The sequence below is a fragment of the Suricata suricatta genome, chromosome 11 (assembly GCF_006229205.1).
Source record: "Suricata suricatta isolate VVHF042 chromosome 11, meerkat_22Aug2017_6uvM2_HiC, whole genome shotgun sequence".
In the NCBI taxonomy this organism is placed as follows: Eukaryota; Metazoa; Chordata; class Mammalia; order Carnivora; family Herpestidae; genus Suricata; species Suricata suricatta.
Window position 1 is genome coordinate 31842699 of NC_043710.1, and position 72089 is coordinate 31914787.

The window sequence follows — 72089 nt, forward strand, 5'->3', positions numbered from 1 at the left end:
TGCTTGTTATCAGTGATGCAAAGAACATCTGACCAGGGGTCAGCTGACCTAGGTCCCACTAGAGCCTGACTTGCAAAATCAAGGGCATGTCACATAACCTATCTGTGCCTCAGTTTTCTCAGCTCCAAAATTGGGATGGTGATTGCTAACCTTTTCCTTGTAGAATGGCTATGATGATTAACAGATGTGTGTATGTGTGTGTGTATGTATGTGTGTGTGTGTGTGTGTGTGTGTGTGTGTGTAAAAGTCAGGGTGCTATGCAAATAACAAAGATAAAATTAGTGAATGCTTCAAACATTCCAACAGACTGTTCAAGAGCCTGGTTCCCACTTTGAGCGGGTGCATCTCTGCATTTGTAGCATCTTCCTGGTTGGAGTTCAAATTAATAGGCTGACAAACCCTGACTTCTGGGAGTAGCTGAGGCCATTTAAAAAACACTGATGCTGACTGAATGAATGAAGCCCACAAAGATCCTGATGCTGAATTAATGAAGCCCACAAAGACCCTGATGCTGAATGAATGAAGCCCACAAAGGCTTCTAACAAGGGAAGTCTCTGTTACTCTCTTTCCCCTTTGACTATTTCTTTTGTGTCTTAAATATCACATATGAGTGGAATGCCCTGGATGGCTCAGTTGGTTAAGTGTTTGACTCTTGATACTGGCTCAGGTTATGATCTCATGGTTCATAAGATCAACCCCACATTGGGCTCTGTGCTGACAGTGCAGGGCTTGCTTGGTATTCTCTCTCTCTGCCCCTCTCCCACTTGAGTGCACACTCTCTCTCTCTCTCAAAACAAATAAACAATTTTTTAAATCCACATGAGTGAAATCATATGGCGTATCTTTCTTTGGCTTATTTTTCCATGCATAATACTTTCTAGCTCCATCCACATCAGCACATATATATATATATTCCATCATATGTATATATATATATATATGTTTATGTGTATGTATGTATGTATATATATGTTTGTGTGTGTGTATGTATATATATGTGTGTATGTTTGTGTGTGTGTGTGTGTGTGTGTGTGTGTGTATGTACATAAACCACATCTTCTTTATCATCAGTCATTGGACATTTGGGCTCTTTCCATAGTTTGGCTATTGTTGATATTGCTGCTATAAACACTGGGGTGCATGTACCACTTTGAATCAGTATTTTTGTATCATTTGGGTAAATACCTAGTAATGCAGTTGCTGGGTTGTAGGGTAGTTCTATTTTCAACTTATTGAGGAACTTCCACACTGTTCTCCAGAGTGGCTGCACCAGTTTGCATTCCCACCAGCAGTGCAAGAGGGCTCCCTTCGCAGCATCCTCACCAACACCTGTTGTTTCCTGTGTTGTTGGTTTTAGCCATTCTAATGGGTGTGAGGTGATAACTCATTATGGTTTTGATTTGCATTTCCCTGGTGATCAGTGATGTTGAGCATCTTTTCATATGTCTGCGAGCCAACACTTTTTTTAAAGGAGAAACTGGTGTAGGATTCAGGGATGGGAGACAGTGGCTGCATCAGAACTGTGAAATGCCTCAGGGTTGTGGTGACAGGCATTATCTGAAATAAAGGAGAAAATGTGGACCTCCATAGATAAATAGATTAACTTAGATTCATGGGAAGAAATTTCAAAACAACCTAAGGCAGCTGAAAAAAAGAAACGATAATTATTATTATGGTTAATAATCATGTGACTTTCCTATATACCAGGCACAGTTTTAAGTGTTGTAACCCATTTAATATTCATAATGATCCTCCGAAAATAGATACTACTATCATTCTCATTTTACAGATGAGTAAACTGAGGCATAAAGAGACTAAGTGACTTGCCCAATTTCCTATAGCGGTAATAGAATCAGGATTTAAATCCTCCGCATATCCTTAATGCTGTGCTGCTGTCCTAGCCCCACCCCTCCTCCCCCCGCCAGCCCCGCTGTGCTTCAAGACGCAGGTAAACAGTACAGAGTTTGGCACCCTCAGACTTATCAGATCTAGCAACCTCCATAACCTCACCAAAAAGGGGGAAATTATAGCTTTCATTCAAGCTTTTTTTTTTTAAAGAGATAAGAAATGTGGTATACTTTGCACCAGGCTTGGTGGAATAGCTAATGATTCCTGCCCTGTTCTTTGCATGTTTCTTTCTCATCATTGAGACCAGAATTTTGTGGAGAAAAATAGAGAGGTAACATTTTCCACTGGGCACTAGATTTATTCTGCATCAACTTATTTTCCAAATAGAGGAAATGGCCTACATATTTCCCATCCATTTCTCCTTGTGAAACTTTTGGAAACATTGTTGGGATGATGAATTTTCTATTGCCAGTTTTCTTTTTGAGAACTGAGTACTTTGATTATAAGACAAAATGTAGCTGTTACCCAAAAGACAACTTGTATTTCAGTGGTTCTCAGTGGAGGCAGTTCCACATCATGAGGAGCATTTGCAAAATTTGTAGGGATATTTTGGTTGTCAAATTACTGGGCGATGGCTTTCAGTGGGCGGGGACCAGGGATTCTAAATGTCTTGCGTTTTATGTGGGTTACCCTGCATATGAAGAACTGCTCTCTGTGTCCTGCATGACTTTTGAATGTCCAAGTTGGTTTTCATGTAGGTAAATTAAACAATCTGTTTATAATTATTTGAGTTTAAAATTGAACTAAATATTATATATAAACACAAACTATGGACTAAATTATCCAGCTAAGTAACTTTCATGTAAATAGAGACTTTCTTTTATCTGATGTAGAACTCTGCTATGTAGTTGACCCTTTGAGAAAAATCACATCATTGATGGCAACACTAACCCAGGGTATTTGAGTTAGCAATACAATACCTCCTTATCATTCTGCTACTCTAACTGTCACATTCCTAGCAAATCTATCCATAAGTGTCTTCTTCATTAGATGTTCTAGTGTAGTTGTAGCTAAACATTTACATATTGCCACAGATGTTAATTTATTTCAAGATGTTTTCCTTTTATTTCTATAATATTACAGTTAAGGTATCATTGATCTTTTAAAAATGTATATACAAAATATAGGTAAGTTTCATCATCTATGAATTTCATTTTAGAATGATAAAAAGAGTATTACAAAATGTTTGTTAAAGGAAGTAATTCTGTTTGACAGAGTTGGAGCACCCTAATGTAGTAAAGCTACTTGTAGACTCTTATATTCTACAGTAAAGCACTTTTATTTCAGGCTATGTTTATTAAAAATTATAATTATTGGTCTTGGCTGAAGTTTACTATTAATTACTAACAAAGGAATTGAATGGTGAATTGAATGGTATAGCATTTCCTTCAATGAGTTTCATAGAACTCTAGTTCTAAGTGGATTGATAGCTATATGTATATAATCCATGGTAAAATTACTTTGGGAAATGGTTGGGTGAATAAGCTAAACAGGTTTCTTTACTGCAGGACTTTTTAGAAGCTTCTATACGCTCTTGTGCAGTGTGTATCACCAAGAAGAAAATTAGTATATTGTGTTCATTCAACCATGGAACATACATAATTGTAGAATCTTCTTTAAGAAACAAACGTTCCCTTTTTTTCTTTTATAGTTTATTGTCAAGTTAGTTTCCATGTAACACTCAGTACACATCCCGACAAGTGCCCTTCTCCATGCCCATCACCACCTTCCCCTTTCCCCCTCCCCATCAACCCTCAGTTTGTTCTTAGTATTCAAGAGTCTCTCAGGGTTTACCTCCCTCCCTCTTCCCAACTATTTATGTTTCCTCTTTCTCCTCCCCCATGGTCCTCTGTTAAGTTTCTTCTGTTACACTTATGAGTGAAAATATATGGTATCTGTCCTTCTCTGCCTGACTTATTTCTTATTTCACTTAGCATGACATCCTCGAGTTCAATCCATGTTGCTACAAACGACCAGATTTCATCATTTCTCTTTGCCATGTAGTATTCCATTGTATAGATAAACCACATCTTCTTGATTTATTCATCAGTTGAGGGACATTTAGGCTTTTCCCATGATTTGGCTATTGTTGAAAGTGCTGCTATGAATATTGGGGTATATGTGCATCAGCACTTCTGTATCGCTTGGGTAAATCCCTAGCAGTGCTATTGCTGGGTCATAGGGGAGTTCTATTGTTAATTTTTTTAAGAAACTCCACACTGTTTTCCTGAGCTGCTGCAGTTTATATTCCCACTAACAGTGTAGGAGGGTGCCCAAGAAACAAACTTTCTAAACGACATTTTTATTTTAATGTTAATGGCTTTTGCTAATTATCAATGGATTTTTACCATGAAGAGACTGAAGGTAAAAGTGTCTTGAAAATGAGAGTTCTACAAACAGAAAATGTTATGTGGGCAGAAGCTGTGGTAGACATAGGCTGTTTTTGTCTGGTTAGTACCCTTTCCCTTTATTCTAGTAACTGTGTCCAGCTCCCAGCTCCTTGCTTTAAGGATCTACATCTTCTTCCCTTCTGCCTGTTATTCTACGTTAGGCATGTAGCCTAGGTGTGGATAGTTGTAGCTCTCCATCCCCTTGGCTATAGAGGTAGGTCTAGATGTTGGTATGCATCTACAGTGGGCCAATCAGAAACCAGGTAATCCTCTGGGATTCTTTTTTATACTGAAATTGAGTGGAAGAACTTCCCTCAACCTAAGCCATAATACTGCTAAATCTAAGTTTGGAGCTACTATTGGAGAGGTTTCCCACCATGTGGAAAATGTCTTCTACGTAAAGTGAAAGTCTTGGTAGTCCTGGACTGGGTCATTTCTCCTTCTGTGAGCTTGTTACTTCAGCCAGTCCGGTCATTTAACCAAAAGGTTGCTAACTGATACACAACTCAAAGTCAGCCTAAGTTGACACCTTTGAACCTAGACCACACCCATGTGACCTTCACCAGCTCCTCTGACTCTCAAACATTTCATCCATAAGATGCCACAGACATCTGATCTGCTTACCCCTTATATTTCTGGAGACACAGTATATGTGAACAATATATGTGAAGTACCCACAACCTATACTGTAAACTCTATTATATCATTAAAGCAAGTCCATTCAGAGCTCAAATAGCATTTATTTTTCAAAGTGACATTTTCAGATTTATTTCACTCTTCTCAATTAATTGGAGTTGATTAAGTTTGGACACCCAAATGGATTACTTCTTTTCAAACTGAAGAGGATTATACTGCCAAAATACAAAGAAGAAGTTAAATGTTTTTGAAAATATGGTCTCAAAATCACTTATAATAAGTTTATCACTTATATAATCTCCTGGAGGAAGAAGTTGTGTCTACTTATTTAAAAAAAAACTAAATTCTTGGGTTTTACTTGGAATTTTTGAATAAAAGTCTCTAGTCTTTGGTGCCTAGGAATATGCACTTTTAATAAGCTCTCCAAATGATGCTCATATATGATGAAGTTTTAGACCAGCAATGTTAATGGAAAGAGCACCAAAAATAAATTGAGAGACCTAATGTTAAAGAATTAATCAAGAGTGTGTAGAAAGTTGGATGTCAAACTAAAATTATATATAGTTCATAAAGTTGTGTGATAGATTAAGAAAAAAGTTACAGAACAATATGTATGTTACTTCCAATTTTTAATAGACTTTATTTTTTAAAAGCAGTTTTATGTTTGTAGCAAAGTTGAGTGGAAGTTACTTCCATTTTCAAAAAAGAATACGTTGACATAATTTATGGCATTAAGCATAGGAAAAAATGGAGGGTTCCATACGTAACAGCAGCAATGATTTCAGAGGGCTTACAGAGCACTCTCAGTTCTTATGTGTCTATAATACTTGTGTATTTCATGAGCCTTTGTTACTCACGTCATCAGAAAGCAATTATAAGGAGTCATCTATCTAGCTATCTAATCTATCTATCATCTATCTCCCTATCACTCTATCCATCCATCCCTGTGAAAGAACATCCATTTGGACTTTAGATTGAAGTCTCAGCTGGGCTTCCAACTCATTGGGTTACAGAGAAGTAGTGTGATGGTTAAGAAATAAGTTTAAAAAAAAAAAAAAAAGACCTGGGTTCCAAACCTGTCTCCATTACGTTTTGGTGACATGTTTTAGGGTCATTCCCCTTAATCCACTGAGTCTTTGTTTTCTCATTTGCAAATAAGGATAAAAATACCTGTCTCATCTCCCAAAAAACTATAACCCCCATCTACAATCATGAGAAAAAAGATTAGACAAATTGCAACAGATGGGACATCCTAAAATATACCTGATCAAAATCTGAATAAAATATGTACTTTAGTTAATAACAATGTATCAATATTGGTCCATTTATGATAACAAAATTACAATACTAGTGTAAAATGTTGGTGTAACTGGGTGGCTTAATTAGTTGAGCATCTGAACTTGAATTTGGCTCAGGTCATGATCCCACAGATCATGGGATCAAGACATGTTTTGAGCTCTGCTCTGACAGTGTGGAGATGCTTGGGATCTCAAAAAACAAAAAAGAGGAAAAGAAATCTACCTCATAGGTTTTCCATGAAGCTTAATTGATGTAAATGTTAGAAATTAGTGCCTTGTAGGCACAGTGGGGGTTACTCTCATAATCAGTAGTAATTACTATTATAGTCTTCTGTCTGTGCCTCTCCATCCCCAGCTCTAACCTATGTCAGAGTGCTCTGTAAGATCCTTCCAGCTCAAAGATTTCGGACCTTCCTCCTTCCCTCCTCCTCCACCTCACTGGTTCAAATTCCTGAGACCTGATTTGCTGAGTATGAGTCTGCTCACCATTCTTGCAACTTCCATCGATCTGCCTTAGTGACACTACACTTTGCTATTTAGTTTCTTCATTATCCAGTTATATGTCACATTTAGGATTATTCAGTGGTTTCTTTCATAAAAAGATTGAGAATCAGAATGACTAGCCACACATATCACCCCAAAAGGCCAGAAAATATTTCCAACCAGACCCAGATTGATGGGGGAGAGGGGCACTACTGTCCCTATTACTTTATCAGGTTCTGTGTATCTGTGCTTGGAACAAGAAAGACCTTGGAGAGAAAGAAAGGAACCACCAAGAAGTGTCCCAAGGGGAAAAAAAACCTCCCCCTTCTCTTCTACATAAACCCAGGATCACAGGCTGGCTCCCTGTCTGTGTGTTACAGGGACTGCTTCGCATTCCATTGGCTCTCTTGGAACCTAATTGTTTTGCAGGGCCCCATCGGCTCCATCCCAAGCAGAGAAATTAACTAAGTGCAAGCTGAAGTGTGTATGCATTTCTGTGGAGCCCCAGAATGACTTGAGTCTCTTGAATGGAATTTCATACATGTGTTGGGTGAGGTGATTTATTATGGGAGGTAATGGAAATTAATTTCACTTTGAACCCTGGGGCACCAGAAAATGCCTAAGTGCTGAGCCATTTTCTGTAAGTAGGCTAGAAAGCTGTTACTGGCTTCTGACTGGGCGGCAAGGTGGCGATGACCACTTGTAAAACAATGAGCTGGAAGAGGAGGTTAATGGGCCCTGGCCGTCAGGCAGCCTCCAGTGCATGCCCTACCAGCCCCTGCTGTCATGGGACTGTTAGTCTTCTTGGCGCCACAGATAAGGGGGATGCTGGAACAGTCCCTGTTTGCTGAAGAAGAGCCAAAGAGAGGAAAGGAACATTCTTCAGGGGCCAATGACCGTGTTTGACCATGGGCTTTGGTTGGGTGGGGTGGCCCCATCCTGGGAGTTCCCTTAGTACGAAACAGAATGGCTCAGAGTTATAAATGGGCCACAAGGAGATCCTGTTTCTAAAGATGGCCTCAGTTCAGACTCACTACTTAATTTGAAAAGGATAGGGTTTTCCAAGAAAGCTTTTGGGCTCCAAGGTCTCCCACCCCAGAGCCTTCTGATTTAGAATTTTTAAAAAACATCCCAGGCATTATTGGGAGGCACACAATTCAGAGACCGTTCTAAGGCCTCCAGCGAAGCCATTCCACAGACCCAGCTGTTATATCACAATTGTGAGGCCTTATGGTTAAAAGACCCTCCAGGGTTTTCTGGGGAATAGGGTTCCATCTGGAATTCATACAAAATTGAAACACGTGCTTACTATAGTGAAGGATCACTCACTATTTAATATACTGTATACATTTATGCATATATATATATATATATATATATATATATTACTTCATTTATTGTTTCTTCACTAGAATGTTTTGCTCCCTACCATGTTTCTAGAGCTTGGAACAATGCCTGGTATGTAACAGGCCCTCAATACATTTTTGTTACGTGAATAAAGAACACATAGTAAGTATTTCGGGGGACATAAAGATGAATGAGGCACAAAATGGGCCTTTAAATACTGTTCAACTTATTTATTAGAGAAAGCAAACATTAATTTCATTGATTCATTTATTCATTTTTTTCTAAAAAATATTTAATGAGTGTTTACTGAGTACCAGGTACCACTCTGGGGTTTAAACAATGAATAAGACATATCCTGAGCCCCGTCTCTGAGCCACGACAAGCTCAGCTTCTGAAAAATAGTGATGGTTTGATCTGCTGAACATCTCATAACTAATCAGCTTTCCCTTTCTGTTTCTGTCACAAAGAAACTCAGAGTTGATTTACCAACACAAATGTGGCCATCATGCTGGCATTTGTGCTTTTCTATGAATGAACTTTTACCTCCAACCATTCTATATAAAATTTCTTTTTCCTCTCAGTTTCATGTTTTGTTCTGGTATTTTTGTCTGTTTGTTTGTTTGTTTGTGGAAAAACATAAAAAAGTGTATAATCATAAAGAACCTTGAATCCTTTAGGGAATCATATAGAACATGAAACCATACAAATAAAAGTGTGCGTCAGTCTATTTGTAAATAGATTACATGACCAGATTTCCACCAAATTTGGAGACTCTGAGACCCTGTTTGAGATTGTGGGCCCTAAACAGGCAATATGTTGTACATGAAGCTCACTTTGGGGAGTCATTAAAGGGTACTTCAAAGAGATGGGCAGTTACCCTCCTGAGTAGCTGACAGCAAAGCACATGAGGTCTAAGATATTGACCAAACAGAAAAGATGAACCATAAACATAAGATGCCAGTTGTAATCAAAGAAAGCAAACCTTAGTTCCAAATTTAAATCCCAAATTGAAAGTCACAAGCGCAAGACCCTTCAAGTTACTGTTTCTCCCAAGGGCAGTTCTCTGTAATATGCATTAAGGTATTAATTATTTAAATAATTATTAAATGGCTAATGACCTGTCTCAGCAATCTAGGAAATCCATGTAGTAAAGGAATAAATACCTTTAAAGACACTATGAGCACTAAAGTAAAACGGACTGTAAAGAGTAAGAAATTCATACACCCAAAATGCAAGGCAGAGACAGATTGAGAAGCTAATAAAGCTTGAGTTTCAGGGCTCATTTGCATCAGGCCCTTTCAGTTTCTGTGAGAACCCTTGCAATGTGTTAATGTGGTTGTATGCTTTGTAATATTTGCAATATATGTCACACTCTACTGCACTTGGTTAAGATTACTCTTTTCCCCTCAGTGTTCCCTCTCTCAAACTTGCCCGTAAGTCCAATAGTATTGGTCTGACAATGGGCATTATGCACACCCTAAAGGGAAGTTGAATTGGGAAGGCAATGAACTTGGACTTGGCAGTACGTATTCATGTGATATAAGGTCACTTCCTTATACACTTATGATTAGTTATGCTGGTGTTGACGTAGTTTCCAGGAATAATCCCATTGTCTTCTGTGCTAACTCACTTGGTGTCATGACTTGAAGGTTCAAGGCCAGAGGTCATATAATGATAGGAATGTTTTCTGTGGCACTCAGCACCAGCTGTACATGGAGAGTGGAGGACAAATAAGATTTGAATATATGGAACCAGAAGCTGATATTATGTGGAAACTCCTTCCAAATCTTATAGTTTGATAAAGTTTTTGTAAATTTGAGAATTCTAATCTACATGATGTTACTTAAAATGAGTTGTAAAGTTGAAAAACGCTTTTCTAAACTATCAATAATTTAATAATATTTATATTAACTGACCTCCACAAAAACGACATCTGACCGTAACAAGAGGGGGAAGCCCCTGGAGAAATGTTAAGTGCCCCTTACCGGGCATAGCAGAGGAAGCCAGAAGAACCTCACCTTGGGAGAACAAGGCTCTCTAGTGTCTGAGAGCCCCTGGGAAACACTGCAGCAGCAAGGAAGGAGAGGAACCTCAACATTCTCACAGAAGTCATCTCTGTATTTGGGGTCTGAGTTTTCTGAAAATGGAGAGACTGGAGGTATTTCAGCTCTAAGTTACTACACGAATGTTTGAGGATGAAGCTTCGCATGTAGCTTTTTAGTGGTGAAGAACAAGAAAAGGCAAAATCACGGGTGGAAGGAGAGCAGGTCTCTGGTCTCTGTGTCTTATTTTCAGCATCCATGCTATTCTGCGAGAAGAAGGTTCTCCCAGCAATAAGACATGGACACCTCCATCTCCTTAGCAGAAAATGACTTGTAAACTGAGGAAGGGAAAGCTTATTTTTCCTATGCATGTTTAGGTCTATAGCTATTTGAGGTCATGAACCCACTTGTGAAAATAAGTGTCCAGAGGTTCTTCCTTAACAAAGTTGGGTGAAGGAAAGAAATAAGCTTCTAGTAGGAATGTTCCTCCAGCGTTAGCTGTAGCTAGAACATCAGGATGCTGAGAGTCAGCCCTCTTCAGCTGCCTCTGCCAAAAGGTAACTGTATTAGGGTTCTTAGAGAAACAAAACCAATAAAATATATATTGATATACCTAGGAAGAGATTTCTTGTAATGAGGTATTGGCTCACGCAATTATGGAGGCTAAGAAGTCCCATGACCTGTTGTCTGCAATGTAGAGATGTAGAAGATCCAGTGGTGTAGTTAGAAGGCCTGAGAGCCAGAGTAGATGGTGTAGATTCCTGTCTGGGTCTGAGGCCTGAGAACCAGGATCACTGGAGGCAGGAGATGGATGTCCCATCTCCTTAGAAAAGAGTTAATTAAACCCACTTCTGCCTTTTTGTTCTATTTATGTTCTCAATAGGTTGGATCTGCTTTACTCAATTCAAATGCTAATCTCTTCTGGAAACATCCTCACAGACACACTTATGAATCAAGTTTACCAACCCATCTAAGCATCCTGTAGCCCAATCAAGCTAACATAAAATTAACCATCATAGTAACACAACCTTCCCCCCATGGATCAGAAGCCAAGGAATACTCAAAGAGGCTCTTCTAGTTTTGCCATTCCAAAACAAAATTGTATTCTGGAATTCCTGGATAGGAGTCCTGGTCCTGGGTCTTCATCTCAGTGCTTGCTGGTGGCTTTCAGGGACAAACCTGTGGTACAACATGATTAGCTTTGAAGCCAGGCAGCCTTTTGGGAGCCCTGGCTCTGCTACTTTCTAGCTCTGTGACTGCAGGCAAGTTATTAGCTTTCCTGAACCTCATTCTCCTCATCTAAAAAGTAGAGAATAAAGCCATCAATTCACAGAATTGTTATGAGAGTTGTGCCTGACACTAAGAAACTCAGACATGTGTTAGTTCCATATCACCTATCCACTCCTGGCTTTCATTTTCCTTCCATCACACGTACATCTTCTAAATGAACCTTCTCATACTTTGGATTCTAAATCTGGTGACTGAGCCTCCCTGATTCAGAAGCTTCAAAGAGGTCAACACTGCCTTCCTCCTGACTGGCCTTGGACAGAAGTGGTTTATCTTAAGTCTTGCCCACTTACATTTACTGCTAGGGACAGTGCTTCATCATGGAAAGAACTGGCTTGGCTACATCAGTACTTTTAAGTTTGAGTAATGAATGCACCCACTTTAAAAAATAAAAATTATCTCATGGATTTCCAGTACTGATAAATTATCTTCAGTAGCATGTTATTTAAGTATACATAACATGAAACTAAATATGAACTCCATATGCTTCTCGTCCTTATCACATATAAATAGAAAACTAATTTACAATTAGCTATAAGCAAACTATAAAAGTAGCAAAATTGAAATAAACTTTAATATGACAAATGATATTATTTTGCAGAAATTAAATTGCCTCTCTCTGTGTTGTGATGTTTATGGTACTATGTGCCATATGATTACTTAATTCTCTTACTACTTTATCTATTACAAGTACTATGAATCCTCTGTGCACTCTACTGTGATGCTATTTAGTTTCCACTTCTTACACAGTGATTAAGGCACACATTAATTTTGCCAACTTCTGTTAATAGCTGGCAATAATTAAGCTAGTACTACCTAGTGATTCTACCATTTATACAGCACTTGCTGTATGCCAGGCATTGTTCTAACATATTAATATATTTAATCCTCACGACAATTCTATGAGTAAGGTACTTTGTCTCCATTTCATACATGAGGAAACTGAGACTCAGAAAGATAGCATAATTTGGCCAAAGTTACACATATAATCAGTTGCTGATCTGGAAATCCAACCAAAGCATCCTAGATCCAGTGTTCTTGTTCTTACCCAGTAATAGCCTCTCAAGCAGACTGTAAATATAAACACAAAGTAAACATGGGTATTGAAAATGTGTGGCAGTACTCTGTTATGAGTACTCTGTGGTCATGGAAATCATCCAGAATAAACCTATGTTACTTTTTTAGAGTGTTATAAAAATAAATTTTTAAAAATTTTCCGTAAGTAATGCATGGAATCCTGAGAGTATGTCCACAGGAGTTCTCAGAACATAGCTGAGAGAAAAAACAGAAACACAAACATGGAAACAGATTAAATGGCGGATTATGGCCTTTTAGCAATGCTCAGGAAAGCTAAAGCCCCAACTATAAGACCATCTCTTCTTAATCTGCTTGATTTTCTTAATTTCATTGTGTTTGAGAAAGCAAGAGACATTGGGTTCCTTGTCCCAAGTGATTTCAAGCCTAGGATGGGTGAAGATGTAACAGAGAAATTGCTGGACATTTATGCTGAGTGATCTCTAAGGTATTTCCAACTCTGAGAAACCACGCTTTTATGAAAGCACCATGAGCCATTCGGCTGGGAGGTGAAAAGGAAAAGATGGGATTACCAGAAATTCATTCCCCAGAGAACTGAACCTGAGTAGTTGGACCTCTGAGAAAGACCTGCATACTTCAGGGTCTCAGAGGAGAGACTCCCACAGAGCTGGTGCTCAGAATTTTGAAGAAGAGGCTCCCCTCAGCTGTTGCTCCCTCCTCAGATGGGGCAGCACAAGGCTGGTCTCAAACTGTCAATAAGAGCTGGGTTTATCTAAAAAGAACTAAGTTTGGTTTAACATTTGAAAAAATCAATCAGGGGCGCCTGGGTGGCTCAGTCAGTTAAGCCTCCGACTTCGGCTCAGGTCAGATCTCACATTCATGGGTTCGAGCCCCACCTCAGGCTCTGTGCTGACAGCTAGCTCAGAGCCTGGAGCCTGCTTCCGGTTCTGTGTCTTCTTCTCTCTCTGCCCCTCCCCCTCTCATGTTCTGTCTCTCTCTGTATCAAAAATAAATAAAACAGGGGTGCCTGGGTGGCTCAGTTGGTTAAGCCTCCAGCTTCAGCTTAGGTCATGATCTCACGATTGTGGGTTCAAGCCCCTTGTCAGGCTCTGCGCTGACAGCTAACTCAGAGCCTGGAGCCTGCTTCAGATTCTGTATCTCCCTCTCTCTCTGACCCTCCCCTACTCACGCTGTCTCTCTCTGTCTCTCAAAAATAAATTTAAAAAAATTAAAAATAAATAAATAAAACATTAAAAAATTTTAAAAAAAGAAAAAAAATCAATCAATTTTATTGACCACAATAGCCTACTAAAAGGAAAAAATTGAATGATCCTAATAGATGATTTTTAAGAAAAGCATTTGGCAAAATGTAACACTGATTCATGATACAAGCCATGAACAAATACTATTACTTACAGTAATAGATGGGAATTTCTTCAACTTGATAAAAGTCATCTGTGGAAAACCTTAGGCTAACATCAAAGTTAATGTCAAAACAGTGAATTCTTTTATATTCAGAATAGAAACAAAGTAAGGATGTCTGTTCTCACTATTTCTATTCAACATTAGACTGGAAACCTAGCATTTGCAATAAGGCAATAAAAATAAATAAGGTCATAAGTATTGGGAAGGAAGTAGTAAAACCATATGCACAGACAACATAATTGTCTGCATAGAAAATTCTAAAAATCCATAATAAAGCTACTAGAACTAATAAGTGTTTAAACAAGTACTCAGGAAACAATGTCAATATATAAAACTCAATTATAATTCTATATACTAGCAATAAACAATTAGGAAATGAAAATTTTTACAATATCATTTATAAGAATATCGACACTTAGTAAGAAATTTAAATATGTCCAAAGCTTGTATGGTAAAAATTCAAATATATTACTGAAGATCAGAAGCCTTAATAATTAGACAGAAAACATATGTTCATGCATGAGAAGTCTCATTATTATTAAAATGTTCATGCTCCCCAAATTGACTCCTACATTTAACACAATCCCAACTTAAATTCTATCTTATTTTAGGGAAATTGATAAGATGATTCTAAAAAAAAAAAAGAAAAATTTACATGGAAAAAATAAATAAATAAATAAAATTTACATGGAAATATAAAGGACCTAGGATAACCAAAACAAATTTAAAATAGAAGATAGGTGGCCCTGAAGTCTCACGATAGCACTACAGTAACCAAGATAACGTGGTACTCACATAAGGATAGACATCTAGAGTAATGGAACAATAGAGTGTGCAGAAATAGACTACCATAAATATGGTCAATAAATTGTTGACAAAGATGCTAAATTCAGTGGAAGAAGAGTTATATTTATGTCTAATAGTGCTAGAACAATTGAATATCCACATGAACACACAAAAAGAACCCTGACCCTTACCTCACACCATACACACACACACACCTTAAAGTGAATCAGATAACTAAATGAAAAAGCTAAAACTACAAAACTTTCAGAGGAAAATACGGGAGAATATTTTTTCAACTTTTCCATTCAATAATGGTCAATTTTTGTGATCATTATTGAAAGGAAAAGCTGATAAATATGGACATCATTAAGGTTAAATGATTACCAAAGTGCTCACCAAAAGGCACCACTAAGAAAATGGAAAGATAAGTCATAGATGTAGGAAAAAACTTCAATATATATATATCAGGCAAACAACTTATATCCAGGTTATATATAAAGAATGCTTATAATTTGATATTAACCCAATTAAAATGGACAAATGATTTGACCAGACATTTTTCCAAAAATGATATACAAATATTCAGTAAGCATATGAAAACATGCTCAACATTATTAGTTATCTGGGAAAATTGAGATTAAAACCACAATAAAAGATCACTACACACCCATTAAAATGGCTAAAAATTTTAAGAACTGACAATACCAAGGATTGACAAGAACATAGAACAAGTGGAACTCTCATTCACTGTTGGTGGGAAAGTAAAGTGGTAAATTAGTGATTTAATAAACTGAAATCAGTGGAAATGTAAACAATATGAAAAAAATGTTTAGCAGGTCCTTTCACCCGTTCCTTCCTTTCTTCCTTTGTTCTTCCCTTTCTTCCCTCTCCCCTCCCCTTCTCCCTTTTCTTTCTTCTCTTTCTTTCTTTCTCTCTACAAATGAAGCATACACTTAGCATAAAATAGCAATTCTACTCCTAAGTATTTACTCAAGAGTGATAAAAACAGGCTCAGTCGGTTAAGCATCCGACTCTTGATTTCAACTCAGGTCATGATCTCATGGTTCATGAGATTGAGCCTCAGTGAGGCTGTGCACTGACAGCGTGGAGCCTTCTTGGGATTCTGTCTCTGCCCTTCCCCCCACCCCCATTCCCTCTCTCTCCTTCTGAAAGTAAATAATAAAAAACTAAACATTTAAAAAAAAGTAATAAAAAAGCTTATCCACACAAATGTTCAGAGCTGCTTTACTCATGAAAACTCAAAACTGGAAATAACCCAAATGTCCATCAACAGGTGAATGAATAAACAGTCTGTGGTTATACATGCAGTGCAGTACAAATCAGCAGTACAAGTTGGCTCAGCCAGTAGAAAATCAACTCTTGATTTCAGGGTCGTGGGCTGGTTGGAGGTCAGTCAGAGAAGACAAATGTATGATTTCACTCATACCTGGAATTTAAGAATTAAACAGGTGAACTAATGAACATAGGGAAAATGAAGGAAAAATAAGATAAAAACAGAGAGAGAGGCAACCATCTTAAATACAGAGAACAAACCCAGGCTTGCCAGAGGGGAGGTACTTGGGGGCATGGGCAGTAGGGTGGACACTTGTTGGGATGAGCACTGGGTGTCACATGTAAGTGATGAATCACTGGGTCCTACTCCTGAAACCAATACTACATGAAATGTTAAGTAATATTAATTTAAATAAGTAAATAAAGTCAGGTTTCCAAATCTCCAGCTCTAAGGTCTTGGTCAAGTTGCTTAGCTTCTCTGAGTCTCAGTTTCCTCTTCATAAGAGTAAGAATAATAATAACTAGGCAATAGTAGGTCTTAAGTATTTCACAAAGAGTAGTTAACCTGCTCACCCTGTGACCACTGAACAGTGTGGTAAATTGATAACAATGACTCTGCAGTTCTCCTCATCAACAAATGACACTCATTTCTCTGCCATGAAATCTGGGCTGACCTTGGGCTTGGTTTGGCCAAAAGACAGTGACAAAAGTGATGATGTGTCAATTCTAAGTCTCAGGAGACCTTGCACAGTTCCACTTTTCTCTTAAACTCTTACAGCCACCATGAGAACAAGTGCTGAAAAATAAAAAACCTACATGGGGCAGAGTAGAGTCATTATAGCTGAGGCCATGCTAGACCAGCAAGTCCCACCCAACTGATCAGCTGACCAGAGATCCATGAACAAGCCCAGCTGAGATCAACCAACCACCTAGCTGTCCTGTCCAACTCCTGAGACATAAAATACTTGTTATTTAAGTTATTGGTTTTGGTGTGGTTTGTTATGCAAAAATAGCTAACTGATAACCACCAGAATTTAATGTTTTATTTGTTTGTTTGTTTATTTATTTAAAGTTTACTTATTCTTTTAGAGAGAGAGAGAAGCACAAGCTGAGGCAGGGCAGAGAGAGAGAGAGAGAGAGAAAATCCCACGCAGGTTCCACGCTGTCAGTGCAGAGCCTGATACAGGGCTCAAACTCACGAACCAGGAGATCATGACCTGAGCTGAAACCAAGAGTCAGATACTTAACTGGCTGAGCCACCCAGGTGCCCCAATATTATCTGTACTATTTAAAAGAATCTCAAAACCGTGCTCAACTTTACCCAGAGTAGTATTCCCTGTCTTGTGAGTAATATAGGCAAATTCATATTCTCCCCATGTGTTTGTAAGAAAAGATCCACACAGGCTACTGGATAATGATTCTAACAACAAATGAGAGCAGTGAATTTTTGTTTCCATGGGCTCAAATCAACTTTCATTACACATTAAAAAAAAAAGAAAAGAAAAAAGAAAAAGGAACAAACTATGGAAATATGCAATAACATCGATGACTCTCAAAAACATTATGCTAAGTGAAAGAAACAGACACAAAGGAGTTCATATTGTTAGATGCTATTCATATGCAATTCTAGAACAGGTAAAATTAATCTATTATAACAGAAAGCAGATCAGTTTTTGCCTGTATCTGGAGAGTAGTAGTTGATTACGGAGGGGCATAGAAGAGCTTTTTGGTTGCAGGAAATATTTTACATTTTGATTGTGGTATGCTTCCATGGATGTATCCATTTGTCAAAATTCATTGAACAGTACACTTAAAATAAGACACATTTTATAATATATACATTATTCTTCAATAAAGTTGATTTTTAAAAATATAGAAAGAATTAAAAAGTAGTGAATTGATATAAGATCAATTTATTTTATTAATTTCATAGGGCTACTTGAAAAACTATCACAGAGTGGTGGCTTAAACAACATAATTATTTTCACATGATTCTGGAGACTAAAAGTCTAAGATCAAGGTGTTGGCAAGTTCAATGTCTTCTGAGACTCCTTCCTTGGCTTGTAGATGGTCATCTCCTCCTCTTCTTCATGTGATCTTCCATATTCTCCTCTTTATATAATGACACTAATTCATATTGGGTTAGGACCTACCCTAATGATTGCATTTTGACTTAATTACTGTTTGAAAGGCCCTTTCTCTAAATACAGTCATGTTCTGAGGCACTTGAGATTAAGATTTCAACATATTAATCTTGAGGGAACACAATTCAGCCCATAACACTTGCACAAATAAACATATATTTTTATTTAATAAATTTATGGTGACTATAGTATTGGTGAGGCTATATCAGGATTCCACAGGACTCTCAAAAAATTATTGATCAAAAAAATTTGTCTTCACTTTATTGATCCTAGCCCAATTAAACTTTTTTTAAATGTTTTATTTTTGATACAGAGAGAGACAGAGCATGAGAAGGGGAGGGGCAGAGAGAGAAGGAGACACAGAACCAGAAGCAGGCTCCAGGCTCTGAGCTAGCTGTCAGCACAGAGCCTGACGGGGGCTCGAACCCATGAACGTGAGATCTGACCTGAGCCGAAGTCGGAGGCTTAACCAACTGAGCCACCCAGGTGCCCCGATCCTAGCCCAATTAAAAAGAGGGATGTAAAAGATGAAGTAGGGATTCTGGGATAGAAGAGAAAGGTAAGAACATAGTTGCTTGAATGATAAACTTTCAAACAAAATTACTTAATGAAGAAAGAATATTTGAGAGTTTAAGATCAGGCTTTCCATTATTATCCTATTGTAAGGGAAGATTTGGAGGATCCCCCACTTTTGTGAGCCATAAATTTCCCAAGCGCTCAGGGCTAACACTACTGAAGTTTTACTCCCTTGAAGTTTTTTGTTTCAGAAGGAACCAAAAAGGTTATACTTGTATTTCATGGCATAAATAGAACTCTTCAAAAACATAGTTCTTGTTCAAGAGAAATAGTATGAGGATAAAAATCATTTCAGATGTCAAATGGGAAACCCAATGAGTTGATTTTTCTGTGACCACATTCCCATGGTGGGAAAGGGATAGCATCTGAGGGGAAAAAATAGGGCATAGCAGTATAAAGGAAATCTCTCTTTATTGATAGTCTCTTCAGAAAGGGTAAGAATGATTTCACCCTCTTAGAAGAACCATTTGGGCTGAGCAATTACCTTTACAGCAAAGGTTAAGCAATAGTGAGCTCTACTTTTCAAATGAAATCATTAATAAAATCCCTTATGAAATCTGAAAAAAGCTATTTAAGGCCAATTAAGATTTCTCAGCCAATGACAACAATCCTCTGGCATCTTTGAAGAACATCAGGAAATCTGCAGGTGTGAGGGTGGGTGTTTGATGTCTCCCAACAGCAACTGGAAAGTAGGGAAAAGGCAATCCATTTACAGATATAGCAAGCATACAAGAGACACCTTCACTGCTACCCCACTCCCACTCCAAATCTGGGAATCCATAGACAGTTCTCTAGGAGTTGAATGTGAATAAAGACCCTCTAGGCTTCCAGGCAGAGAAAGAGTATAGGGAGCTATGCAACCATAACTTAGGTTCACAGACACTGAGATTAAGAATATTGATTGGGAACAGTGGTAGAGCAGCAAGAGGCTGGTCTTTCCCTTGGGAATTCTTGGAAGCTGTTCTAAAGAGGGAGAAAATTGAGATGCTTAGGTTTCATGTTAAGGAACTGGTTTGAGGTGGCAGTATTAGAATTCTTAAGTGTATGACACTGTACAAGACCAATCAAATCTCTTCCCATTCAGTCCCAAGTGGGGTGACCCTAATGTCTTAATTTGCCTGAGACAGTCCCACTTACTCCTGCTTAGTATGATTATTAAATTTAACCCCCCTTTCATGTGAAATATGGATGGTAAGTTATATACTCACATTAGAATAGACATTCTCCAAATTCTTCAACACAAGGTATGGGAGAAATGGAAAGAGCCAGGCCACACTTTCTATTAAGTGACACATAAATATTCACAGGGAGAGACCCTTACCTGCCTTGGTGAGGGAGCACTCATAGCAGCAGCAAGTAGCAGCTCCCCTAGCATTACTGGAGGCTGCAGAGTGGAGGACAGCATCAGTGACAACAGAAGGACATGTTCATGACCTCCAAGGAGACCATGGAAGCCATCTGAACATTGGCAGGAGGAAGTCAAACAGCTTTGGGGGCTTGGGAGACACCCTCAGATTAGTTGTTGTTATTTATAGTTTGAGACTATTTCTGCTTTTTGAGTAAGGGGCCTACATTTTCATTTTGCACTGGGAACCTCTATGTAGCCATCACTGCGTGTTCTCCTTAAGAGGCTGAGGTGGCAAATGTCTTTTGGAGAATAACCTTTATCTCCCTGGCTGCCAGGCAGTACATATCCATTTTGATACTCCTGTGATGTCTTTCTGAGGTGAAACAAACCCATCTCTGACTCCAGTCTCCTTTCTAGAACACTCAGCCAACCTCATCCTCATGCCTTGGAGATGCCTGCCTTTCTGTACCACCCCCACCCCCTTTACATCTTTAGTATCTCCGTTGTTCCAGCCCATTTCCAGTTATTGGTCCCTAATACCAGTCTGATTAGATCAGTTGATTCACATCAGTCTTTTACTATGGAAACACCAATTCTCATCCTTCTTCAGATGTTTATAGAGCATTTGGTATAATGGAAAGGACATTATATTTGAAGTCACATGTCTTGGACTTAATCCTGGCTCAGTTATTCATTAGATGTGCAAACATGAATGATTTATTTCATCTTCCTGAGCCTCAGTTTTTTTATCTGTAAAATAAGGAGGTAAATCCTACCCTCCAGTTCTTTGATTGCCCAGGTATACATAGGGGCATCTGGAATCAAATTCTGATATTTGCAGGTCAGGTTGTTTACTTCTATTACTGTTTTCCTGGACACACTCAAAACCCTTGTCACCTTATTTTTTAGGTCAGAAAGTTTACCTAGGCTTCCTATCCTCTCCTTCAAAGTCACTTGTTCCTGTCCAGTCTCCTAAGCCTCCCTCCGAGGGTTCAGCATCTAGAGTCTCTCTCTTCATCTACTCCTATACAAATGATCTCTGGTTTAGGATAGTCTTGTTGTCCCCAAGATGTCTCTTCTTAGTTAACCATTCAGTTCCATGAATTGGAAGGAGGCAACAGGCAAACAATACAGTATCCCTCACCTGCCCCAGAGCCACCCATCTCATCCCAAGCCTCTTGCCTAGCTTAAGTCCTAGACCCTGCCAGGATCCTTTTTACATGAAGGAAAATTCAGTATCATTACCGTGTTGTCCCCCTTGCACTCTCTTGCTTTACTATCTTTTTACTTTTGGCCTGTGCAGACAAAAGATACAATGCTTAGTTATATGGTTGTCTTAATCATTGTATGATGAGAAGTTTTGAAAAAAAGCATTGCTTACTGCATCAAAAGACATCATATTTCCAAGAAGCACTCTGTGCTAATGAGCTCAGAGATAGAGATGGTAGAAGCATGCACATGGTAGAAGCAAGGCATCTTCCTGCTCCCCTGGGAAGAGAGCAGCAGCCAGCAGGCTGTCCCCATGGCTTTATAGGTGGGGAACCACAGGCATCAAGATGCTGAGTGAAGCTCTTGAAGATCAGAACGATTTTACCAATGAGACTCTCAAACACGAGCTGGCTTACTTCCCGCCTGGTTTTACAATGGAGGGGATTTATGTCTTGGCTTTTCCTGTCAGAAGCCTCCGAGTCACAATATGATGATGAGTCTAATCCCCAGGGATTTGGGTGTGAAGACAGAGTGGTTTTGGCTGCCCTCCTCTGTCCTCACATCTCTATCTTTACAATGAAGACAGTCTTCTTTAGTCAGGCAGGATTCAGAAATGAGTTCTGCACCTGTTTGCAAACCAGCCTAGGGGAAATCCACCTAATTATGGGTTTTAAAATTTGACGTTCTTGTGGTTCTGGTTCTCTGCTGAAAAAACCCACAAGTTAGTGGGTCAAGATTATTTGTGGTCTTTCACCTATATACAGTAAGATAATCCTGCGAGAGAACAACCATAACCCTTACTTTTATTTCCCTGTGTGGGGCCTGTCACAGTGTAGGAGCTCACACATTTGGGTTCAAAGAATGAATCTGTTTAGTCTGGTCAGAGAGACAAGACAGAGAGATGCCTCCAGTGAAAGCCAAGGGCCCTGTCATGGGCACAGGCATCTAAGGATCCTCAGCTATCTGGAAGCTTTAATGACATTATCTATTCTGCCATAAAAGCTGTGCCCCCTCCTCTCCACTTTCCACTCCCTTAATTAAAGTTCTAATAATCTCTAGCCTGGACCATTGCAATATTCTCCTATTTATCTATCTGCTTCCAGCATTGACCTCTTCTATCATCCCAATACTTCAAACTGCAGTAAAAGTCATGTTTCTAAAATGCAATGTTAATCATGATTCCCATCTGAGTAATAGATTAACAAATTAACTCTCATCTCAACCCTTCAATGGCTCCTCATCTCTGACTATAGTGTTCTCAGCTCCTCACACCCCCAGCTTTAAAAAAATCTCATTCCCATTGAGGAGGGCACTTGTTGGGATGAGCACTGGGTGTTGTATGTAAACCAATTTGACAATAAATTATAGCTTTAAAAAAATCTCATTCATTGGAGCACCGGGGTAGCACAGTTGATTGGGTATCGACTTTGGCTCAGGTCATGATCTCATGGGTCTGTGGGTTCAAGCCCCACCTAAGGATCTGAGCTGACAGCTTAGAGCCTGGAGCCTGTTTTGGATTCTGTGTTTCCCTCTCTCTCTCTCTCTCCCTCCCTCCCCCCCACTCACACTGTTTCTTTCTCTTTCAAAAATAAATAAACATAAAAAATCCTAAAAATCTCATTCCTCATTCTTGCCAAACTTTAAATATGTCTCATATCTTCTTTTCATTTTTCTTTTTTTTTTTTTTCTAAAATAGCAGGTCACCAGTACCCTGAAGACAGAGTATCTGGTGTGTTGGGAAGTTTTCTTGCCTTTATTTTTGGTAGTGTGCATTATCAAAGCTATAGGTATTCCTAATGTTGAAAATACTTTGGAAAAATATACTGCCCAACCAGTAATTCTGATATTTCCTTCCTAAGACATATCAGAATGAGGAATAACTTCCCTAAGAGATGAAATCCATGCATTGTGTACAAGGTTTTTCATGATCCAGCCCTGGCTGCCATCTCTAGCTTCATCTGCCACCATTTGTCAGCTCATCCCATCCCTTGTGTCCCCAACAACTCCTTATGCTAGTCATTGTGAACTGCTAGCAGTTCACTTACTCTACTATGCTGTTTCTTGCCTCTCTACCTTTGTACATACTATTTTTTCTGAGGAGTCAACATTTACTGCATAATTGTGATATACTAGACACTATTTTCAGTGATTTATGTGCTTTAACTCTTTTACCAGCAGAACAACTCTCTTAGACCCCACAATTGTCGATCTTATTATAAAAAGCAAAACCAAAGCTGGGGTGCCTGGGTGGCTCAATCGGTTAAGTGTCTAACCTGGGCTCAGGTCATGACCTCACGGCATGTGAGTTGGAGCCCTGCGTCAGGCTCAGCTCTGTGCTGACAGCTCAGAGCCTGGAGCTTGCTTCAAATTCTGTGTCTCCCTCTCTTTCTGCTCCTTCCCCATTCACACTCTGTCTCTCTCTCCCTCTCTCTCTCAAAAATAAACATTAGAAAATGTAATGACAAAAAAATGAAACCAAAGCTCAGAGAGGTTAGGTAACTTGTCCTAGTCTAGACAATGGTGATAGATCCAGGAAAGAGACACAGGTGTTTCCAGACTATATGCGTTTAACTGTTGTGTGATAGCTGCCTGTCCTGTGGCTTTCTGCTGAACTCTTCTTAATCCCTCAATAGTCCACTCAAGTACCACCCCTTCCGTGAAGTCTTTCCTGATCTCTTCAGGTGGAGGTGAATATTAAATATTTCTTCTCCTGTGTCCCACTGAGCCCTGCACATAACCTCTGGGATAACTTTTAACATAAAGGAAGAGAGTTCTTGCTCCCATGCCCCACTCATGCATTCATGGTGATTTCATCTACACATGCCTAGTACATGCTGGCTTATTCTAGATGTTCAATAAAGTTTTGTTGAATGGAAATTCACAACTTTAACATATGAATCCTTTCCTCTTTTAGTCTCAGCTTTGTGAATCAGTTCTGCCTGCCTGTTTTTCTCAGCATCCCTCTTCTGGATTATGTTTTTAGTTGTAGAGTACACAAGAGAAAACTTTACAACAATGACAGGAATCCTGAGGTTCAACTCCAGGTTAGAACAACAACGGGTAAGTGGACAGCAGAATTACTGAGGCTTCACCTGCTTAACAGGGTGTTTCTTCATCATGATATCCGTATCATGTTTTATACCTGGCCCCAGTCTCTCAAAGAAGATGCTCCTGCACGGAAGTTTATGAATTTATTTTCCACTTATCTATCACTACCAATAAAACCACCTAAATCTTACTAATTTTTTTTTCTCATGAAACTGCATTTGAGGCCAGACTTGGCAGGGACACAACTCATCTTGCTCCATGCCATGTCTGGGGCACCAGATGAGATAATGGCTGGCAGCGAGAGAGGATGGGCACTGTCCAGGCATGTTTCCATCCTCGTGCAGTCTCAGGAACTCTCGTGTGCTCTTTCTAGCATGGCACCCTCAGAGTGTTGGACTTCTTACATGGCAGTTGGCTTTCCTGGAGTGAGTGCTCCAAGATGCCCAGGCAGAAGCTCTAAGGCTTATCACTGTGTCTCAGAATTTTAGAGCATAATTTCTATTGCATTCTATTGATCAAGAAAGACAAAGCTCAGCCCAGATTCAAGGGAACAAAAATTAGACTCCACCTCTCAATAGGATGAGTAGCAATGAATTTGATGTCATTTCTAAGTTGCCACGATACCCAAAGCCAAATAGTAAGTAAGGCATTAGTTAAAAGACACACCAAGAAAAGAGAAGAATCTTAACATTTGCAACAACATGGATGGAACTTGAGGGCAGTATGTTAAGTGAAATAAGTCACACAGAGAAAGACAAATACTCATGATCTCCCTTATATATGGAATTTAAGGAAAACAACAAACAAAAAACCGAGTTTGCAGATATAGAGAACAGACTAGTGATTGCCAGAAGTTGGGATTTAAAAGTACAAACCTCCAGCAATAAATAAGTCATGAGGATGTAATTAATATACAGCATAGTGACTATAGTTAATAATACTCTATTATTCAAAAGTTACTGAAAGTAAATCTTAAAATTTCTTATCACTAGAAAAAAAATCCTGTAACTGTGTGTGGTTACAGATGCTAATCAGACATATTGTGACGACCATTTTACAACATATTCAAATATCAAATCATGATGTCGTACCCAAAATTAATGTTATATATCAATTTTGTCACAGTTTAAAAGAGAGAGGGGCCTTATTGTACAGAATGTGTAACTTAGAAACTAAGACAATAGGAGACCTATATAATCTGGGAAGACCTAAATCACAGGAGAAGGAACACACCAAGAGCCCAGGGAAAGAGTGGAAGGGCTAATCCTCCAAGCTTCATGTTGGCCTATGCAATTTTCTTGCAATGGGATTTCTCATATTTCTTCTCATAACAGTAAGAACTAGCACTTATTATTTGCTATATTTTATTTGTTAAGAGGTTTGTATCTACTAACTTACTTAATCCTCTTAATTAAAATTTGAGGTTAAATGACATGTCCACGGCCACATAGATAGCAAGTAGCAGAGCTAGAATCTACAGAGCTGGTATGTTTCCACTTCATTCCATATACATCACTATCTCTAAGATCCTGGGCATTTTTTTCTGCAGTGTATGGGCAGATATGTGAAGGCAGCACAGCTTCTCAATCTTTGGGTCAGTTCTAAGCCTTTTAGTCTTTAGCTTTAACAGAAATTTTTACTACATTTATCTCAGAATAAGGTCTGATGATTTCCAGATGATTCTAATGGGCAGTGAGGGTGGAAGATATGTGAACTAAGCCACACTCTCTGAGACTGCCCTTCCCATTTTAAAAGTTAGCCATGGTTTTGATTTGATTTAATTGTAACACCCAGGACCTTAACTCAGGTTCTGGTTTACCAAGTGAGCTAGAGCAGTGCTGTCAGTGTGAGTAAATGGGTGACTTTCTCCCCATACTGCCTTGTATCATTCATTTCTCACTCTGTACCTTCCCCAGAGTCTGGAAGCCCCATGAGAACAGGAACTGTCTCACTTGTTCCACACTCTATCCCCAAGTACCTGGCGTGGCTCTTGGCCTGTTGTAGACACCCAGTAAAGAGGTGTTGAATTAACAAGTGGATGACACACAAGCACTTGAGTAAGAGGATCTTTGTGGTGGAAAACACAAGGACTTTGGAGTCAGGAAGACCCAGGTCATCATCATCCAGCTCTATGTTTCAAAAGAGTATGTTCTAAAGTATATCAGATAAAAATAACACATCATCTAAATTACCTTTCAAAGTCTTTATAAAGGTGCTTCCAGTTAGACTAACACAGCCAGTGTTTCTTCCAGAAACAGATGTCTGTTTCTCCAGTTGTGCACCAGACCAAGTTGGCTTGCATTTAGAGACAAGTCATAAGAAAAATAATTACCCTTCAACCCTTGAATCATCTTCAGCTTGGCAAGTTGCTGCCTCTCTAAGCAGCACATGGGAACAGAGACCCTCTATAGTGGGCTTATTAATGAATGATCCCTACCACTTAAATGTTTATATGGATGTCATTTTATTATATATCTTATATCAATATCCAATTTAATATATGTTTCTTATTTTAAAAATTATTTTATTTTGTTTTATTTTGCACTCATTTAAATTGAATGCTCATATAAAGTCCCAGTTTGCTTCTTTGTCAGATAATACAACTGCTCTGGTCTACAAATAAAACAAGGAAGGGAGCAAGGGAAATCAAGGGAACTGAAAGAGAAAAGCAACAAACCAGCACAGGACAAGAGATCTGTGTACAGCGCACACTCTCTTTTCTGACTTGCTCCAACAAAACTCCTTTGAGAATTCTATCCTGTCCTCTCCATTTAATTAACAAAATGCTCTTGCAGTGTTAATAAGTGCCAGGCACTGTTCTAAGTGCTTTATAAATATTACCTCATTCAATCCTCATAATACCCCCCATGAGCATAATATTACTCTCATTTTACAGAGGAGGAGACTGAGGCACAGAGAGATGGAATCATATGTCCAAGGTCATTAGCTAGGAAGGGACAAAGCTGGGATTCCTACCCAGGTGGTTTGGCTGTAGATTCCATGTTCTGTACTGCCACTCTGATACTGCCACACTGTTCATTAATCTGCTTAAAGACAGGCTCTTCTGCTGTGGTACCTATGGCAGTGTTTGCCTAATGGAATTTCCTAAAACTGATATTGGAGGATATGGGACAAACTTTTTGGGGAAATGCTATATATGCTTCTTCATCTTGGGGCAGGAGAACTCTTAGTCTGTTAAAAAGCATTGCACAGTCTGGGGGCAAAGAGCTCCCTGTAGTTCTACCCTGCACTTCCTGGATTTATTGAGGGCAGATGATGTTCATGCAGTGGTTGCTCACATCTTCCAATGTGAGTGTTTTAAAGAACAGATTCTGGGAGCCGCTGGCCTGCCAGATAAAGTCTAAACTCCATATTTGGTCAAAAAAGGTCTCCTTCATGACCTGGCCTGATTTACCTTCTCACGGCGTCTCTGACCACTCTTTCCCTTCTCTGACGCATTGAATTTCTCTTCTTTGAAACTGCTGTCCCCTTTCTTTCCTCTGTGCCTTTGCTTCTGCTGTTTCCTCTGCCTGGAATGCCCCCACCTTTCTCCTCTGGCACACTCCTAATCATTTTAACCACCAGCTCCAGTATCTGCAACCCCCAAACCAGCCCAATTTCCCCCAGGTCACAGTGGATTAATGCCTAAGTACTCCTTTGGCACCTCATAGATTTTTATTCATATACTGTTTCTTTTAAAGTTGTTGTGTTTTCTGTCACTCTTCTTTTATCTACTATATCACACTCCATAAAATTGTAATTATTGAGTATGCATCAAGTGCTAAGCTTTGTGTTAAGCATTTTATATGAATTTTTCCATGTATGCTTTATAAAACGTTTGAATTACATATTTATTATTATTATTACTGTTATTATTATTTGCACTTTAGAGGAAAAGAATTTGTGGTTCAGAGAAGTCATGAACCTAAAGTCACTTAGCTCATCAATCATTGGATTTGAACCCAGAGCTTTTTGGCTACCCATTGTATTCATGTTAATGCTTTATGTTTGTCTTATTCCCTGTAATGTGATGATTTCAAAGCATAGAGTCTTTTTACACATTTCTCTAACCTGTGCTTCTAGCACAGGACCTACTAAGAAAAATGTAAGAACTGCTCGTGTTTCATAAATGAACAACTAGGTACATGGGTGGAAAATAATCCCATGGGTGACTCCCCAAGCTTAACCTGGGATCCAGCTGGTGACCCCCAGTCTTTCTGTTTAACTTCTCACCCCATTAGGTAAGACTCTTCTCTCTGGCCTGTAACTGTGTGCAGAGAGAAGTAACCTGTAGGGTCTTAGGCTCTTAACTCCATAGCCCTTACGAAAGAAGGGAAAAGCTGTAGCTCTCATGTATTTTGCCAAGACTAATTATTCTAAGTTAATATTTACCAAGGACTTCCAAAGTGCTAGTTGCTGCTCTAAGTATGTTACATGAAAATAAATCACAACCACCCTGAACTAGGTGTTGTTATTACAGATGAGGAAACTGAAGCAGAAAGAAATAGAGAAAGCTGCTCTAGCTCCATAGCTAGTGAGTGGAACAGCCAGAACCCCAAGTTGGGTTATCTGGCCCCAGAGCCCACACTTTCACTCACTCCTGAATACTGCCTTCCCACAGCCCATGCAAAGAAAAACTAAGAAGAATTCTTATTCTAGACAGAAAGAAAATGGAATTTGTTTTGTTTTGAAATTTGGGTGGGTCAGTTAACCTATTTCTTCAGTGGGTCTAGTGTTGGCTTAGCCACATTTCCAATGAATCTTTTGCAGGTGGGAGACTCTCAGCATGAGGTCGTATTAAACAGCAGCATGACATCCCTTCATGTCTCTTCCTATCTCTGATTGTTTCTCTCTCTCCCTCTTTCTCTCTTTCTATTTGCCAACCTCTATAAGCCTTTATGTTCTTTCTTCCTCTTTTTTTTTTTTTAATCTTTCCGCCTGTTCTTTCCCAATCCTATAGCTCAACACACATGCTATAACTTGGGAGACTCATTCCTTTAAAAATATAGAATTCAGGCTTTACAAGCAAATTTGTCTTCATAGAGGTAGGTGGGAGGAAATCTGTTTCTGTTTGTGGAGAGATTATGGTCGAGGAGCAGAAGCAGGAGCCACTGTCAGGGGAAATGCAGACTCTAGAGCCGGAATGAGTCTGTAGCCAATTGGATAATAATTGTGTCATTTATTACCTTATTGTCTAAATTGTGTCTTTTGAGTTTCCTGACTCTTAATCCAAGAAATATCTTCTCAGTGCTCAGGTGGTAAATTATTTATCCACCTTTCTTTCTCTTTTATTAACCTCGTCTTCCTATGGGAATGCAGCAGTTACTAGCAACTTGCCCCAGACAGAGTACAGTAGAGCAGAGCTGGGGCCATTAACCCTGAGCATTCTCAGGGATTTCAAGTCAATGATAACTAGTTCCAGGGAGGTAGAGATGAAGGATAGGAACCCAGGTTTTACAACAAGAGTGTGTAGGTTCAAATCCCAGAATCTGTTCCTTAAAAACTGTGGCTTCTTGGGTGAATTACTCATTTTTCTTATCTATAAAATGGGGACAATAATAATATCCACCTCATAAAGCTACAAGGATTGCGTGCATTACGCATGTATGGCACTTACAAGAATTCCCAGCCTGTGTAAATGCCTTATAAATGTTTGTTTTTGCTGTTGTGATTGTTATTGGTGGAAGGAGTAATTGTTGATTAAAAGGGAAATGATTCTTAGAAAATCTTCCATTTGTTTTCATTGACTCCTTGGTTTTACCTCATCAAACATTTCTTGATCAGTGTCATAATACTGAGGATTAAAAAAGAAATAAGACCCCAAATTAACTAACTAACTAATGAAAAGATGGATGTATAGGTAGATAGATAGGTAGGTAGGAAGATGATAGATAGATGATAGATAGATTGATAGATAGATAGATAGAAAATAGGTAGATGATGATGATGAGAGATAGGTAGACAGACAAACAGAAAAGATTATCCCATCATCCAAAGGCTTTCATCCTCCTTGGTAAGTTAGTCACAATCACAGGCAATTCTAATAAAATGTGTTATCTGCTTATATAAACAAATGCAGAGCATTTAAGGACATCTCATTGGGAGGAGAATATCTGGTCTCAAACTACATCAAGGATAGATGGAAATAGGTGAATTGAAATATGAATGGATTTCCAGGGCGAGAACATGGCATGAGCACACCATAGTGCAGTGAAACAGCTTGCTGTCGTTGGAGCACTAAAGCCATAAGGTATTGCCAGATCACAGCAGAGAGTTTAGGGGATGAAGTAGGTAAGTAGGGGGCCAAGTCATGGATGGAGTGCCAAGTATTCCTGTATCTTACTTTGGTTTGTTCCATGAAAATGATCCCAATGGAGTTCACAGTTCCTATCTCAGGTAATAAAAACTCAGGTGAATTGTAACTCAAGCTCCCCCATAAAGGACTCTCTTGACAAACAGGAAATTACTCACAGTGGCTATAATTAGGAGGTGAGCTTTATCCCAAGAAAGTGGTCCATTCCCAGCTTCTTTGGACTTGGAAAGAAGATTCTGGATGTTCTGGTTGTTGCCACACACACCACCCAAAATACCCCAAAATTTAGTGACTTAAAACAAAAATTTATTACTATGTTCCATGTTTTTATGGGTTGACTTGGCTCAGCTGAGTGATCCTTACTTGGTGTTGCTCATGGGACTGTAGTTGTATATTGGCTGGGCAGCAGCATCTCAAGGTTCAACAATGCTGGATGTCTAAGATGGCTCACCTACATGGCTGGGAGTTGACACTGGCTGTTGGTTGGAATCTCAGTTGCACTGTTCCTAAGAGTAAGCATTCCAAGTAGCCCAAGCAAAAACTGCAAAGAAGCCACACTACATCAGCATTACTTCCACTACATCCTCTTGCTCAAAGCAGTTGTAAGGCTCACCCATATTCAAAGTAGTGGGAAAATAGACTCTACTTCTCGATGAAGGAGTGGCAAGAATTCACTGTAGAACAGCATAAGGACTGAGAGATATTGCTGAAATCATCTCCGGAAAATACAATTTGCCACATTGGCATAATGAAGACAGTCCCCAGAATTATTTTAAGAATATTCTTTTATTAAAAATATGTGATCTGAGTGACCTTGATGTTTCAGATAGGGGGAAGAACCCTAAACTCACACCAAAAGGGAATCAACACTTCTGAGGTCTCTTACCTCTTGAGGAAAGAACACTGGACTAGGGGACCAGAGACCTGGGTTTGAGTCTAGCTCTTCTACTTATTAGCTGGAAAAAGGAAGGAAGGAAGGAAGGAAGGAAGGAAGGAAAAAAGGAAGGAAGGGAGGAAGGAAGGGAGGAAGGAAGGGAAGGAAAGGAAAATCGGAGGGAGGGACGGAGGGTGGGAAGGTGAAAGTGTTTTAGATTGGTTTTAGATCAAAGTTTTAAGCTCCAAGGAGAGTTTAGCATGGCCACTCAGGAGTCCTCAAGTCAAACTTGCTCATCAGGGGACACCCTAGTCAACTAGGAAGAAATATGCCTTAGTATTCTTGCTGGACTCATTCATTGGCTAGAAGTAGCCTTTGGAAGCAATGGCCTTAGAACAAACATAGCAGTGGATTTCAGAGCTCAGCAACTTAGGCCCTTGGTGGATCATACTCTCCTAGTTGAACATCTGTGAGGTGCATTCCCACGGCCACAACAGTCGATGGTCATTAAGACAGAGTAAATACCCCAAAGGTGTCTACCATAGCTGGTTCCCCAAAATATGAGAACAAAAGTCACCCAAAGTATGAGTAAAAGTTTATATTTTAGGCCCAATGAGAAGACAGAAATAACAGGAGACAGAAAAATGAGACTGGAGGCTGGAACTGGGAAATGCTAAAATCAATCATACTTTCACTCAACTAATATCAATTGACTCTGTGCTGTATACAGACAGTGTTCCAGGTTCTGGGAATACAGTGGTGAATAAGGCAGGGATTCTCTCTATAGTCTGAAGACTTCTAGGCCAGCCAAGAATGACAATATCCTATGTTAAGTGTTATTACAGGAATAAACACAAGATGCTGAGGCGTCACCGAGAATGGACACTTAACCTTGATGAGGATCAGGCTATCAAGGAAGGGTGACAGAAACCTTAAACTTCTCCAGGCTATCTCTACCTGGAGAGGTACATCTGAGGTTGGTAAAGTGCCTTGGTTAAGGTCAAGGCATCCTCCTGGTCACTCAGTTCTCTGGAATTCCACCTTATTTCTATGCTCTGCATCTGATGGCAACTTAGTTATTGGTAATTCTAGCTCCAGCAGGGCCCAGGGTTGTTATTATTTGCTTTCAACCTATCAACACCACCACCAGAAATATAGATGATTAAACACCAAGCTGAGGATGCTACCTTTTAGAACTCTTTGAGGGCTTCTGAACAATCAGGAAACTTTAGCCTGTATTTTCAGAATATGCTGCCAGGGAAGGTCATCTGAATCATATCCATCAAATGTTGGGGATGACTCACCATCAAACAAATCTCACTTTTAAAAACTTGCCTTTATAAATACACAAGAAGAAATCACTTCTGTTGTTTCTGAGAGGGTTCTTCATTTCCTCTACCTCCCCTCCTGGTTCTCACTCTGAGCCCCCCAAACAAAAGGCCTGTGAAAGAAGTACACACCTCCTCACTGCTCTCAGCTTGCCTGGCTTCAGACACCCAGGATAACTCCAGCACAGCTGCCCCCCTTCATTCTGTTCTTCCCTGGCCTTATTGGGGCTGACTCACTAAAACCTGAAGGCTTTGCCTCCTCAGGGTTATGGCCTATGGGGAAGGGAAAGAGCTACTTGCTGCAGCCAGTGGATAATTAAAGATATGCATGCAGCCCAATGAGTGTCTGTTGCACAGAAAAGGCTTGCAGTCAACTGAGACCAAAGAGTGAATGTTCTCAAAGAGAAGCCTGGGCTGCCTTTCCCTTTATTGAGTCATCAGCAGGAAGAGGGTCTTTTAGGCCACTCACTGTGTTGGGTACACTTTCTTCAAGACTCTTCTGAGTGACTCTCTTATCTGAACTTTTCTAAGTTGGAAGGAGGAGTTTGCAGTAACAACTCAGTTTATGCATCCTTCAGCCTGCAGGTAAATTTTATTCAATTTTACCAGAAAACCCCACACACTAGTTCCCTAAAGGAGCTGCACCCTTTTGGTATATAACATCAAGAGGAAAAAGAAACAACCAAATCCCTACTGTTGAGGCCTAGAAGTGGCATATCCCTCTCCTCCCATATCTACTTCTAGGAAAAAAAGTGTATTCTTGTTGAAAATACAGAAACAAAAGAAGAATAAAGGTCTGTAATTCTTCCCTTTCTAAGATTTTCATTGCTAACATGTTGGTGTATGCCCTCCCACGCTTTTTTGCCTAGGCCAAATACATGTATAGACACACACACACACACACACACACACACACACACTGGAACAAAATTCATCTGGAATGATATTTCCATGTTAATATACTTTTATACTATTATTTTTAAGGGCTATATAATATTTCATTATATAGGTATACCATGATGAATTTAACCAATCTTCTATTGGCTATGTATATTTTTCCTATTTTCAGGAAAGCCCCATTGATCTGCACCTCAAATCCCTCCTAGTACAATGGAAATTTCATTTAGTAAAATGGAATAATGTTGGCTACCATCTTCTAAAGTGGTAGTTCTCACGTAGGGGTGATTTTATCCTCCAGGGGACACTTGGCAATATATGGAGACATTCTAGGTTTTAAAACTGGGAGATTACCCTTGGTATCTGGTTGGTAAAGACCAGATTTTGCTAAACATAGCGCAATGTAGAGACAGCTCACCACAGCTCAGAATTATCCAGTCTAAAATGTCAGTTGTACAGAGGTTGAGAGACTGCTTTAAACACTGGTCTAACTGTAGTTAGAACTTAAGTGAGCTGTCAATCAGAGGATCTCCATGCTAGACCCCTGCTTCCTAGTTCCTCATCACCACCTTTTCACTTTAGTTCATCCAACACAAAATAGAACGCTGAGCTCGACACAAAAGGGACAAGATGCACCTCTCTCCATGCACTGAATCACACCTTGCATTGCAAAAGCTCTTTTTCCAGATCAGTGGAAACTGTGCTTTTCCTTGTCCATGTTGCTCTTAGCAACCAAACTCTCAGTCTTTATTCAATTACTCAGTCTGTAGTCACGTGCTGTTAACATTCTCCTCTCTGAAAAAACTTTCCTTCAAACCTCCACCCATCCCCCTGAGGCCTATGACCATCATTTTTTCCTGTATACTCCCAGACCTTTGGTATATAATTTTAATAACTATCCATTTACTTACCTGTCTCCCACATTAGCATGTGAGCTCCTCAGGGGAAAGGAGAGTGTCTCTGTGATCCCCCTCTCCCTAGTTTCAATGTCTCATCAAATGTTTGGTAAATGAACTAATGGTTGAATGAAAGCCTTTTTAGAAGTTCAGGTTCCTTTAGGTTTTGCTGTCCAACACTCATAGTGAGGGCTAAGGCAATGCAGACAAATGTCTCTTCATAACAATGCTCAGTGGAATTTTTTTCAACATTATGTAAAATCAAAAAGGTCTCATCCTGTATTCTGCCTGCGTTAGTTAGATTTTAGGATTCCTAGCAATTGGTATTTCCCATTTGTCAGTATTTATCTCATTAATGTTCACAGGAAATTCTCTGGAAATGCCCCAGTGTAGCCACAAAGGCAATCCACCTTCTATAGTAAAATCCACAGGGCTATTTAGTTTTTGCTTGTTTATTTTCCACTGGCAAAAGCATTGACAACTGAGGTTAGGGCATTCCCAAAAATTCAAAAACCAGTTGTGGGTTGATGTTCTCAGAAATCAGTTCAAAAATCTTTTCCTACCTTCAGACGTCTCTCTCCCTGGTGGCCACAATTGCCAAGCGTGTGTCCAATCCAAGTTTGCCCCAGCTGTGGTTGCTCTCCGTCTCTCAGCCCCTTGTAAAACAAGTCCCAGGAAAATAAGCAAGGACCAGCTTCCTTCCTAGTCATCAAGTGTGACGGATTCTAGGCTATGAGTGGAAGGGTCTGAAAGCAGAATTTGCAAACCTCATAGTGCTATTAGGTGAGCTATTCTGTCTTTAGAAGGTCTTTGTTCACAGTACAAACATGTTCACTAGAAGTGGGGCAGGAGAGAGATGGAATGGTATCTTTGCAAAAGGGAATGGACTTTTAAGTACAGAGAAAGTCCCTGTCAGGAAAGGAGGGGCCAATGCAGGGCTGACATGAAATACATTCTGAGCAGTGAACAGGATCAGAAGTGATTCTTATGGGAACCTTTTATGAGACCATTTTCTTTCTTTTTTATAATTTTTAAAATGTTTATCTTTGAGAGAGAGAGAGGGAGGGAGACACAGAATCTGAAGCAGGCTCTAGGCTCTGAGCTGTCAGCACAGAGTCTGACGTGGGGCTCAAACCCACAAAACATGAGATCATGAACTGGGCCAAAGTTGGATGCTTAACTGACTGAGCCACCCAGGCACCCCTCTTTTTTTTAATGTTTATTTATTTAATTTTGAGAGAAAGAGAGAGAGTGAGCAGGGGAGGAGTAGAGAGAGAGGGAGGGGGAGAGGGAGAGAGAAAGAAAATTCCAAGCAGGTTCCATGCTTTTAGCACAGAGCCTGATGTGGGGCTTGATCCTATGAACCATGAGATCACAACCTGAACCGAAATCATGAGTAGAGGCTTAACTGACTGAGCCACTCAGGCACCCCCAAACCATTTTCAGTACAGAATGAGCTAAGTGTCCGGAAGGGAAATACATATGCCCACATCCTGCCCTGGGGCTACTGCTGTTCCTGGGTTAAGGGTGATTGTATTAAAAACAACAGTTAACGTTTGGAGAGCAAGACCTGTATCAGGCTCTATACTTATGTGTATTAACTCATTCCATGCTCTTTACAACTTTATAAGGTAAGACTATGATTATTTCTATTTCAAAGATGTGGAAATTGAAGCATAGAGAGGTTAGGGGTCTTGCCCAGTTCACACAGCAAGGCAGAGTAGAGCCGAGTTGAAGAGTCAAGAAAGAAATAGTAAAATACAAAAGGATATGGACTTTTACGGTAGCACATTTTATGATAGTAATACCTTTTTAAATAGTGACTTAGAGTTCACCCAGAGCTTTCATTCTCATAATTCCAAGTGCGCCATGGAAAAAGAAGAAAATGAGCAATCAAGCTTATTACTTAAAGTAGTAAGTAATATGGTGTGAACCCTTCCCAACATTTTTCTATGCATTTAGAGATACATATTAATTTTATGAAAACTCAGACCAGGGGCGCCTGGGTGGCTCAGTCGGTTAAGCATCCGGCTTCGGCTCAGGTCAGATCTCACAGTTCGTGGGTTCGAGCCCTGCGTCGGGCTCTGTGCTGACAGCTAGCTCAGAGCCTGGAGCCTGCCTCAGATTCTGTGTTTCCCTCTCTCTCTCTGACCCTCCCCTGCTCACACTGTCTCTCTCTGTCTCTCAAAAATAAATAAATAACATAAAAAAAAAGAAAACTCAGTCCATATTCCAGTACATCCTGCTATTTCTTACCTGAAAAACTATTGTGACTATCTTTCCATTTCTTGCTAATAAATAATTACCTACATTATAATTGATAATTATTGCGTAGTCTTCTGAAGTATAGAAACAACATGATTTATGATAACAATACTATAATTTTAAGCACTTAAGTTATTTTAATATTTTCACTACTATAAGCCATGCTAGAATAAATACTTTTATTTACCTTCTTAATTGTTTCCTTAAGATACGTTCTGAGAAGTGGAATTTCTGGATCAAAAGTCAAGATACATAAATCAGGCTTGGTATATGTTGCCAAATTTCCTTCTGGAAAGATTGTAGCAATATACATTCACACCAGAAGTTCATATGGAGTTCATGTCTACATACCGAGACATTAGATACTATAATTTTTGTTTGTGTGTTTGTTTGTTATGTTTTGTCAATTTGCTAGGACAAAAGTGGCATTTTCATTATTGATTTAATATCATCACTATTTTTTATTGAGGGAAAATTCCTATTTCTGTTTTTGTTTTTCTGATGAGATCTATAGTAGCAAAAGGTATACAATTCAATCTATTTTGCTTTACTCATTTGAAAGATATACATATTTATATTTACCTTTCCAGTGGTCACTCTGAAACTTTTAGCACACACACTCAAATGTGTTTTTCTAATGTGTGGAATTAGTAAGTATCTCTCCCTCTGATAAGCTGGAAATTAAGCTTATTTTTAAATTTTCTGACTTCCCTACCTCCACTACCAAGTTCAGCAGCTTGTTTTCTACCTGCAGCTATTAGGTCACTGTTCGTCCACCCACAGTGAAGTTAGTTCTTGTCTTCCAGGATAAAAGAGATGAGCTGAGTGGTGGCCAGGAGAGAGCAAGTTACGATGCAAATTATCTCAAAAAAAAGAAAACTTAAACAAAATGAAGGAGACTTTATTATTTCTTCATCTCATCTACTCAGGGCGTATTAGTCAATGTGTTTCTCCAGCAAAACAGGTCCAATAGAATATGATTAATATACATAGAGAAGTCCATCATAGGAACTGTTTCAGGTGGTCAAGGAGGCTGAGAAGTCCTACAGTCCACCATCTGCAGGCTGGGGAACCAAGAAGTCCAGTGTTGTAATTAAGTCCAAGCCTGAAGGCCTGGGAGGCTGGGAAGAATGGTGTAAGTCCCAGTTTGAGTCCAAAAGCCCACAAACTGAGAGCACGATGTCCAAGAGCAGAAGAAAAATAGATGTCTCAACTTAAACAAAGAGGGTGAATTCATCTTTCCTTTGCCTTTTCAATCTGTTCAGGCTCCCAGTGGATTGCCTGAAGCTCAGACACATCAGGGGGCCAGCGGGGGATCAGTTTTACTTGAGGTAATGATTCAAATACTAATCTTTTTCAGAGACACTCTCTGGACACACCCAGAAATAAAGTTTTACCAGCTACCTGGGCATCCTTACCCCAGTCAGGCTGACACATGAAAGTAACCATCACCTAAGGGTAGAGGGGGAAAACAAGAAACAAAAAATAGGCATCCAGAGAGACCAGAATCAAGAAATGGAAACATTTGAGACTTGTGCACACTTTAAACAGCCTTCTCAGGGCCCACTCTCTTTCTGTTCATCAGCTTCATTCTAAAACTTTTCTTTGTTACCCAATCTTACAGTGAAGAAACATCCTTTGAGACTTAGCCAGGACTGAGAAGGGAATCTCTTTGTCTCAATTCCAAATTCTCAGGGGGAAAAAAACCCCACCTATTTTGAGTCAGGTGACAGCTCCTAGATAAACTGGGTACCGGGAAGGGTCTGGATGACAGCACATTGGCTCCCCACCTCTGTGGAGTGTGGTCACTTCCCAGAGAAGAACCACCGCTCAGTGCACACCCACCGCCTAGAACAGCAAAAGCATTAAAGTAAGGATGTGGAGGTGTGAGTGAGATGGTCCACAAGTATTGCTTATTTTTTTTAAGCTAGTTATGTTTTTAAATTTTTTTAAATGTTCATTTATATCTGGAAGAGAGAGAGACAGAGTGCCAACAGGGGAGGAGCAGAGAGAGAGAGAGACAGACAGAATCTGAAGCAGGCTCCAGGCTCTGAGCTGTCAGTGCAGAGCCAGATACAGGGCCCAAACCCACAAACCATGAGGTCCTGACCTGATCCAAAGTCGGAGGCTTATCCTCATGAACCAAGAGATCATGACCTCAAATGAAGTCAGCCGCTTAACCAGCTGAGCCACCTAGGAGCCCCAAATGTATTGATGCTTATCGGAGTAGACTTTTCAAAATACACCTGCCTAGGCTCTACCCAGACCCACCAACTCAGAATCTCTAGGGGAAAGAAAAGGGCAGATAATTCCACTTAAATAAATTGTGGTCTATGGAAGGGAAATAATTTGCTTCATGTCACTCAGCAATTAAAATTGCAAGAAGGGTTAGGGGGCAGGTAGGGGCACCTGGGTGGTTCTATCCTTTAAGCATTTGACTCTTGGTTCAGGCTCAGGTCATGATCTCAGGGTTCATGACATCAAGCCCACATCAGGCTCTGTGCTGACTGTGTGGAGCCTGCTTGGATTCTTTCTCTCTCCTTCTCTCTCTGCCTCTCCCCAACATTCTTTCTCTCTCTCTCTCTCTCTCCCTCTCTCTCTCTCTCTCTCTCTCTCTCTCTCTTTCAAAATAAATAAGATTTTTAAATTTAAAATAAAATAAAAATGCAACTGGAATTTGGTAAAGAATGTGACCCTTGATCTCAGGGGTCATGAGTTCGAGCACAGCTTGGACATAGAGCTTACTTTAAAAAAAAGAAAAAATTCTACTGGGATTAGAACCTAGAACTCTACAATGAAGACCTGTCTGTGTTAACTACGCCAAACCCAAACATGCAAGAGCCAGGGCTTCCCAGAGGTAGGAGATTGGGAAGTTCATATGTATTCTTGCAAATGGGAAATGAAGCTGCAAAAATGCAAATGTTCTGGGGATGCAAAATCGCTCCAGGAAGGAGATGAATTTTCCTAGATTTTATTACCAAAATGGTCTAAGCTTTAATGGCTTTCCTCAGTCTGTAGAGTCTGTTTTCTGGGCTCAAATCCATCTGCTATGGCCAAGATAGTAGACGGATTTGGAGTATTTGGTTCCTTTCACATAGCTATAATCACTGTGGATGGGGCTGGAGGCAAAATTTATTGGAGAGAACTTAGAAATTCTTTTCTCCTCCCAATATCCTTCTGTTATCTACCTATCAAACAGTATTTACACTTTAAAAATAGAAATTTAAGAACATAGAATTGAATTAATCATAATCAATGGTTTGTGATTCACTGTCACCATAGGTCCAAGCATGACATTGTTTTACTTCTTACCTTGTTTGCTTCAACAACATAAGTCTCTTTGAACTAGCCAACCAACACCAACTTGCGCCAGAACCTTGACAATAACGTACACATATCTGTGCATTCCTTCCCCTCCCACATCCTCTGCTCAACATAGTTACCAACCTGATTCTTGTGTTCATCATCCATTGACTTTTCCTTTTATGTGGTTTTCTCTCATCTATATGTATTCCTAGTAAGCATTGTTTAAAGTTTAGTTATTTTTAAGTTTATAAAATGACATTATACTGTTTATAATTTCAGGACTTACCATTTTTATCTAAAATTATATTGCTGAAGAGAGAAAGGTTAACTCCACAGAGGAGTGGCTTGGCACACATCATCTTAATCAAGGGATCAAAGTGAACTTCATCAGCAATGGGACAAATCAAAATCATGTGCTTGATAGGATGCAATGAAAAGAACACAGTGTTGCTTCTGGGATAATCTTGCCAAAGATACATAACCTGAATCTAATCATGAGAAAATATCAGACAAATGCCAGTTTGCCATATTGAGGGACTTTCTATGAAATAACTCTGCTATAATCTTCAGAAGTGTAAAGATCATGAAAGTCAAAGAAAAATTGAAGAACTGTTCCAGATGATGGAGACTGAAAACATGACAACTAAATGTACTATGTGATTCTGAACTAAACTCTTTTGCTCTTAAAACCCCTTTGAAATACGTAATAAAAACTCAAGTAGGGTTTGAGAATTACATGATGATCAAACTTTAATATAATTTCCTGATTATGATGGTTATATTGTAGTTATGTAAACAAATGCCCTTATATGTAAAAAATATACCCTAAAGTATTCAAGGATGAGGAAGTATATCAAATTGGCAACTTACTCTCAAATGTATCAGAAAAGAAAAAAGAAAGGTATTTGGACTGTACTTGTAACTTTTCATAAGTTTGAGTTAGCTTCAAAATGAACAAATAAAATAAACACAAAAACCATATTGCTAAGATGTATCCAGATTTTTGCATATGGCTATAATTCATATGTTTTAACTGCCGTGCATTTATTCACTCTTTCAGTGATGGGAGGAGGAAACAGGGCTGAAAGCACAACTAGTAACCATCAGAGCCAAATGTCAGTCCTGGCCTTTTGCCTCCCTAAGTCAGTATTCCTTCTACCAGGTAGCTTGGAAAAATGTTGCTGGCATGATTATCATCATTAAAAAATCTTTATGGCTAACTGCAGTCAACTGGTAATTAGCCAGGAAGGAACATGGGAAGAAGATCGTGGAAATCAAAGAAAGATTGATGAGTTGTCAACAACTCTAAGTCAGGCTTAAAGAAAATTCCACAGTTAGACTCCTACTACCTGAGATGGGAAGGGCTGGGGGGTGAAGAATAGGTGCCTAGTCCTTGCTCCTGTTCCACAATCAATGCCAGTTTGAATCTTCTGGACACCCTCATTTCAGGTCTCCATTGCAGTTTAGCCATGGTTCACACACACACCAGATAACCAAGCTTTGACTGCACACACAATGACAAATTGACCCAATCATTTATCTAGGTATAGAAAAGGATTAAAGGGTCTCCTGGAATAGAAAAACAGGTTAGTCAAGATTGTGCAGGGTTAAAAGATGGGAACGAGTAGTATCAATAAGACAAGTGTATATGCAGTGACACGGCATCTGGTACTAGAAAAAAATAGATGTTGGATATGCTCCCTCAAGCCTTTAAGAAATCATGAAGAAATTCAGGATGGAATAAGAGAGTGTTGCCTACTACTGGTGACATGGAAGCTCAGCAACAGGAAGCCCCAGACATCCAAAGACACAGCCCAGAGCCCAGGCTCCGTCCTACCTCAGCAGTTTATTTGTTCTCTTTGATCATTTGTTTTCTCAACTACATATGAGAGGATTTAATTCCTTGATCTTTTACAATCTTCCAATTCAGATATTCTGTGTAACATGATGGGACCAAACCACTTCCCACAGCAAAAGAATGGGCTTCCTCTTCCCCTTCCTCACACAGTCTCTGGATGCTCTATAGAAATGTCATTTTCCACCCAGGCCACACATTATTTAGAGCAAAGAGGATGCACAGAGTAGAGCAGTATTTCCAAAGATGATCCCACAGCCCACTAGTCTCCTAAGATTCCCTTCCAAAAGAGCTTCATGGCATAGCAGAAAAGATCCCATTCATAATAGCAACAAAGAATGAAATACCTAGAAATAAATTTACGAATATGTGAGAGCTATATAATAAAAATTGTAAATTGTAAACTCTTCTGAGGTATTCAAAAGGCATAACCAAATGAAAAAAAAGCATTCTATATTGTTGGAAAGGAAGCCACAACCTCAAAAAGATGTCAATTCTCAGTAGGTAATCATAAGATTAAAACAATTCCATTAATATACTGACTGGAATATGTTTTAAAAAAATCTGACAAGTTAGCTCTAAAGTTCCTTTGGATAAATAAACAAAACTGTATAGCCAGGAAAATCCCGACAAAGAAAAGTGACATGGGGATAAGAGGTACCAGATATTAAAACATACTATACAGCTTTAATAATGAAAAGTGTGCTACTGATGTATGAATAGAAAATGATTCAAATAACAATTAAAAGTTTAGACATAGAAGGGCACCTGGGTAGCTCTTGATATCAGCTCAGGTCATGATCTCACAGTGCATGAGATGAAGCCCTGCATAGGGCTCTGTGCTGACTTCATGGGCCTGCTTGGGATTCTCTGTCTCCTCTCTCTCTACCCATCCCTTACTTGCTCTCTCTCTCTGTATATAAATAAATAGACTTTTTTTTAAAGTTTGAAAATGGACATAAATACAGAAACTTAATAATTAAAAAAGTAGTATTTCAAAAACTTAAGACAAGATGAATTATTGAATAACTGTTATCAGTACAACCAGTTAACCATCTGGAAAAAAACCAGATGTATAAACTACTCCTTACCCTACTTGAGTTCAAGTCCTACATGGGGAGTACAGATCACTTAAAAAACAAAACAAAAACAAGGGGCTAAGTTTATAATACCTAAAGAGCTCTTACAAATCAATAAAAACAAGACCAACCACCCATTGGCAAAGGCCATAAAGAGTTCATGGAAAAATAAATACAAATGTCTCTTTAACATATGACAGAATGTTCAACATCCTTTATAATAAGAAAAATGCACATTATTGCTACACTGAGAAAAATCTTCTTCACCTATCATTTTGGCAAATCTCCAAAAATTTGATATGGCGAGTTCATTCTCTTTGTATTGCAGATATATTAACATGGCTATTCCACTTCTGGAAATACATCTCCATATGAAAAAAAATTATGTATGAAATTATTTATTGTGGTAATATTTTTAATAACTTGAAATTAGAAAAAAGTACGTATTCTCAAAAAACAAAACTGGTACATCCATGAAACAGAATACTACAATGTATTATTTAAAAATTAAGGTGATTTTTAAAGTACTAACACAGAAAAAATATTTAGTAAGAAAAAAATTAGGTGTCTACTAGTGTTTAAAACATGATACCATTTGTTCAGAAACAGATGGAAGATATATATATTTGCTATACATGAATAAAATATTCCTAGGAGGATACACCAAAAAATAATAATGTTGCTTGTAGTGAGATAAAGTGGATATGAGAAGAAAAGCATATACCCTTGAAGTGTATACCCTTGAACCAAATGGCTATAATGCCTACTGAAAAAAATTAAATTTATAAGACTTCTATAGAATTATCCCTGCTCTAAAAGATTTACAATAACCTCTGAGAGGTTCTATAATAAATAAACTTGTTTAACCTAGTATTTTTCAAACATATTTGACTTTGAAACTTTTCCTACTTAACACCTGCTTATATCCTGTGGTGCACACTATGGGCGGAGCACTACCTCAGGGCCTCAAACTGCCCAGGGTTGTCCCAGGCCCTCTGTCCTGGATGGAGAACCTTGCTGATCAAGCGAAATACCCTTGGGTGTAATCCTATAGAGAAGGAACCAACTACAGTTTCTCTTACGCTCTGAGTAAAATGAGAGGACATCTCTTTTCCCCATCAACTCTCTTTTCTAAGTGAAGCCAAAATTTTCAGCCATGTTAAAAAAAAATCAATGTGCCATATCATTTGATAAAGATGACACACAGCTAGCTTTTGGCCATGTGAGCTTATTCATGCACAAGTAAGGCCTGAGGGAAGAGGGCTGTTAAATAGTAAATACGAAGTGACTTTGTAAGTTAAAGTTCTCTTCTTTACGTTATATCCCAAAGGAAAAAGCAACACGACACTTCTAATAGTATTTCCATGTCAGCCTTCCCTGTTGCTCAAGACGTCCATAATTTACACACTTGACATTCCCCTGTCTATTAAGTTTAAATGAGCTATTCTGGTTGAGAAGTCAACTTTTTTTGGAACATGGTTAAATAGGGTCACTCTGGTACCATTTGAGTTGACTTTCAAAGGGGGATTGTTTTGACCATTTGGAAAAGTCAAGGTCAGGAAAAGCCAGCCAGAAATGATTTCTGACCCTAACTAAGAGCAGAAGGTCAGTGGAAGAAAATGTGGAGAGCTTCCCAGAAGCCTAAGACAGCTGGCTAAACTTCAGCAATGCAGGAGTACATGTGTCTTCTAATAGATGGGTTCTCAGGGTGGCCCCCGTATCAGCAGCACCAACCCCACCAGGAACCACAGTAGGTATTGCAGATACTGAGTAATTCTGATGCCCGCTAGGTTTTGAGAACCACTGCTCTAACAGCCTCCTGTCATCATTCCCACCTAACAGGGCTGAAGGTTCAAGAAAAGCTTCTGCCCTGGATGGGCCTCTGGCGAGTTTAGGTCACAATTTCTTTTAAGTCCTCCTTTAGGTATTGAATGGTCAGCACTATAGTAACCGTTTATCATTTTGGAGGAAATGGTAGGGATGTCTTTCTGGATAATTCAGAGATACAACTATTTCTATTTTATAAATATTTTTATGTTTATTTATGTTTGAGAGAGAGAAATAGAGTACGAGCAGGGAAAGAGGCAGAGAGAGAGGGAGACACAGAATCTGAAGCAGGCTTCAGGCTCTGAGCTGTCAGCACGGAGCCTGATGCAGGGCTCGAACCCACAATGGTGAGATCATGATCTGAGCCGAAGTTGGATGCTTAACTGACTGAGCCACTCAGGTGCCCCCAACTATTCCTATTTTAAAAAGAAGCAGTATGAGGAAAAGAATGAAGATGGGGAGAAGGGGAAGAAGGAAAAGAAGGAAAAGAAGCATCCAAGCTTCCTGCCTGAGAAAATCGGCTTGTATAGCTATAGCTGGTACCCAAAAGAGTAATAAGAGGTAATAATATTGCAACAGGGGAGCTGGCTACACTGGAACTGATATTCAGGAGTGACTAGAAAATGGACATATGGAACCACCAGGTCACTGTATGTATAACATGGTAAGTTACTTAGTAGTTGAAGAACCTCGTAGAGAATAATTGATTCCCAAGACCAAACACAATCAGGCACAGGTTTCATGTGGAGGTGTGGGTAGGTAGGTCTTTTTGGAGCATTGCAATATTGCAAGTGGTGGTAGATTGACACCAGAGAGACAATTCCTCTCAATGGCAGGAGTCTAGCCCAAGGACCCGGACTTTGTCCTAGAGCTTGAGAATGGAAGAGGGGCTGTTGGTCCTCAGTCCCATAGGAAATGGCTCTTAAATCTGTTCTCCCTGCTTCTCCTCTGGTGCAGGACCTCTCTGTGGGTAAAATAGCTAAGTATGACATTTCACAGTTGTGTCTTTAGTCTCTGATGCCTAGGAAATTCTATCTGGGAGGAGAGGAGGGCCTTGCTCAGTTTATGAAGAAGAGAAAAAAGTTCTTCAAAACATCACCAAGCAGTGCTAGATCCTGCAGAACATAAGCAATGAACATAAGGATGGTAGGGAGCAACAGAAGCCAGTGGAAGACAGGGCCATTTAGAGTGGCAGAGGCCAGAGGAAATGACAGGTCAGAGGTGCAGAAGAGAGAAGGCGGCAGAGGTGTGCAGGAAGCTCAAAGCAATTGAAGTCAATGATAAGTTTGATCCTGGACTAATTTGTTAGCATGAATGAGCAATACCTCTTTCCATGAACTTTCACTTCCTCACAAAATGTCGTATTCACTTTCCCTTCTATATATTTTGTGTTACCCCCTTCTCTCTAAGATGTACTGGAAAAGGCATGTACTTTGGAGCCAAACAGATACAAATTTAAAGTCTGACTCCGTCGCTTTCCAGCTTGTCATTTTGAATAAATCACTTCATTTCTCTATGCCTTAGTTTTCTCATCTGTGAAAGGGATAAGCCAGCTTTGTGGGTCCGTTTTGAACATGGTTTTGAGCAATGAGCCTAAGAACACCAGGAATTGCTTTTTGAGCGCCTGTCAGGTGTTTCATATACATTATTATCTCAATCCATCTTTATAACAACACATTGAGATAAATATCTTTTTTTCCTTATGGTAGATTAGGAAACAGCACCAGATGGTTTAAGAAATTAGCCCAAGGTGAGTGGCAGAACCAGGATTTTCAAAGTCAGGTTGAATCTGGCCCCAATATCCGTGCTGTTTCCACTATGTAGCCCTGTCTTTCGCAATGTCAAGTATAGTGTCTGAGAGGAGGTGTCTACAAAGCCTAAGCCTTTTTTATTTCCCCCTCCCCTGCAATTCTCTTCCCTTTACCCTCCAGGTCTGGCTGGCATTCCACCTTCTTCCAGATCACCCTTGTCAAAGGTGATTATTTTTTTTAAGTTTATTTATTTATTTTGAGAGAAAGCAAGTGCGTGGGAGGAAGGGCAGAGAGCAAGGAAGAGAGAGTCCCAAGCAGGCTCCATGCTGCCAGGACAGATCCTGATGCAGACCTCACACTCACACACTCACACACACACACAGTGAAATCAGGACCTGGGCCAAAATCAAGATTTGATTGCTTAACTGACCAAACCACCCAGGCGCCCAGAAAGTGATATTCTTTTAACTTCCATCAATGATGATCCATACAACTTGTAAGCCGCCTGCTGATTTCTCATCTCCTGAGACCAGGTAAAGCTGCTTAAGGCACTTGTTGTGATACCTCTTTTTTCCAGTGCTTGCCTGTTGCTCACCCACCAGCTTGCAGACTTCTCATGCACGACTCTTAACTGTTTTCTGTGTTCTCTACCTCTGGGGCCTCCCTGGTGCCTTGCACACCCTGGCCGAACTGAATGTGTTTCGCTCCTCCTCAACTTGTGTATTAAGAGCTGCCGGTGGGAAGACCTGGAACCTCTCCAGCGGCCTGACTCAGAGAGCGCGGCCCCTGCTCAGGGGTCCCTGGTGCTCCCCCACTCCCCTGTAACATGTTCTCCGGTTTTCCTGCCTGGAGGCCCCAGTGACAGATCCCCTCACTTATTTTCTGCCTCACAGGATTCATTGCTCAGACATACCCAGTAATAAATAACAACCTAGATGATTGTGTCTGGTAGCTAATTGACTGTGTAACATAGGCTACCAGCCTCTAGGGCAGCACAGCATGCGGCTTGTAATTAATCACCCTCATCCCAGCCTGACTACCCAGCTATGTCGAATCACAGAACAATTAGGCATTTTCTGAGTGGGTTTCCCTGCCTGGGTTGGGGAGGTAGAAAACATCCTATTAATGCAGCTTTCTGTAGGTTCTCAGAACCATATTGATTCTATGAGAATCAGTGTTGTGCCAGACACTGTGGTAAATGCTTATAGGAGTTGGCAAGATAATAGAGAAAAATAATCTGTGCCCTCCAGGACCACATAGCTAAATTGAGGGTGTAAAACAAAATTGGGGTAACTATAATTTGAAAGATGTCATGTCAGGAATACAAACACATTCCTATGAGATAAGGATGTATTTGATCAAAAAATGTGTAGATTAACAGCTTGATGGACAGAATCACAGTGAAGTATAGTGGGTTTTATTAGAATCACCCATGAGAGCAATTAAAAAATATAGATTTCCAAACCTATCCAATACCTGTGGAATCTGAATCTCTGAAGGAAGATGAAGTTAAAAAAAAAAAAAACCCTCCATCTGGGTTTTTGAGAAATCCTGATGCAAACATGGTTTAGGGCAGTTACCCAGCCCCACGTTCTGGAAGCTTTGACCCCCTCCTTTAAGGATGGGTCATGACAGCTCCCCAAATAATGAAACCCCTCTACCCAAGCCTGCCCTTCTGTAGCTCTCTGAACCAGGCATGCACATCCCACACAAGTTTCCTTTGGAAATGAAAGTCAGAAGATCTAGTTGATTAGCTATGTGTACTGGACTTGGGAGGTAAGCTGGATTCTGAGGCTGAGGAGACCATTTGAAAGCCATGCAAAATGAGGGAGGGAGAGAAATTGCTTCTATCCCTGAAAACTCTTTAGTGTAGCCAGTCCTAGTCCTTTATGAGAAATTTATACTTTTTGCAGTAAATCTCATGAGAATTTCTGTTTCCTTATAAGATGACTCCATCAACTAAAATTTGATCACTTAAGTTTCCCTTCTTTATAGGCAATACCGTTCATGGGAAAGAGAACCTCAACATTGGGGAGACTTCTGAGGCCAGCTATTCCAACCTCCTGCCCCCAGCAGGACTGATCATCCCCACTCCATTCTATGTGAAATTTCTCAGTGTCATGTTTGGCAGAGTAGATGCTTAGAAAAGCACCTGGGCCCTATTCCTTCTAAGAAAAGAAACTCAGTACCTCGACTCTGAATGCTCCATTAGAAATTCCTCTTGTTACTGGGCCCAAATATTCCCCCCTATAAATTTTTGTCATTGGATCTCCTCTCTGAAGCCAAGGAGACTCATTCCATCCCCTTTTCATCATAATAATAAGCAAGTATTTTAAGATGGCTCTCTGCATCCTCCTTCTTCATCTTCTTTGGCCCAAATATCTTGCTTTACTCAGCTGTTTCTTCCATTTTCTATACTCCAGATCCTTCATCATTTTGGTCCCTCTCAAACTGGTTACTCCAGTTTACCAGTGTTCCTCTTAAAGTACAATGTCTGAAGTTAGAGATCCTAAGGATGTTGTCCCTATTGCTGTCATCTCTGTGTCTGTGTTTTTTAAAATTTTTTAAATGTTTTATTTATTTTAGAGAGAGAGACAAACAGCATGAGCAGGGAGGGTCCGAGAGAGAGGGAGACACAGAATCCGAAGACAGGCTCCAGGCTCTGAGCTAGCTGTCAGCACAGAACCCGATGCAGGGCTTGAACCCACGAACCTCGAGATCATTACCTAAGCCGTAGCCAGATGCTCAACCGACTGAGCCACCCAGGCACCCCTCTGTGTGTTTTATACAGTCTTTTGAGGCAAGACAAATTTGCAGGTTCAGATGTTTGTGTAGTCATTTAGAATCTCCTTTGCCTTCTACAACAATCTTGTTTCCTTGTTGCATTTCACAGATTGACCTAGAATAAAGACTGGAGCAGTTAAATGTCTTGCCCAAAGTCATAAAAAGTGGTGGAGTCTGGTTGTTATGAGCTCCATTGTATTCCTTTGAAAAACCAGCTGTTGAAGTTCTGAGACCCGGTGTCTCAGAATGTGACTGAATTTGATGATAGGGCCTCTTTAAAGAGGTAATTAAGGTAAAATGAGGTCATATGACTGGGCCCTAATCCAACATGACTGGTGTCCTTATAAAAAGAGAAGATTAGGACACAGACACACACAGAGAAAGACCCATGTGAAGAGACACAGGAAGAATATGGCCAGCTGCGAGCAGGGGAGCCTCAGAAGAGAGCAGCAGTGCCAACACCTTGATCTTGGTCTCCAGAACAGTGAGGAATCCATTTCTGTTATTTATATCACCCATTCTGTGGTACTTTGTTATTGCAGCCTGAGAAAACTAATTCACAGGTTTTGAAACTCATCCTGAGATTTCAGTTGCCAAAACTTCTTAGCTTTACTACAGTCTCCTGGCCAGGTTTCCTTCCTGGACTATCTTCTTCTCAGAGCATGTTGAGAGCATTAAAAAAAGCCCAGCTAAAAACTATCCTGAGCAGTCTTTGTTAATGTAAACATGGCACACAGCCTCTGAGGGTTGATAAAGAAAGAGCCTTTAGATTCAGGTGCAGACACAGGGCAAACAAGGACAGGAGAAAGAGAGCAAACTGGGTGAGCCAGACTTTGAGGCTTTCGGGCCCTTTGGGTCTTCCATGATGGAACATGTGCCCAAACAAAGCTACAGCACTTAGGAGGATGCCAAGTCCTAAAACATCTAGATCATAAGCATGGGAAACAGAGTCTAGAGGTAGAGGCAGTAGAGGGACACGGTTACATGTCAGCTCTGGAACTTGTTTGCATTCAACCCTTGGTTCTATTATTTGAGAAAATTGCGTATTTGTTTGGGACCTCAGCTTTCGTGTTTATAAAATAGGGTTGTTGTTAGGATTACATGGATAATGTATATGACGTACTTTAGGACACTGCCTAGCACACAGGTTTACTTTTCTTGTACTTGTACTTATCTTACTTATCTTTATCTTGTATCCAGTATGTGCCAGTGTTCTAAGCACTACAAATTAGTTCTCATGTCGATTTAGGTGAGGGCAATTGTAATCCCCACTTTGCAGGTGAAGAAAATGAACCATAGAGAACTTAAGTGATTACTCAAGGTAAGTGACAGAGTTGAGATACGACCCTAGAATTCTTGGCTCCAGAGTCCATCTTCTAAACCACTAAACTACATGGCACTCAGTAAATCATCATCGTCGTCGTTGTCGTTGTTAGAGATGTAACCTATGGGCAAGTCCTTTGGTCTCCCTGAGCCCCAGTTTTTTCCTTATCTGTAAATTGGAGATAGCACCAAGAAATGTATGAAAATGACAAAGGACAGTATAATAGAGTATGTAAAACATACAGTAGTATTCAAAAGATGTTCTTTCTCTCTCTCTTCTCACTTCTTAAGATTCCCTTAAACTTCTTTCTGTGTTTATAAGACCCTCCCCAGCCCAAGGAGGGAGACTGACCTAGCATAAAACCTGACTTGTCTCTAGTTGCTTATAGCTCAGCTTTGCTGTCCAAAAGCTGTGTTGTCTGTTTGTTGGCCCCTCGGACACTTTACTTGAATTTCGGGGGTTACTGAGTATTATTCCACCCCTCTCCCAATCTGGAATGCCCCCAAGGCCCACTTTGGCAGGAAGACTCTTCTAGTTCTAAAGGGTGTGTCTTCCCATTTACTGCATTTTGGTTTAGATGGGAAACTTCTGAAATGACTGGAATGCTCTTTAAAAACACTCTCAATTCTCATTTGTCTGCTCAAATTTTTTATCCTGCAGACACACCCAAATCTTTCAAAGTGGTTTTAATGTTGGCAATTTACAAAGGACCCCAGAGTCACTCATTGCCGCTTTTATGATTGTCAGGGCTTTCATGGAATGGTTTAGAGATGAAAACAATGTGCTAGTCATACCATTTGTTCTAGATTTTACTAGTCTGGTACGACCTGAGAAGAGAGAGGGCTAACTGATTTGGAGCATGGCTATATGACATATACAGATTCATTTACAGGCACATTTCCTCATTTCCCTACCCATCTACTGCCTCCAAGCAATCAATAGCTGGAAAGACCAGGATTCTAGTTCCCTTGTTCTCCTTACAAGATCAGTGATGATTTAAATCAGGAGTCAGCAAATATTTTCTATTAGGGGCTATACATTAAATTTATTAGGGCTTATGGGCCAGATGTGCTGTGTCTCAACTACTCAAGCTCTACTGTTGTTAGCAAAAGCAGCCACAGATTATACATAAACGAATAGGCATTGGTGCGTTCCACAAAATTTTTATTTGAAAAATAGGCAGCAAGGGCACCTGGGTGGCTCAGTCCATCAAGCATCCAACTGTTGGGTTTGGGCTCTGGTCATAATCTCACAGTTGGTGGGTTTGAGCCCTGCATCGGGCTTTGCACTGACAGCTGCAGAACCCACGTGGGATTCTCTGTATCCCTCTCTTTCTGCCCCTCTCCCATTTGCTCTCTATCTCTCTCTTTCAAAATAAATAAATAATAGCCAGGAGGGACATGGGTAGGTGACATTTAATTGAAATAATAGTGAATGGCACCTTCACTGTGGAAAGTTAGGAAAGGACAAATGTGCATCCCGAGAAGCAGCAGACAGTTTATTGAACCCGCACCAGGATTGTGGGACCTCCTTGGGCAAGTAACTTGATGACTTCAGACACCAGCTGCTTTATCTGTCAAATAGGAATAATCATACGATATTCCTCATGGTGCTGATGGGAGAGGTGAATGAGATGATTGAGGTGAGAACTGGAAACCTAGTAAGCACTTTGTGTTTGTTAGCATCATGGCGAGGCCACAGAGCACTCCATAGGTCACAAAGTGCTCTGTGTGCTGGGGGCCCAGCTTTGCCCCTGAGGGCCCGGGCAGAGGGTTACCATGTTCAACTCCCTCTGTAACAGTCCCTGACTTACTAGGATTTTGTCTTAGGCACTTTGGGCTGCTTTAACAAATATTCCATAGACTGGAGGTTTATAGACAACAGAAAGTTATTTCTAACAGTTCTGGGGGCTGGAAGCCTGAGAGCACGGTGCCAGCATGTCAGGTGCTGGAGACAGCGCTCCTCCAGGCTGCAGTCTGCTGCATCTTACTGTGTCCTTACTGCTTCTTACTGGAAGAAAGAGGCCAAAATTGCTCTCTGGGGCTCTTTGTAAGGAACTGAGCCCATTGGTGGGGGCTTCACCCTCATCACCAAATCTTTTCATTAAGTTCCCACTTCCTAACACATCCACACTGGGGATGAGGATTTTAACACAGGCATTTTGCAGGGTCACAGACATTCAGTCCATACAGGGCTATGAGGATTAAATGAGTAAATACATGCATAATCCTTAGAAGAGAACCTGGTATATTATAATTGTTCCCAATGCTACTTCTTAAAAATTACTGGTCTATTGAGAAATCACTACTCCATACCCTGAGGTAATCACTGTCAACACTTTGGAATATTTCCTTTTAGCAATTTTATCTAGTTATCACTGCACTACTGTTGTATACATAATTTATTTTCTATATTTGTGTTATATGTTACCATGTTCCCATTTTATGGAAAGCCTTTTGCTAAAAGACCACTTTATTTGCTCCATAACAGCCAATGGAGTGGGTTTGCCTTAATTTCCCTCATCTTTGCCCTAGGCCTGAGCTTGTTGGTGGTTTCCAGTTACTGTTATCTTAAATAATATTGCTACAAATGTCTTGGGCACACAGATATTTTTAGATTTTTGGATTCTTTCCTCAGGACAGTTTCCTCAAAGTGGAACTACTGGGTAAGAGAATATGAATATTTTTAAGTTGCTGTATATGTGTGCCCAAATTACTTTCCAAAATGAAGGCACCAACTTATAGCACTGCCACAGCATGCACATTCACCAGACATCAATTTCCTCGTCTGTCAAGCGAGGGTGCTAACACTTGCCGGGTCTACTTGATACAATTACTGTGATATTCCGAGTGTGTATAGACATGCTTTGGAACCTGCCATGAGATCTATCCCTGTAGTCATTTCTCATTGGTGACAGCATCTGATTAGGCCAAGTGGCATTGACAGAATCCGATTAAGCCAAACATGATCCTCTTCTGGGCAGCTGAGCCTGCCTGTGGTACAAACCATGGTGGTCACATCTGGTAAAATTAAGGTGGCAGGACATTGCGGCCCTGACCAGCCTTTCGCCACTAACCGCAGTGAGCGGCCCTTGCCAGTGTTTCAACACTTGCCTTGATTTAGGCTTCCCAAAGAAGAGCACTGCTCACTTAATCATAGTATACAACCTTTTTCCAAATGGGAAACAAACTAACACAATGGTCTGGAATAAACACCTTCTCCACCTCTGTGTGTATGGATGTCTATGAGTTTTACATAATCTATCATGTGTCAATATACAAATCACCATCAGGTCAGCCACACTACTTGTCAGAGCACCAAACTTTGAATAAGGAGAGCTATGCTTGGGTCCCACAACTATGACTGCTTTGTTTGACCTTGAGCAAGTTTGCTTCTTTTCTCTGAGCTTCATTTTCATGACATTTAAAAGAAGAATATTCATACTAACCTTACAGAATTCTTGGGACACTTAATTAAGGTTGTATATGTCAAAGCACAGATTTTAAATTTAACAAACTGCCACATAGTAGGTGTTCAATTAAGGATAATAAAATAGAAGTATGTCAAAGCATCTAGTATATTGCATACTTTTTCGCAGTTGTTCAAAATTATTTGCTGATGCTCTTTCTGGAATAATCATTTGTCTGTGGGCCCAGTACTTTGTTCACTTGTCCACTTTTTCATGAAGCATTTCTAGAATCATCCTACAACTCCTACCTCAGATAGAATTGTCCTGGTTGAGTAGATGCAGCATTATTTTTAAAACAATTTGGGCTTTTTTGTTAAGGTAAATTTGTTTTTTGGTTTTGGGTGTTTTTATTTTGTAACACATAATGCCATAATAAACATGACACAATCTTTTCCATGAAGCTCTCTCCATATTGAAGAATTTATTTTTCTCCCATCATCTGGGATAGATTCCCCAAAGTGGAATTAATGGGTCAATTTGTATGTCCACTTTTAAAGCTTTGGCTATATTTCAAATTGCTTTTCAGAAAGTTTCTACTAAATTTCACTCATCTATCACGTGTGTGCCTAGAATTTCATGTGGCCCCAATATATAAACTGCCTATGCACACCATTTATAATACCAGTAGCCCTATATCATGCTTTTTCTATATGTTTTCCCCCATGCAATTGGGAGCTCTTGGGGCCAGATTTGTTGAAATTTGTTAAAGTGTGATGAATGAATAGGAAGGAAGGAAGGAAGGAAGAGAGGGAGAGAGAAGAGGGAGGGAGGAAGGAACAAAGGAAAGAAAGAAGGGAAACCGAAAGTGAGAGAAATAGAGAAAAGAAAGAAGAGAGAGAAACCAAGAGAGATACAAGGAGAGAGAGAGAGAAAGAGAGACCAAGAGAGGGGAGATAAATAAGAAAAGGAGAAGGAAAAGCAGACTTAGAAGACTGCAGAATGCAGAGGAATTAAGCATGGAAAGGAAAGAGTTTCTGCCTTTGCTGCCAGCACCAATTAGCGAGTCCTATAGAGCACTTTTCCTTGAAGAGAGGAAGGGTAACATGTCACATACCATAAGATGCATATACATGAGTAAATAAATTGCCAACCAATACATTTTTAAAGGGAGCCCATTATGCTTATTTATTGAAGCTTTCAAGTGTTACATTGGATCCTGCAATGAAGTAAATTATTAAGCATCTCTGTTTCTACTCTGAAAAATATCATGGCTTCTTTTGAGCTTTGTTTCCATTTCTACTCTGAGTCCTTCTTTTTTGGGCACTTAGAGCAATTCTTTATATTTATCACTTGAGCTCCTCTTAAGAAAGTGCCAGAGACTACCCATTCCCAGTGTCTACAGGAACTCCGGGGTACACAGACTCTCAGGGTCTGGTTGATAGGAATGTTGAACATCAAAACAATGTTTATCACCTTTGTTTTCCTGTGACCCCTTTCTCCTTCCTCCCCTTTCCCCTGTTTGTCTACTCCCTTCTCTCAATTTCTCCTCCAAGATTTGTTTTCTTCCCGAAGCCAGACGTTGGAAATAGCTGACCTGGAGTTTGAAGGCAACAGGAGTTAACAGTCATATGACCGCTTCCCCAACCTGCAGAGATTTCACTTTCAAAGTGAAGGCAAAAATAACTACACGACTCAGTCAAATGAAAGCAAATGAAAGGGCTAGAAAATTAGAAAAGGTTCCAATTCTATTTTTATAAATGCTCTCGCTCATTGATTTCAGGGAATTCAAGTTTACTTTCCAATTCTATCATCCCCGGCTCCCCTGCATGGAACTCGGCAGGGAAGGAGAGTGGGCTTCAAAGCCAGCGGCCACTTCAGAGCCTGGCTTCACCACTTTGGTGCAGGATGTCTGTGGGCAAGGGACTCCGCCCCTCCGAAGCTCAGCTTCCTCAAATGCAAAAAGGGGATATTAGCAGGACTTATCTCATTAGACTATAGGGAGGATGAAAGAGTGCATGTGTCAAATCACAGCATACTGCCTCACTTTTTCCTATGTGCTGACACTTCTTTGCATAAAGAATACCGTCCATCCTTCAAGACACAGTTCAAATGCCACCTCCCGAGTGAGTTGTTCCCTGAGCCACCTCTGACATAGCATTAGTGACCTGCACATCTCACATGTCACTTACTCAGCCCCAGAGTTCTCTGTGTCCTAGGCCCCAACACCTATTATTTTTAACCCAAGGTGATGGAAACGAGTCCATCCATAGGTCAATGTTCCTAGTCTAACCAACTCATTTCACAGAGCAGTGGCACTTAAGAACTTGAATGGTGAAGCATGCTAATGCTCTCTATGGGGGAGTAAGTGACCATTTATCAAACATGAGACCTGACATCTCATTTTCTCTGCTTGGGTGCTGCCAAGGTGATCTTTTTGATGGACCTAGGCTTTATCCCCTCAACTAGAGTATAAGCCTTTTGAGAGCAGAGATCAAATCCTATCCTTCCTGACCTCTCCCCTTAGTATCTGGCACAGTGTTTGCAGTAGGTTTATTAAATGCATTTCAACCCAATTTCTTGAGATATCTGGAATGTGAGAGAAAAAGTACTTGTTAAGCAAGGAGGCAAACTTGGATGCAATACATAAGATTTGTTCAGGAAGACAATCGCAGCACACTTGTCATAACATGAAAACAACCCCAGGCAAACGGTTCCTTTGAACGTAAGGTTACATTGTCTTTTCATTCATGCCTTCATCCAGCAAATATAAAGTGATAGCCTACTACTATACAGGTCTCTGCTGTCAAAAGCTTACACTCAAGGTGAAGAGGGAAAGTCTTTAGACCCACAAAAATGATCCTGGCAACAGTCCCTAGATTAATGAAAATGAGATGCCAGCTCTTGGGCTTGATAAATGGTATGACTCATCTCAGATTAGGTTGGGTTCTCATTAGCCGGTCACAAGTCTGTGTCCCTCATTCATTGAGGAGCTATTCAAGGGCAAGAACCATGCATTAATCAAGTTTCTATGGCAGTGTGTAGAACAGTGCTTGGCATTCATTCTTTCATAGATTCATTCACTCACCACATTTTTAATAAGCATCTACTATATACCAGGCATAGTAGGTGTCCTTCTTAGTTGAACTCCTCCAAGGCCTCTGTCTTCCTAAACCACATCAAGGTCTGTTTCAAATGAATGTCATTTTAACTTAATCCAATTAAACAACACATTTTAAATATCCCCTGCTACGTGTTAGGCATTGGGGATGCAGCAAATCAGATGAACACAATTCTTAACCTCAAAAGCCTTTCAATCTAAGGGCATCTCGGTAGCTCACTTGGTTGGGCATCAGACTCTTGATTTCATCTTAGGTAATGATCTCACAGTTCGTGGGTTTGAACCCAGTGTTGGGCTATGTGCTGTCAAGGCAGAGCATGCTTGGGATTTATCTCTCTCATGCTCACTCTCTCTCTGTCCCTCACCCTTCTCTCTCTCTCTCTCTCTCTCTCTCTCTCTCTCAAGTAAATAAATAAACATTAAGAAAAAAGTCTTTCAGTCTAGCCTGGGAAGACAAGTGCCAAATGAATAAGAGATATTCTAGGGGACATCTGCATTTACACGCTCAAATCCAACTGCCCTTTCCCTGATCCCTTCTCCCAGCTTGCTCTGCTGTGTGACTTATCTCAGCTTATACCCCTCTTATTCCTTCAGCCTGACCCACCTTCTGGCGTTTCATATACCAGCGCTCTCCCCGGATCCCTCTTGGTTTGCCAAACAGCAGTCTTTCAGGAAAACAAGTTGGTTCAACTGGCTCTGAAGGCCTCACCCACTCACTCACCCCTAGGGTGTGGCCCCCCAAGCCTGCCTACAAAGCAGCAAGTAGTAGGACACACTCACTATGGAGTTGCTAAATGAAGGCATGAATGAAGAGGCAATGTAACTGTTCTGTCAGCAGAGAGGTTTGCCAGAGGTCAGGCCTTCATGTTATGATAAGTCTAAGTGCCGCTATTGTCTTCCTGGCTATTGAGCCCTTCTAAGCACTCATGCACGAGAGGTAGGAGTGCTTAAAAAAACCATTTTAATTAGGCAATTATGACAATTAAATATTTGAGACTCGGGGCTCCTAATCCTTATTTGATTTCCACTTTAATTTTCTAATAATGCGCGTCTCTGTTCTCATTGTAATCTTCACCTTTGAATTTGTGTGGAATTCATTTGCTGTGGATAATTGCTTCTCCATGAGGCTCTCTCTTGTCACGTTCACAATGATCTAACAGTGAGGGGAGGGGAGACATAAACTTGCTGTCACGAGGACAGCTTTTTAAAGACTGGTGAACACCAGCTTTCTCATTATGTCCCATTAGAGACCATGAAATAAAGAGACCACAAGAGGAAAGGACAGCTCTGGACATTCTGATCAGGGATTATGTCTACAGCTTTCCTCTTTGTCAGAGTCGCTGAACTCAAGATGGAACTAGGAGAGGCCAAGAAGAGGAGAGATGGAAACAAACACTTACTGAATACCTACTAAGTGTCAGACTGTGCTGGGCACTTTGCAGACACAGCTTTTTGGGTTGTCATAACAATTCAGAGAGGTAGCTCTTGTTTTTCATATTCTACAAAGAAGGCTACAAGAGCGTCTTGTCCAGGACAATTCAGCCAATTAGCAATGAAGCTCCAATCCAGGTGTTCCTGAGCCCGTAGCCTGTGGTCCCTCAACCCCACTGGGCTACCTCCATTGGTCTTGACTACAGAAGCAGTGTGACTTCAACCAAGTTACTTAACCTCTCTGAGCCTCAGTTTCATCATCTATAGAGAGAAACTTCTCCATGAGAATTAAAGTATATAAAACACTTGTTACTCGATACATGGTATTTTTGGAATTCAAAGGAGAATCACTGTTACTACTATTCTTTATCAGAACAGGGTCTTGGGACCCCATAGGCACTTGAAGCACTCGGAAGTAGCACTCTGATAAGGAGACAAGAGCAGGCTTCAGACTGGTCTGCAGTTGGAGTTGAGCACTGCAGGCCTCTTGCACCTGCAGAGTGGTGTAGGCTCTTCTGTGGCATAGGCTGAGAGGCAGGGGCATGAGCTGAGCTGCTGCAGGAACTGAAGGGAGTAAGGGAGGACAATATCTGGTGCCCAGAGTGAAAACTTGGGGTCCCAGACACCTCAAGGATCAGGCACTCCAGCAACGGTATGGAGTGAGGCTGTGAGACAGGGATCTGGGTATTAGGACTCTAGGATTTGAGGAAAGGTTTGGTTTCAGGAGCGAGGCCCTAATTCAATCTGCTGGTCCACTGCTGACTGGCCGTCACCTGGGCTTCAGGTACAGGGCCTGGGCTGAGGATACAGCAGTAAACACGATAGAATGACTGCCCTCAAAAAGCTCCAGGATTAGGAGGCGGGAGAGTCAGGCACGTTAACAAATTTCTGTAATACAATATGATAAATAACTCTCATACAAACATATATATCAAAAGCCTCAGGAAGGATGAGAGGAGCAGTTGCTGGAATCACCAGCAATTAGTTGTTAGAACTAGGACATTAAAGTCAGACACTGATGAGTAGCCGAGTTGCCAAACAGTGCATCGAGCTCCCTAAAATCACCCCTCCCTGCTTCAGCTGGAAACAGGCCCACGGGGAGAAGAGCTGAAGCCCTAAGCTGGGGGAGTGGGGGCTGGGGGGAATGGGAACGATGGCGTGGCCGCTGGTCTTGGCAGGTGACCCTCCATCCCCCACACTCTTCTCTAATAATGCTTCTAATAACGCCCTCACGCCTGCTTGGCTACATCCCATCCTCCGACAAATACCATGGCAGAGGTGAGGCCTTTGATCTTCACAGAGCTCTCAGTGCCCATTGTGACTGGAGCACTGAAAATATTTACAAAGCCGCCAGATTGATGGCTCTATGTCAGGTCCCGCTCAGATCAAATATGAGATGTCGGCTTTGTAAATCACCACGTGTAGCGCCAGGAATGGACAAGAAGCCTGCATGACATCAAAGACATTTCCTGTGTCTGCAAATCATGTGTGTTTTCTGGAGTACAGGATGTGATGGTAGCAATAAACACACGCACAAGCAGATGTGTGTGTACAAGTATTTCATAGGCATGGAACCCCATATTTGGGCCCCCAGCTACATTTTGCACTCACGTGCTCATTATTTCAGATACACACAAGCACACACACAGACACATGTAAACGCAGTCCCAGTGATCCCAACTGTTCCTGGGGCACTTGGCTGGGACTGGCAGATGGAAGTCCATTCTAACCCCAGCAGCCATCTTCACTCAAATGCTGTGTTCAGGGCAACTTTAAAAGCACAGCAGGCTCATTACAATGCTATTACCTGCAGAGATGGGTGTGATTAGCCCAGCCACAGGGGCAGTGGAGCCTGTCTGCCTGTCTGCCCGGCCCGCCCAGCACCTCCTTAGGGGAAACGGGCGGCGCTCTGTCTCCACACCTGAGATCAATCGCTCCCTAGCTGCCCTCCTGTTTTAACATCTGAACTCCACTAATCTGTGCATTTGGAGCAAGAGCCTTAAACTTAATTCCAGGACCCCTGAGTTCTATTCTTTCCCATGTCCCGGCCTTGCTTTGTGGTCTTGATGGGCCACTTCCTATCTCAACACTGCCTGATCTATAAAATCAGGTCCAGATCTACAATAGGGCTAGATCCAAACTGTTCACCAAAGAGTACTGAGGAATTTATAGAAGCAAGTAGAATATGGATTCATGGGCTCCAGACCTCCGAAGTCCAAATCTCCTTGAGCAGGACTCAGGAATATACAGTTTCACGAATTCCCAAAGAGATTCTTATACAGATCTGTGAGATAGGGTTTAGGAAAACAGGATTATATGTTTCTAAAAACCTTTTTCATCTGCCTCTGATTTTCTAAACACAGCCTCGCCCCCCAGCCAAATAAATGCTTTCCACTAACATGAAAGCATGTCTACGGGGTTTTCTTGAGATGCTCTATATTAGTTATTTATTACTGCATAACAAATGCTCCCCAAACTTGGTGGTTTAAAACTACAATGAGTATTTATTATTGTTCATGGTTCCTGTGGGTCAGGAATTCAAGAATGGCCTGGTGGGTGGTTCTGGCTCCAGGGCTGTGATGAAGTTTCAGCCAAGATGTGGGCTATAGTCATCTGAAGATTGACTGGGGCTGGAAGATTCACTTACAAGATGGGTCCCTCACACGGCTGGCATCTTAGTGCGGGTTGAGGGCATACAGCCTTAGTTAGCTCCTCTCCACGTGGTCCTTTCCAGAGGGCGGCTTGAGTGTTCATATTGTGGTAGCCGACATTTTTAAGAACAAGTGATCCAAGAGGCCAAGGTGGAAGCCACGATGCCTTTGGAAATCACCCTTTGTACCTCTGCAACAATCTATTGGTCACACAAATCATCTCTGGTTCAATGCAGAAGATGACAGAAGCCTGAATACTATGAGGATCACTGGGGGCGCTGTTATGGGGGCTTTATGAGGAAGCAGTAAAGGTAAGAAGTAAAAGCCAGGCCTTAGTTTGGAGACATGTGGACATCATACACTAATGGCACTAAAAAGATGCCCCTGGAGTAGCCTGCCCAGCTTTGCTCTGAGCTCAAATATCCCCACATCTTTCACAGGTTTGCTTAAGAGATCACACAGAAGTCCCTAAATTGTGTTTATCTGCCTTTGACTTTGCTTACACATCCGGGAGGGCAGGGCCTCCTGTCTGTAAACACTGCCTTTGTTAGAAGCTCGCTAGTACCCTCCCCTAAAGCTGTGGGCATCAGCACTGAACCAGAGATACCAGCCCAGCTACCTTTACAGCAGGGGAAACCAATCATCGGCTCTGTTTCCCCTACTCTTTTGCACTCCCCTGGTCGTACCTAGAGATTTTGCCCTGGGCCCTTAATAACCTTGACAGCCTGATATCTTCATCTTCACCTATGGGCAAGGAAACTGAGACTCAGAGAGATTATGTGACTTTACAAAGTCACACAGCCTTTCAGAGGTGGAATCCCAGGCAGCTTGGCTGCAAGCCCCTGGAAGAGGTAACTGAGTCTGAAACAAGGCTTTCAGCTGCTTGGCAATCAGCAGACCACCCACCCAGCATCCGAAGGGAGCACCAATGTCTCCCCCAAAGGGAGGTTCACCAGAAACCTCTCCGGGACCATAGGTCATAGGTAAGGAAGCGGTTTAGAGTTCCTCCAGGGCAACGGGGCTCCCCACACAGGCTGGCCCCTAGATCTGGTGACTGGAGGGTCCTCGGTTGCCCAACTTTGAGGGGCTGGGGCAGAGGCCATGCCCTCTTGAAACCAGAGAGCCCTGCTTTGCTGGGGCCACGTGTGTCAATGTGCTAATGTTTCATGATTGCGACCCAGTCTCTCACTTTGACACAACCTTCCAGAGCAATCATTGCAAAGCGATACCACCGGCTGCCCTCCGATTATTTTACAGCCCTCCCTGGCTCCAGCCGCACCATCCTCTCCTCTCTGGTTTCTTTTCCCTCTCTGTTTCTGGCAGGTGGAGGGAGCTTAGGACAGAGGGGTCAGAAAGGGGGAGGGAATTATATTTTTTTGTCACCCCCTGGCTTCTCCAGCCTGCATCCCCTTTCAGAGGCAGCAGCCTTGCTAGGGAGAGGCAGAGAGTACTTAACCCGCACGTACACCGTGCCAGGCACTGTGCTGGCTGCTTGGCACATACATAATACGCCAAATCCCCCACAGCAGCCCTAAAACATGGTTGGGGAAGGGGCACTTTTCCAGCTGCCTGGTTGCTCACTGAATGCCCTGAAGAGAAGGAAGGCTGAGGCTGGTAAGTTGAAGGAGGCCCTAGAGATCACTCTTTTCCAGTCTTCACTTGTCAGTAGTTGCTGGGAGTCTGCTCTCCCAAAGTCACGTGGCTTCAGAGCTGCACGGCCAGGCAGTTTTTCCTTCCCTTGGCTCAGGGTCTTTTTAATAGCTCAGGCTGCTTAGCATCAACCCTGTCATTAGAATCATATCTGTGGAGAACAGTGAAGAAAGTTAAAGTGAAGCAGGGCTATGCAGAGTAAATTTATGAAAATTTTATTTGCACATATATTAGAAAAAGCAACTAGCACATCAAACCTAAGATTATTTTGAAGTTTGGGTTTAGGATGAAACAAGATGTATTAAAGTGAATAAAGGAGGTAGAGGTTCATTTGAAAAAATTTGAAAAAGCTCTAGGGTCAGTGTGTGAGGATAAGAAAAAAAATCATGAAAATAGCAAATAAATAACTGAAGTTAAGAAAATGCTAGGGCATGGGATTGGAGCCACACAACTTGGACACAAATCCCAAATGTGTGCCAGCTGCCTGATCCTGGGAAAATCTAACCTCTGTTTCGACTTCTATAAAATGAAAACAATAGCAGAACTATCGTTAGACCCAGATCACATAAGGCATGTCAGTCCTAAGAAGTGCTCCCTTTTCAGCAGTGTTCAAAGTGTGCTAAGGGCCAATCTGAGGTGGGTGCTCAGGGTTCAGGGTACAGTGGGTCTCTGGAATGTCAAGTTCGCTCTTGGTATAACATGAGCTGTGGGAACCACAGAAGCGGTGATGGGGCTGGTCCTGAGTTGATCTGGTTGTCATGGAGCTGATGGACGATGACTCAGGAGGCATGCATGGATAGAGCAGGATGGGTACCAAAAAGCCAGCAAGTTGCTATGGCCCTCATCTAGAGAGAGAAAGTGATGGTCTGGACTATGATATACACAGGCCTGGGAAAGGATTCAGCCAAGGGGAAGGGTGGAGATGGCAGAATGGGGCAGCCATGGGGTATAGACATCCATGTGGATAAGTGAGGCAAGGACACCAGGTGGCCAGCCAGACCTTGGGAAAGACAGCAGACCATATAGTGTGATGCTGAAGAGCAAGAGATCCAAGGTCAGATTGCCTGGATTCAAACCCTGGGCCACCTGTGTTAGCTTCTTTACCTATAATATGGGAGAATACTTCTACCTACTTTGTAGGGTTGTTCTAAGGATTGAGTGGGGCAATGCATGGGAAACATACAGTGTACAGCACATATTTACTAAGTATTCTACAAGTGTCATCTCTGCTTTTTTACCAGTACCTAGCACCAGTACCTAGCTCCTGGCAAATAGGAGGCGCTTAGTAAATTGTGTTTAATGAATGTCTAAGTTAACTCTTCACCATTGAGCACATCAGGCCTCAGCCTTAATTAGGCAGAAGTGCTAATCCTGCTGCATTTGACTAGAGAAGACAATGAAACTGACCAAGATGACCCAGAGTCTGAGACAAAATGTGCCCCGAGGTCTCAACCATATCTTCTCTGGGATGCCTTCTAGACCACCGGACAACTTGCTTTTATGGAATCACAGGTTCTGGGATCCTTAGAGCTGTTGTTGTTAACCACTTATCATACAGATGGAGTTCAGAGAAGCCTGTGACTTACAGGGAATCAGTGACAGGACAAGAACAAGGACCTGGATTGTTCGCTCCCAGCCAGAACTCTTTCAAAAATGTCAAATGGCCTTCTTTCCAGGTGTCATCTGCTCCAGAGAGCTGGATTCAGGCCTGGATCCCTCCCTCTAGTAGCCAGAGACAGCTGGAGTTCCTCCTTCCCTGGATCCTTCCAGCAGGAAGCCTTGTTTGTTTTCTGATTTTGAATAGACTGGACACCCTAGTCACAGACCTCAGAAGGTTTAGGGAGGAGAGAGAGTGTTTTGCAAATGGAAAATACAAATCCTGGCCCAGCAGGAAGCAAGGGCATGCTGCTCGTCCTTGTTCTATAGGGAAAGGAGGGGAGTAAAAGGCCTGGGGAAGAACCTAGTTAGATGGCTGGCAGGTCCTGGATCTGTCAGAGCCCTGACTGGGGAGGGGAGACTTGGGAGAGGGGGAAGCTGCAGCCAATAAGGCCAAAAGTAGGGTAATAAGATGATTTATTAAGATTCCTCGGCACTACTCTCCCTAATAACTTGGTGTAGGATGGAAGTGAGAACCTGTATTTTTATCAGTCACTCTAGTTAAATCTCCTATTCTGCAGTCCATTCTTTGAGAAGCATAAGAATTTGGGGTGTCTGCGTGGCTCAGTCTGTTAAGCACCCAACTCTTGGTTTGGGCTCAGGTCATGCTCTCATGGTTTGTGAGTTCCAGCCCCACACTGAGCTCCACGCTGACAATGCAGAGCGTGCTTGACATTCTCTATCTCCCTCTCTCTCTGCACCCTCCCCCTCTCAAAAATAAACAAATATTGAAAAAGAAAGAAAGACAAGAATTTGAATAGGTCTGACTTTGCTACTTATTTGCTGTATGACCTAAGGCATGTTATTTAATTTCTGTGAGCATAAAATTTCTCACCTGTAAAATTGATACAGCAGTAACACATTTCTAGGAGGGCTGTGGTGAAGATAACAAAACTTGAAGGACTTAGCACAGGTACTGGTATGTTGGAGACCCTCAAAAATGGTATTTAATCATGTAACATGTGACAATTTTGTTTTCCACAAATTCTCCAGGAGAACTACTCATTGAGAAATAGTCAAAATGAGAAAAGAACTAAGCCTCCCAGATTATGCATCTTCCTTGGGGCATGAGCAGAAAGCTGACGACCCAGAGCTGCCAAATTCCTTGACAGTCATGGAAAGGCATCTCCACTTCTGGGAGAAGGGTGGCATGGGCGTCAGGGAGAGTTCTGAGAGAATAAAAAGTGTAAACTAGGAAAGAGAGAGGCACTGGAATGATTTTAGGGTATGAATAAATTAGGGAAGAGAGACAAAAGGATTTTCAAAAATCTGTGTGTTATGAGATAGGACCCACTTAATTTTTTTGAAAGAAAATTAAAAATCAAAATGCATTTATACTGATTTTTGGCTCTGGACTGTACTCTTTTGTATATGACTCGAGGCATAGACTGGACCATATGGGCTCCCAGCTATATAAGATTATATTACCTTCCTTGAAGCACTTCCCACATATTCCTCACTTAGCAGAGAATCTGCTAGAGATCTCTGCTTGGGAGCTTCTTGGATAAATACTTCCTGAAGTCTATCCAAGAGCTCCACAAAGAAAACATAGGCTTAGTTCAAATTCTTCCTCCAAATACATGGAGGATTTTCATAAAGCATCTATTGTGTAGGTATTTTTTCCAATCCTCTGGGCTGATCCAGAGGAAAATAACAAGGATTTAGCTACAATAGTAGAAGAATCAGTTCAAAATGCAATTCAGTGTGGAGGTTAAAAGCACAATTCTGGAGACAGATTGTTGGGGTTCCTCTCCATTCTCCACCACTAATCAAATGACTTTGGGGAAAGCTCCTTAATCTCTGTGTACCTCAGTGGTCTTCTCTGTAAAATGGAATAGTATTAGTATCTACCTTGTAGTGTTCTGTGATGATTAAATGAGTAAATATTTCTATGGTACTTAGAATAGTACCTGAAACACAGTAAGCATTGTATTAGTGTTAGATATTAATTTAGTTGATTGTCAATGAGAGGAAACCATGAGATAAGCTTTCAATGAATGTCCATTGCTCCAAGAAGTGAAAGGGCGTGGTTTAGACCAGGGTTTGGAAACCATTGCCACACACCCAAGGATGCAATTGAAATATTACTGATTCATAAGGGCCAGAACTGTGGAGAAGGACTTACATAACCCCAACTTTATGTGTACAGCTTAGCCAGGCTGATAGCAGGTGGAAGGAAGGAGACTCCTAAACTCTGTGCCCAAGACTGTGTTTACTCCTACTTCATGTCTTTAAATGAAGTAATAGACCTATACTTTAATCAGATGACAGCCAGAAAAAATTAGTTAGAAGCCCCCAGGCTTCTGTCTCACTCCATACTCTGTTCATGTTCTACCCCACATTTAACTGTTTCTCCACTCTGTTTCCAGCTTTGCTTTCTCCTCTTAGAATTTAGCCTCCACCATTCAGACAACTCAAAGGTGGTCTTTTTCTCACTTGACATTTCTTCGTGTGCCTGGCAACCTTGTTAACATGCTCTCTTAACCCTTGAGCATCAAACTTTTCCGAGATCTACACAGTCCCCCCTAAATGGAAACCAAATGTCCACTAACACCTCCCTCATTCCCACTTCAAGTAAGGGAGGAAAATGAGAACCACTTTGGAAAGTTGCTCTCTCCCCAAATGAGATGTCCACCTGCCTTAAGATCCTAGGTAGGACTGCATGTGCCCTATTGGCTCCAGGATTAGGTAGAATGCATCCACAGGCTCCATCACCACTGCCTATCACTGAGCCTTTCCCATAGGCCTCCCACTCCAAAGAACACCCAGACACAGTGTTAAGTCCATTCACAAACTGTGGTGCCTGTCCTCTGGGAATGCAGGTTCAAAGTTTGTGATCCAAGTGGTCTCTCTGCTAAGTGGTCTTGGATGAGTCGCAGAAACTCTTTGCATCTAACATTCCCCCAGGTGGGCACTTCCCATTGCTCAGTTGCTGTTGTCAAAGAGAACTGCCAAAACCAGTACTCCCATAAATGCCTCTTTGAGGTGAACACCTGGCATTACAGGATGTGAAGGGCATCTCAGTTCATTCCAGGATTGGGTGGACTCCAAGGCCTCATTAACTCCATGCTAGATGGGTTCCAAAACATGGAAACATGCTTTAATTTGACTGGGGCTGACATCTATCCGCAGCTGCCCCCAAAAGAGTGACTCTTCACTGAAGAGCCCCCCCATGTCCCCCAGCTCTGTGTTTACAACCAGCACGGAGGGGACTCAGAAGTGGTTCCCTTTCACAACACTACGTGTAGAGCTGGGTGGGAGTAGAAAAGTTGCTAACAAGCAGCTCACTTGGCCCCATCCCAAGTCCCAGAACTCCAAAGGTAAAGCCGAAATGGCGGGTTGTTTTCTCTCTTACAGAACAAATATTGTAACCAGGGCCTGCTCTCCATGGCAGTTACAACTTGTTTGACATTTGAGTTAGTGGTGCTGAAAAGAGGGAAATCCACCCTGGAGGAAGGAATGCTGTTTCCGTGGCTAATTGACTGGCTGACACCTCCCTACCCCGGGGTTCCCTCCCCCGAGAGCCGCCAGGCAATGGGTTATTTGCCACGGATGGTGGCCTCAAAAATTTATTGCACAGGCCAGAGGAATGCCAGGCTGCTGATTCTGCAGTGTGTTTGCTGTGGTTTAGGGGAAACATTCTCTAGCTCTCAGTGGGCACAGTCGTTTGTTAGCAGAAGACTATCCATTTGCAAAACTGGTACCATCCAAAGTAGGCTTTTCAGACTGGTACCAAAGTGGGCTCTGAGCATTTGCAGGGGAAAGGCATGGATGGCAAAGTTGTGCTTTCTTTTCTTCTTGGGGGACATATTGTCAGAGGACTTGTTGGCCCAAGGGACAGGCTACCACAGGAGCCTATCTCCTGCCCCTGGAAAAACATCAGCATTCTTCTCTGCTCTGGTTGGTCCTATTCAGTGAGACCCTTCACTGATTAGTATGTCCAGCAGAAATTCCAATAAAAAACTGGAAGTAACCCAGCTTCTCAAATTTCACCTGCATTCTAATTACCTAAGGGAGGAGCTTATTAAGATGTAGATTCAGATCAGTGGGTCTGGAATGGAGCCTGAACTTCTGAATTTCTAGCAACTTCCCAGTGATGCTGATACTGCTGGACCAAGGACACTCCCTCAGGAGCAAAAGCCTGTATCAGTTTCCTGAGTCTATCCTATCTCTAGAGATGCCTGAGGTCTCCAGCTGCTGAGATTCTGATTTAATTAGCCTGGGATTGAGACAGAGGGAGTTTTTATTTGTTTTAAATCTCCTCAGTATATACTAGGAAGACACACATATATTATAGGTTTGAATACACATCAACTATTTCTAGAAGATGTACAAGAAAAAGTAATAGGAAAGGAAACTGGTGAACAGAGGTGATTATTCACTGTATGCTCTTTTGAATTGCTTGCATTTTTTGAATGAATGCATGTATTGCTTTTTAAAGTGTAAAAACAATTTTAAAAAAAGCCTGAACCTCTCTGAGTGATCACTATAATCACCAAGCGCTAGGGGATGAATTATTTGTCCTCAAAATTCATATGTTGATGCCCAGCCCCCAAGACTTCAGAATGTGACTGTATTTGGAGATGGAGTCTTTAAAGAGATAATTAAGATTAAATGAGGTCATTATGGGTGGGCCCTAATCCAATGTGACTGGCATCCTAATTAAGAGAAGAGATTAGAACACAGGCATGCACAAAAGCAAGGTTGCATGAAGATGCAGGGAAATGACGACCATCTACAAGACAATGACAGAAGCCTCAGAATGAAGCCAACCTGCCAGCCTGTTTAGCTTGAACTTCTAGCCTCTAGAACTATAAGGAAATACATTTCTGTTGTTTAAGCCACAAGTCTGTGGCGCCTGTTATGGCAGCCCAAGCAAACTATTACACCAGTTCCTACAAACACTTATCTAGTGGAGGAAGCAGTAGGTCTAGGAGAATAAGAATAAACCTGCTCAGGCACCATTGGCCCTGAGGTCTTGGGCAGTCACTTCTGCTTCTGGTCTTCAGGTTCTTCACATGTCAAAGAAAAGAGTTCACCAGCATGATCCCCACAATCCCTTCACACTGAGAAGTGGCAGTTCTCTATAGGTATAAAAGGGTATAGAAAAGGGTAGCATTATTGAGTGATCATCTATTATAGCCCGAATACTTTGCAATTTTTTAAAACATGAATCCATTTAAAAATGTTTTTAATGTTTCTTTATTTTTGAGAGGAGGGGAGAGGCAGAGAGAGAGGGAGACACAGAATCTGAAGCAGGCTCCAGACTGAGCTGTTAACACAGAGCCCACCATGGGGCTCAAACTGTGAGATCATGACCTAAGCTGAAGTGGGACACTTAATCGACTGTTCCACCCAGGGGGCCCCCCATGAATCCATCTTTAAACATAAAATGTATTGCAAAAGTCCAATATAGAGACAAGTTGAGTCAAATGGAGCAACTCTGGTTAAAAAAGCTGATGTTGTTCCAGTTCCCATGTGCTTTTATGGTAGACCCTGCATCGCTGCTCCATGAAACACTAGGGACCCCTGGGTTATAGTCTGAGAACCACCTAGTGGTCTAATCCTGTCATATTCCAGGCATGGAAACTGAAGCCTGATACTGTTGAGTAACCACCTCAGAGTCACCGCATGAGTCAGTATGAAAGCTGGGCTCTATTCCTGACTGTCTGGCTCATTAATCTTTTCTCTGCATTTTGTGAGGCATTAAGAATAATATGATGTTGGCCGATAGCATACAAATCATAACTTCTATTTTTCCTATAAAACATGATCAATATTTATTTACAGAAGAGGCACTATTTTATCAGAGAAGCCAATTATAGTGTTTCTCTCTATATATGTCTGTACGTGTAGACGTAGTGAGTTTGTATACACTCAAAATACCACAACTTACATTAAAACTCCCTATTCTCTTCTGAAACTCAGCAAGCTACCCAATATCCAAGGGTTAACCTCTTTGAGCCTCATGTGATTATGTGGGCTACACAAAAGTGGGGGGAAAGAGGCAGAAGCCAGATAAAAATTCCCAAATAGACTTGAAAGACAGGAAAGTAACCAAAATATATTCTAAAAAAGAAAGAGACCTTGAGGAAAGAAAACATCACGTAATACAGACTCTGTGTTTCTTGGCTCTAGCTTCCATTTTCATACCTTGTTTCCTTTAAGAAAACCTAATTTTCCCCCAAGCTGTCTCCTGATTGACTTTCACTTGATATGGTTACTCGATAGCACCGATCAGTTAATCTTTCCATATGGTTAAAATTAAACCATCAATCCATGCTCATTTCCCCCCTTATGCTTGCTAATTTCTTGTGAAGATTATCCTTCCAGCTAAATTACCCTCATTCCTTTATCATCTCATCCATATTTCCCCTGGAAACCGTCAGGGCTCCTGGGGAATAGGAGACTTGGGGGAGAACTTCCTCTGTCTTGACGTGTTGCACACTCCTGTGCTTTCCCAGGTTCAGTGAGAGCCTGGCTAGGAGTAAGAGCTTTACATTCAATGACCTCTTAAATTTCCTATAACCTGGGGACTGGTTATGTGAGACCTTTGCTGTGATGTGGGTCTTGCTCCCAGCATTCTCTGCTTCTCCTCTCAACTCTAAGGCTTAAAGCAAGACAAATAGTCTTCTGTGTCATCCTGACCCTTAAGGCCAACGCCGTGAAGTTATTTCCTTTCAATGGTCACGGATGTCGATTTCGAAGGCCTCACCACAGTTACCCCAGAAGAATCTGATCTGTCTCAGCAGTTCCAACCTCAATGTTTAGAATAAGAAGTTTTCATAAACTAAGGGTATGAAGCAAGATTTGAATATAGGTGTAGGAGTAAGTTATCCAGTTCATTTTGAATTTAACCCAAGTCATCTAATTATGGAGTTTCACCAACTGACTCCATTGGCTTTCTGATGGAAAATTCACAATTTATGAGATTTCCAGGGTTAGCTTGAGTTCTATAAAGCTAATAGGCCCTTGACTGTGAACAGTCATGGTAGACACAAGCGCTTCTGCATTCCCAGATGGGGTAAGTCTTGAGCCCTAATAAGTTAAAATTTTGAGCACTAGTTTCAATTTTCTGCTCCTGGGCAGAAAACTGTTCCTCATTTAGGCAAACACCCATTGGCACCAACATGAGCAAGCCCATTATTTTTGCTTTTTTTTTTTTAATGACTCTTGTTATTTCTTTCTGCTGAAGTTGGCTGCACCCAAGCCCAGTCCCACACAGTACAAGCAAAGATAGGATTCCTGCCCCAAGGGTTCAGCAACCTCATATTTTCCTCTCTGCTGCCTCTACTTTTGTTCCAGTGTACCATGAGTTCTAAAGTCTTGAAACACTTTACTGTGTTTTGTTTTGTAGGAAAGACTTGGGTTTTATGACTGTGGGTTATAAAAGGGTTTTTTTTTCTCCCCTTCACTGCTT

General features: G+C 40.9%; 1 long non-coding RNA gene across 1 annotated transcript; it reads left to right on the forward strand.

Moving 5' to 3' along the window:
* Positions 1 to 33279: 33279 nt before the first annotated feature.
* On the forward strand, positions 33280 to 41113 carry LOC115272796. The gene is made up of 2 exons (XR_003900463.1): positions 33280 to 33355; positions 40414 to 41113. It is a non-coding gene; the product is annotated as an uncharacterized LOC115272796 (long non-coding RNA).
* Positions 41114 to 72089: the final 30976 nt, after the last annotated feature.